At 45.6% G+C, this 69305-nt stretch overlaps 3 protein-coding genes across 3 annotated transcripts; all 3 read left to right on the forward strand.

The window, feature by feature from the left end:
* Positions 1–35198: 35198 nt before the first annotated feature.
* LOC137527262 (olfactory receptor 6B1-like) lies at positions 35199–36173 on the forward strand. Its single transcript, XM_068247768.1, has one exon. It carries the CDS (start codon positions 35199–35201, stop codon positions 36171–36173), a length of 975 nt encoding a protein of 324 aa, XP_068103869.1.
* An 8417-nt stretch (positions 36174–44590) lies between these two features.
* Positions 44591–45490, forward strand: LOC137527263 (olfactory receptor 6B1-like). Its single transcript, XM_068247769.1, has one exon. It carries the CDS (start codon positions 44591–44593, stop codon positions 45488–45490), a length of 900 nt encoding a protein of 299 aa, XP_068103870.1.
* A 14137-nt stretch (positions 45491–59627) lies between these two features.
* On the forward strand, positions 59628–60638 carry LOC137527264 (olfactory receptor 10C1-like). Its single transcript, XM_068247770.1, has one exon. It carries the CDS (start codon positions 59628–59630, stop codon positions 60636–60638), a length of 1011 nt encoding a protein of 336 aa, XP_068103871.1.
* The last annotated feature ends 8667 nt before the right edge of the window (positions 60639–69305 follow it).

Genomic DNA, 69305 nt, shown 5'->3' on the forward strand with positions numbered 1-69305 from the left:
ACCTTAGCAACGGTCACACTAGTCGTGTACTGCGCATCACGTTAATAGCGCAATGCCGGTAGTAAGCATATTATTGCCATGCAATGTCTGTGCACCCCAATATTAATGCGCTTGCCCCTTGTTTTTATTTATTTAACGAGGACTAAAGCTGGCCATACACTTATAGATTGCCACCCGATGAGACAAAATGATTGATTCCTGTCTGGAGGAAATCAATTCAGGAAGGAATCGATTCATACCACACACTGCACATGCTGAACATTCATTTTCAATAGATCCTAGCAGGAAAAATGTATTGAATTGTAGTGTTGCACTGTTCAAAGCAGTGCAATGCTATGGGCCGTCAATCTACCACCACTCCTTCACCTCCCCCAATCCACCTAGTTCTTCCAATCTACCGAAAGTCGATCGTATATATATTGGTGAAATTGATTCCCTACAGAATGGTCAAATCTGAAGGGAATCAAACAGGAAAATCGATAAGTGTATGGGCACCTTAAAGAGACACTGAAGGGAAAAAAAATGATGATATTATGATTTGTATGTGTAGCACAGCTAAGAAATAAAACATTAAGATCAGATACATCAGTGTAATTGTTTCCAGTACAGGAAGAGTTGAGAAACTCCAGTTGTTATCTTTATGCAAACAAGCCATTAAGCTCTCCAACTAAGTTAGTCCTGGAGAGGGCTGTTATCTGACTTTTATTATCTCAACTGTTCCTGGACTGTTTTCTTTTCCTCTGCCAGAGGAGAGGTCATTAGTTCACAGACTGCTCTGAAAGACTCATTATGGATGCTGAGTGTTGTGTAATCTGCACATATTATAGAATGATGCAATGTTAGAAAAAACACTATATACCTGAAAATAAAAGTATGAGAATATTTTCTTTGCTGCTAATCTTCGAGTAATTATTCATAGTACACAACCAATTCACTATATCATATTTTTTTTTCGCTTCAGTGTCTCTTTAAAGCGTATTGTCACCATAAAAATCAAATTTCAACAGCAACTGGTCCGAGTGTATTAAGTGATAAAGATGCTAATCCTGCATTCAAAGCTTTTTCTGCTCTTATGGTTTGGAGTTATCACATACTATAGGAGCACTGGCCCTAGTGCCAAACAGTGCCAAAAAGTTGAATGCTGGGAGTTCTTTTGAATGCTGGGAGTTCTTTTTATCTATAATATATTCCTCCTCTTCCATTTATTTCCCTGCCCAGCTGATCACTTGTGTTTACAAGCAAGGCTGAGGTGACTCAGTGATTGGATGTGTAAATAAAAAAAAGACTCTGGGAAGAGGGCAGCTAATGAATACACAATGAGCAAGAGAAGGGGGGGAGGGGAAACAAGAGTCAGGGAGGATATGATGTCAGCATTAGCTTGGCAAGATGGCCACTGCCTAGAGTAGGATTTTCTGCTTTTCCTTTATAAAATTCACAGGAATCATTACGTGGATAGCACAATACATCTGTTATGTAAGTAGAAGTAGTATTTATCTATTTATATATGTGTTTTTTATTTCTAGGTTAGCATGGGTGTTGCGTGTTCTTTAACCTCTTGACGCCAAGCTAACGCAGATTGGCGTAAACTGGTCGTCTGCGGGTTTCCATGGGGCCTTTCCATGTCCGTTCACGGAGGGTGTCTCCGTGAACAGCCGGAGAGCCGCCGATAGCGGCTCGCCGGCAAAATGTAAACACGCGGGGAAGACATCCCCGCTGTTTACATCATACGGCGCTGCTGCGCAGCAGCGCCATAAGGCAAATCGGCGATCCCCGGCCTCTGATTGGCCGGGGATCACCGGCCTATGATAGGCTGAAGCCTATCCTTCAATGCGCAGGACGGATATCCGTCCTGCGCAGCTCACAGGGGGAGGGGGAGGGAGGGAGAGGGACAGAGCGCAGAGAACGCTGCGGAGGGGGGCTTTGAAGAGCCCCCGCAAAGCGCAGCAAGCCGGCGGCGATCAGACCCCCCCAGCAGGACATCCCCCTAGTGGGGAAAAAAGGGGATAAGTCTGATCGCCCTGGCTGTATCCTGATCTGTGCTGCGGGCTGGAGAGCCCACGCAGCACAGATCAGCCATAAATCCCCTGGTCGTCAAGTGGTTAAGTCAAAATGCAGAAGTGCATGTGAAAAATTAAGTACAGCACTTCTTAGGAACCAAGAAGCAAGAAGGTAAGTAGCCAGGTGCTGCTAATCAAATGCACTTAATTAGTTAATCATCAGCAAGAGTGACCACTTTTATAAACGCATATGTTTTTGCAGTTTGCTGGTCAGGAACGTTGAGGTGCGTGTGGACACGACGCCGAGGAGGAAAGAAATCAGCAATGATCTCAGGATCATCAATCTAGGAAGGGTTATGAGGCCATTTCCAAAGCATTTGAAGTCCATCATTCCACAGCGAGAAACATTATTCACGTGTTAAAACCATTCAGGCCGGTTTCAGACTGCATAGCACTAGCAGCGTTCCGATTATCACATTGCCCCGCAATACGAGGTAATCTCCCTTCTGGCTGCAAGACAAGCAGTAAGTGAGGATCTCTAGCACGCACTTCCTGTGGTTGAAATTTTAATTGCGTGAAAGTGTATTAAAAAAAAATGCTTCCGCGTATGTGCGGCGCAACACAAACCCTGAAAAATGTAAAAATGCTGCGTAGCCATAGGATTACATGACTTCTGGTCGCCGCACATGTTGCCCAACAACGTACTGTTGCCCGTGCCTAAAATTCATGACTTCCGGTGCATCGCACCACACTAGGGGCCTGATTCACAAAGCGGTGCTAACAGTTAGCACCCTGGTGAAAAGCCCTTTGTCACGTCTAAACTCAGTTTAGGCATGATAAGTTTAGCTGTGATAAGTTTAGGTGTGATAAGTTTAGGCGTGATAAGTTTAGGCGTGATAAGTTTAGGCGTGATAAGTTTAGGCACCAACTGTGTTAGCACCGCAGTGCACCGTTGATCAAAAGTTTTGCGCTAGCAAAGTCTGGTGCACTTCGCATAGAGTTTAATGGCGCTGCTATGTGTGCGGGACTTTGCACGCTATCTACACTTATCTAAACTTAGCATGCCTAAACTTATCACACCTAAAATTATCACACCTAAACTTATCACGCCTAAACTGGCTTTTCACCAGCGTGGTGCAATGGTTATCACGCCTAAAGTCTCTAACTGGGTTAGCACCGCTTTGTGAATCGAGCCCTAGGTATGAAATGCCCCATACACTAACATTGGTGTAGCGTTAGCCTGCGGATTAAAACAGGGTAACACACTGCGCCAGTGTGAAAGGGGCCTCAAGACAGTCACTCTTCCCAGGACTGGATGTCCCAGGAAATTCACCCTAAGGTCCTACTGTGCTCAAAGAAATGTAACTGAAGCAATCATGAAAATAAGTGTGGGCCAGATTTCCTGCATAACTATGTAAGACAGAGACCATTAAAGTCAGATGCCTAACGCTAGTACCTGGGTACTGGGGGCTATGGGGGCCTGCTCCTCCTTCCTTCACATTCTCAGAGTAAGCACAGGCACCAGAGATGTTTAAAAATATTAACCTGCTCCCATTGTGTCGAGTCTCTGTAATAGATTGCGGAGAAGCCGCTCCGCGGACTGGCAGCGAGGCGGCTGATTCCGCGTCCAGCTCGGCGGTTTGCACGCAGCAGCGTGCGTCTGATGTGGCTGGGTCTGTTAGTGCACACAGATTGAGGAATACACGCGCGCGCGCTGAGAGGCAGAACCTTTATGACAAACGAGGAGGGATCAGCTGACCAGGTTGGTCAGCTGATCTCAGAGCAAGTGGCTATTGGTTAATCGGTGATGGGTGGCGCCGGGGAGCGCCGCTCTATATATAGTTACTGCTGGTCAGTCTCAAGTTGTCTGCCGTTGCGAACACTTACGTGAAAGCACTCAGACCATAGTCAGATCCCACAGTGTGTTAGAACCAGGAGGACCTGGGACGTCACACTGAGCCAGATTACTTCTGTATTACTATTGTGTTATACTTCAGACTAGTTCCAGGGTGTTGAGACCACGGACCTCACACCCAAGACTAGGGATACTGTGTTTTCATTGTGTTATACTTCAGACTAGTTCCAGGGTGTTGAGACCACGGACCTCACACCCAAGACTAGGGATACTGTGTTATCATTGTGTTATACTTCAGACTAGTTCCAGGGTGTTGAGACCACAGACCTCACACTCAAGACTAGGGATACTGTGTTACCATCGTATTATACTTCAGACTACTTCAAGGGTGTTGAGAACACGGACCTCACACCCAAGACTAGGCATTGTTTGATATCTGTTATGACCTATTGCATTCCTGACTATCCCTCTGCTTTCTGATTCGGTACCTACGCATATCTGATTACCTGTTGCCAACCCTGCCTGCCCCTGGTTACCAAATCAGCCTTCTATCTCTGTACCTTATCTGCCCATGTGTTGCCGACCTGGTCTGCCCGACCTTGAGAGCTATCCCTCTCCATTGAGAGATTAGTCTCCAGACCTACTTGTGACGCCCACCTTCTAGGTGTCACTCAGCCACAGGGCCTTCCTGCTATTCAGCCTGGGGCTCCACCCCTTTGGATGTCTCAGGCTGCTGAAAGGTCTTTGCACTTCCCAGAGGGAGGTATTTCCTATACTGCCAAGGACCACCTGCTCCTCGGGTGGTCCCACTCAAAGTCATTACTGTTGCACCAAACACTCTCACTTTTTAGGTGTCCAGAGGTTAGTTATACTTATATTATTGGTGATTCTGCAGATCATCAATAATCAGGTATATATCTGTATTCTTGGTGATACTGCAGATCACCAATAATCAGATTCTCTCTGTGTGCTGACACCGATCGTTACAGAACGGCAGACCAAAACCAAATGGACGCACTTAACAGCCGTCTTGATGCACTCACCACCTCGGTGGAGAATTACATCCGAGTGCTGGACAGTCATCAGACCCAGATCAACGCTTTGGGTCTGCACAAGTCTTTCAGACGGCTGTGAACACAGTGCAATCTCCTCCAGGTACAGACTTACGTATGCCTGTGCCCGAAAGGTTTTCTGGTCACAGATTTGACTTTCAGAATTTTAGAAATCGAGTGTTGTCATACTTTGAGTTGAGGCCTAATTCGTCAGGGACCGTGGCACAGAGAATTACGTTTATTAAGACTCTGTTGTCAGGGGATTCCCAGACCTGGGCATATAGTCTCCAGACAGGGCATGAGGCCCTAACCTCAGTTGAGGAATTTTTTAAAGCAATGGCTATAATTTACGATGATACGGACATTGCTTCTACCGCTGAGCGGAAGCTCAAGACTTTGCGGCAAGGCAAGGATCCGGTTGAAATTTACGCAGCTGAATTCAGGAAATGGGCAGTATCAGATAGATGGGGGTCATTTGCACTTCTGGACTGTTTTTTGTCAGGGTTGTCAGACGCGGTCTCTGATCTAATGTTGAGACATTCTGAGCCGAAGACTATTGATGAGGCCATTTCATTAGCAGTCAGGGTTGATCGTCGCCTACACTACCAGAAACAGACTCGGAGTAGGAACAATGTGAGATATGTTTCCTACGCCTCTCCTCCACCCGCTTCACCTCCGCCGGAGCCAATGCAGATTGGTCAGTCAAAATTGTCCCGGGTGGAGCAGAATCGCAGAAAAACAGAACAGCTCTGTTTATACTGTGCAGAGGAGGGTCACATAGTGCAGAATTGTCCCAAGAAGTCGGGAAACGCTGCCGCCTAGGTGTAGTCGGAGGTAATACCCTAGGCACGCAGTCTTTACCTCTAAACGATAAACGTTTGCTCCTCCCTTGTTCTATATCATGGGAGGATCAAACAGTTGCTACTGAGGTCTTCCTAGACTCTGGCTCAGCAGCCAACTTTATGGATTGCGAATTTGCGAAGAAATTGGGGATTCCTATTTTCCCTTTGAATCAACAGATTCTGGTCACTGCAGTGGACGACTCTCCTCTGCAGAGTAAATACCCTCTGTCTCAGGCGCCGGAGTTAGGGGTCACGGTGGGGGTGTTACATAGAGAGAGTCTACAATTTCTGGTTTTGCAGATGACAACTTCCACGATCATTCTTGGCATGCCATGGTTACAACTTCACTCCCCTCAGATCAATTGGGCTTCAGGTCAGCTAACGAGCTGGTCTACCCATTGCCATCATCATTGTTTAGCGAAGGTAACCTTGGGTAACACCAAGATTCAGGTGGAAGGTTTGCCAAGCCAGTATTCAGAATTTGCTGACGTGTTTTGGCCCAAATCAGCGGATAAACTTCCTCCCCACCGTCCCTTTGATTGTCCCATCGATCTCAGGTCTGGTTGTATGCCCCCTAGAGGTCATCTCTATAATTTGTCTGGGCCAGAGAATTTGGCTATGCAAGAATACATCTGAGAAAATTTGGCTAAAGGTTTTATTCGTCCCTCTCGGTCACCAGCAGGGGCAGGATTCTTTTTCGTGAAAAAGAAGGATGGAGGCCTCCGTCCCTGCATTGATTATCGGGGCTTTAATAAGATTACAGTAAAAAGTCGTTATCCTTTGCCTTTAATTGACGATTTGTTTACCCAGGTCACTAATGCAAACATTTTCTCAAAGCTGGATTTGAGGGGTGCATACAACCTTGTGCTTATCAGGGACGCTGATGAATGGAAGACGGCCTTTAAAGAGAATCTGTATTGTTAAAATTGCACAAAAGTAAACATACCAGTGTGTTAGGGGACATCTCCTATTACCCTCTGTCACAATTTCGCCGCTCCTCGCCGCATTAAAAGTGGTTAAAAACAGTTTTTAAAAGTTTGTTTATAAACAAACAAAATGGCCACCTAAACAGGAAGTAGGTTGATGTACAGTATGTCCACACATAGAAAATACAACCATACACAAGCAGGCTGTATACACCCTTCCTTTTGAATCTCAAGAGATCATTTGTGTGTTTCTTTCTCCCTGCAGTTCTCATGCACTGAAGTTTCAGGCTGCTCTTTTTTCTCCTGCAAACAGCTTTGCCCTTGTCTGTAATTCTTCAGTATGTGAAAGCCCAGCCAGCTCAGAGGACGATTTATCCAGCTTGTAAAAGATAAGAGAGAAGAGAGAAGCTGCTCTAATCTAAATAATACACAGGGAGTGTCCAGAGAGGGGCCTGAAAGGGGGAGTTCATAGCAGAACCACAACACTGAAGAACTTGGCAGCCTTCCAGACACAGGCTGACAAGTCTGACAAGGGAAAGATACATTGATTTATTACAGAGACTGTGATAACAGAAAGTGCTGCAGTAAGCCAGAACACATTAGAATAGCTTTTGGAACTTGTAGGATGATAAAAAACAGGATGCAATTTTTGTTACGGAGTCTCTTTAACACACCCGACGGGCATTACGAGTACCTGGTAATGACCTTCGGGTTGTGTAACGCCCCGGCCGTCTTCCAGGAGCTGGTTAACGAGGTAGGGGTGGGGGCTGTATTGTCTCAGCGTTCTGGTTTGCAGGGAAAACTCCACCCATGTGCCTATTTTTCCCGTAGATTTTCACCCACAGAGAAAAACTACGATATCGGCATCAAGTTGGCCTTTGAGGAATGGCGACATTGGCTAGAGGGGGCAGAGCACACCATTACAGTTTACACAAACCACAAAAATGTAGAGTACATTGAGGGCGCTAACAGACTTAGCCCCCGACAGGCCCGGGGGTCGTTGTTCTTTTCGAGATTCAGATTTGTAATTACGTATACCCCTGGTAGTAAGAACATCAAGGCCGATGCCTTATCCAGGTGTTTTGAGCACGAGACAGCACAGCCCTCAGCCCCTGAGACCATTCTACCTCAGAAGGTGGTCTTGGCAGCCACTGAGACCTGGAAAGATTGGACTGTCACCCTGAGCCCATTCCAACAGGATGTTCCAGAGGGGAGGCCTGAGGGGGTTCTGTTTGTGCCATTGCCTTTTCGCCTACAACTGTTGCAGCTGTTTCATTCCCACAGGAATGCTGGGCATCCTGGGGCCACCAGAACTCAGGACCTGCTTGGTAGATGGGCTTGGTGGCCGTCATTGGCAACAGACTGTAAGGAGTTTGTGAGAGAGTGTGCAGTGTGTGCTAGGAGCAAACCCTCCTGTCAGGCACCTGTTGGAACATTGCAGCCGTTACCAGTTCCGAGTGAACCTTGGACCCATTTGTCCATGGATTTTGTGGGTGAACTTCCCAGGTCTGAGGGCATGACGGTCATTTATGTGGTAGTTGATCGATTCAGTAAGATGGCTCATTTTGTCCCCCTGTAAGGACTCCCCTCGGCCCAGGAATTGGCTGATCTCTTCATCCAGCACATTTTCCGGCTGCTTGGCATTCCGGAAAATGTAGTGTCAGATCGGGGAGTCCAATTCGTATCTAAGTTTTGGAGGGCATTCAGCCATCAGTTAGACATGGATCTTTCCTTTTCATCAGGCTACCACCCACAGATCACTGGCCAGACCGAAAGAGTCAACCAGTCCCTGGAACAGTTTCTGAGATGTTATGTTGCAGATGCACAAACTGACTGGGTAAAGTTTTTGCCGTTTGCACACAACAATCTGAAAAGTCCATTTGCAAAGCAGCCGTTACTCCACAGGGAAGCGCAACGCTGTGACTGTGCCCAAACAGTCCCTTTTACAATGGAGGTAACTAAGTGTAGTGCTTTGAAGGCCTCTTTTACACAAGCAGCTGAAAGCAGTGAATTCACCGCCTGACAGCTGCTTTCATCTATTGGCCATTAGCACTCTGCATGGGCTGTGGACAGGTGTTCCCCCCAGCCATAAAGTTGCATCTTTGGCTGCAGGTAACATGGTAAATTTTCAGTGAAATTAGGAATGGTTTACGATTCAGCGGAAATTTCGATTTCCAGTTTTCTTTTTTTTTTCTGATTTTCCAATTTCCAATTTTCGAGGACTATTTAATTAGTAATTTTTTTGCAGCAGAGAATGCAAAAAATGAAAAAAAAATTGGACAAATAGAAACCAGAGAAATAGAAATCGAAAAAACAGAAATTAAGCCTTGTGATTGGTTTAAAATTAAAATTTGGCACAAAAAATCTGCCTTCTCCGATTGGCCCAATGCTTCGGAGTTCTGTAATTGGGCTAAAATTACAGCGCATCGGTAAATCGGATTTTTATGGAATTCCAGTTTCTGTTTTCCGAATTCCGATCGGAAACGCTGATTTCCAATCAGAAATGCGTAGATTTCAATTCCACGGAATCCGAATTAGCAATTCTATTCGGAAGTATGATGCAAAATCATAGGATTAACCACCCTGGCGTTCTGATAAGATTGCCAGGGAGGCTGCAGGAGGGTTTTTTTTAAATTAAAAAAAAACTATTTCATGCAGCCAACTGAAAGTTGGCTGCATGAAAGCCCACTAGAGGGCGCTCCGGAGGCGTTCTTCCGATCGCCTCCGGCGCCCAGAATAAACAAGGAAGGCCGCAATGAGCGGCCTTCCTTGTTTTGCTTACACCGTCGCCATAGCGACGAGCGGAGTGACGTCATGGACGTCAGCCGACGTCCTGACGTCAGCCGCCTCCGATCCAGCCCTTAGCGCTGGCCGGAACTATTTGTTCCGGCTGCGCAGGGCTCAGGCGGCTGGGGGGACCCTCTTTCGCCGCTGCTCGCGGCGGATCGCCGCAGAGCGGCGGCGATCGGGCAGCACACGCGGCTGGCAAAGTGCCGGCTGCGTGTGCTGCTCTTTATTTGGTGCAAATCGGCCCAGCAGGGCCTGAGCGGCAGCCTCCGGCGGTGATGGACGAGCTGAGCTCGTCCATACCGCCAGGATGGTTAAATTTCAAACTATTGCAAAATGAATTTCACATGTTATTGTTGTAAGTATGATCTGTAATTTCACAACGACATTAAATTTCACAGCAATATCCCTAGCAGGAATTCCTGCTAGGGCATCCTGCTAGGGCTTATTCTCAGGGGATGTCTTACTTTAGGGGAAACACGGTATATAGTGCCAAAATATTACGCACCACTGTACAATGCATATGATTGCACACAGCTGACCTGCATCAGCTCTTCCTGACAAAGAATGCAATGGGAGGGTGGGGGTGCTGTCTGTTATCTGCTTTATTCTAACTGCTATCAGCCTTCTGTATCTCTGACACAGCTGATTTATTACTGGGCTCACACACTGTGTTGCTGACTTTTCACATATAACTAATTAAACAGGCTCTAAATATTGTGAAGCTGGCAGCAATAGAACCTGTTTATTTAGTTAGTTTGTAGCTGTGAGAAGCCTGCAACAACACAGTGTGTGATCCGAGGAATAAATCAGCTGTGTCAGAGACACAGATAGCTGATAGCAGTTAGAAGAGAGCGGCCAACACCTCATCCATCCCCCATCGCATCCCCATCACATCCCCTTTCAGGAACAGCTGATGTAATGACACAGATCAGCTGTGTACAAGAGCAGAATTGGTGATAGGAACTATTTTTTAAAAACAGGGTCTATGGAAAAAAAATATGATGTCCCTATTAAACAACTGATGCTGGGGATATTGGATCAGCATGAATTTCGCCATAGTGCCCCTTTAAGTTAGTTTGGGAAAACGTAGTACTTTTTGCTGTCTCAGGGCTGAAATTGTATTTCAGTAATAAGGAGTAAAAGTGCATACACTCAAAAAGATTGCCATCATAATTTGGGTGTAGGTGATAGCTGCTAATAGAATATCGGTAAAATTACCGATATTCTACAATTGGGCAATGGGTAATACAATAGTAGAATATTCATAATTTTTACAGATTTTTTACTATCGCTAAACTATTCTCACTTGAACCCTCCCTCTTTTGATGCCTGACCCTAACCCTAACTGAGAACCCTCCCTCTATGGATGCCTGCCTAACCCTAATCTTAACTGACCCTGCCCCCGTCGCAAAATCTGCCAATACCCACGCTGCATTCACACTTAAAAATACCCTCTGCCAATATCTGCCCGGCCCATTCCAAAATATACTAGTCTCCGGTGAGACCAGAATGACCCACTGGGTCCCTCTATAGTCATAATTAACATTGCGGTCTATGAGGCACCATTTTACCACAGCGCTGTCAGCTCGCAAATTACATGCTTTGGTAATAACATCCCTGTGAGAAAATTCAAGTTATGTGAATCAGGGCCTAATTTGCTTCTCATCGCAGTCCCTTTTATACATAGCTCTTTAAATCTCAAAGTTTTAACAGTGATCAGCTAGATATACACTGCTCAAAAAAATGAAGGGAGCACTAAAAAGGTGTTAACACCAACAAGTGGTTCAGGTAGTGCAGCTCATCCAGGATGGCACATCAATGCGAGCTGTGGCAAGAAGGTTGTCTATGTCTGTCAGCGTAATGTCCAGGGCATGGAGGTGCTACCAGGAGACAGGCCAGTAGATCAGGAGACATGAAGGAGACCATAGGAGGGAAACAACCCGGCAACCAGGGAGTAGTGTTGGGCGAACATCTAGATGTTCGGGTTCGGGCCGAACAGGCCGAACATGGCCGCGATGTTCGGGTGTTCGACCCGAACTCCGAACATAATGGAAGTCAATGGGGACCCGAACTTTTGTGGTTTGTAAAGCCTCCTTACATGCTACATACCCCAAATTTACAGGGTATGTGCACCTTGGGAGTGGGTACAAGAGGAAAAAAAAATTTAGCAAAAAGAGCTTATAGTTTTTGAGAAAATCGATTTTAAAGTTTCAAAGGGAAAACTGTCTTTTAAATGCGGGAAATGTCTGTTTTCTTTGCACAGGTAACATGCTTTTTGTCGGCATGCAGTCATAAATGTAATACATATAAGAGGTTCCAGGAAAAGGGACCGGTAATGCTAACCCAGCAGCAGCACACGTGATGGAACAGGAGGAGGGTGGCGCAGGAGGAGAAGGCCACGCTTTGAGACACAACAACCCAGGTGTAACGAAAAATCTGCAACGCCGGATGGATTGCGGAAATATGGTCGCATCCAGTCCGGCAAGCGGACCTTCCAACGCGGGATGCGGAAATTCGTCCGCATCCGCTGCGCACACCCGTCCGAGCACTCTGCTCCAAACTCACCAACATGCTGTTCACCAGGGTTCTGCCATCTTGCCTCTAGGGGGTGCGGCCGCACACCAGACACGCCTTTATACTCTTAGAAAGCGTGTCAGCTGACCTGGAGGTCAGCTGACATTTTAGCCTGCTCTGATTGGTTGCTGCCTGGGGTGGAGACTTCTCTCCCAGGCAGTATATAAGGAAGTGCTTTTCAGTCACACTTTGTCTGTGTTTGCGATACCCTGTGTCAGCACTCAGACCTTAGACTAGATCCCAGGTGTTGAAACCAAGGACTTCACACCTAGACTAGGAGATTATTATTATTGTTATTGATTCTCTGTGTATGATTCTGTGCCTGTCTTGACTTCTCTTCTGCTTCCTGATTCTGTACTCTGCCAGCCCGTACCGTTAACGACTATTGGCTTGGTTCCTGACTATTCTCTCGTCTCACGTCTCTGTACTGTTGCCGCCTGTACTGTTGCCGAACCTCTTTCTGTCTGACCTTGCTCCCTTCAGTGGAACGTCTCCTACTGTTGGGTTATTATCTGAGGCTTGCCTCCCTGAGACGCCGGCCCTAGCAGACCGTTACTGCCAGAGGCCGAGATTCCTCCACTGCCACTTTGGGGGATCTCACACACGGGGTTCCCATTCAGAGGTAACCACACCTCTGAGGAATTGCCGTGTGGTGGATATTTCCACAACTTTCTGAATATTTACTGCTTTGTATATTTTCATGTTGTTCGTGTGTCCACTGCTTTACATCTACCCGCATTATTAGCAATTCCGCAGATTGCTATATAATCGGGTCTATCCTTGTATTATTGGCGATACTGCGGATCCCCAATAATCAAGGTTCGGGGTGTGACACTGGTCTGAGTAGATCATTTCAGGCACTTACCGTGTTAGTGAGCCTTCCGCTGATTTACCATCAGGAAGATACTTACTATTTCACTCTAACATATCTGCATTAGTGGTGATTCTGTATATCACCACTTAATCAGATATTTGTGCCTCTTGCTGACACCAATCGTTACAGAAACACAGACCATAAAGAAGTAAGATGGAGGGGGTGATAAACCAGCTTCAGACTGTAAGGGCAGAGTTAGAACAGCTGAAGATTACTGTAACTGCACAGCAGGCTCAGATCACTCAGTTAAATGAGACTGTCCAAAGGTTGCAATCACCACTTAACGTTCTACCTCCCCCGGCTCTTAGCGAGCCTAAAATGAACATTCCTGAGAAATTTTCAGGCACAAGGTCAGATTTCCAGAATTTCCGTCACAGAGTGCTGTCTTACTTTGAGATGAAACCTGTGTCCTCGGGAACCGAGGCTCAGAAGGTCACTCTTATCAAGACTCTATTGCATGCAGATTCCCAGACGTGGGCTTATGGCTTACCTGATGAGCATCCTGCTCTGTCTTCTGTCCAGGAGTTTTTTTAAGGCCATGGCGGTCATCTACGATGATCCAGCTAGTGCCGCCACGGCCGAACGTAAGCTCAAAAACCTTAGACAAGGACGCAGTACTGCTGAGGAGTATGCGTCAGAGTTTAGGAAGTGGGCTGTGTCCTCTAGATGGGAGCGATATGCACTCTTGGATAGATACCTAGATGGGTTGTCAGAAGCAGTAACTGACGTGATGGTTAGTCATCCGGAACCCAAAGATCTAGATGAGGCTATTACGCTGTCTATTAAAATAGATAGGCGTCTGAGGTACAACAAGAAGGGCAGGTACCCCATGTACTCTAGGACTTCTGGGGCCAGTAGCTCGGCAGCAGTTGAGACTGAGGAGCCGATGCAGTTAGGCCACGGGCGCCTCACGGAGGCGGAAAGGTCAAGAAGACGCAGAGAGGGTCTTTGCATGTACTGCGGGGAAAAGGGCCACATTGCACAAAACTGTGGTAGGAAGTCGGGAAACTCCTCGGCTTAGGTGTGGTAGGGGGTACCACCCTAAGCGGAATTGTTTTACCTCCAAAACAAGAAAAAATTTTATTGCCCTGTTCCCTAAATTGGGAAGGGAAGAACTTTCCTACCACAGCATTTGTAGATTCCGGGTCAACAGCTAACTTTTTAGATTTAAGCTTTGCTTTAAGTTTAAATATCCCTGTACTTCCGGTAGGAAGACATTTATATGTTACAGCGATTGATGACACTCCTTTGCAAGGAAAGTCCCCACTGTGTCAGACACCTCCCCTCTCGCTGCAAGTGGGAGCTCTGCACAGGGAGGTCATACAGTTTTTCGTTTTAAAGATGTCTACCTCTACGGTGATACTAGGGTTGCCCTGGTTACGATTACATTCTCCTCAGTTTGATTGGGGGAATGGGCAGTTGACTACTTGGTCGCCTTATTGTACACAACATTGTTTACAGAATGTAGTTTTGTGTTCTACTAAGATTCAAGTGGAAGGAGTACCTCCACAATATCAGGAATATGCTGATGTCTTTTGTCCTAGGGCAGCAGATCAATTACCCCCCCATAGACCTTTTGATTGCCCAATAGATTTGAAACCAGGAACCATGCCACCCAGGGGCCACCTATACAACCTCTCGTCCCCGGAAAAATTGGCCATGGACGAGTACATTCAGGAGAATTTGCAGAAGGGTTTCATCCGCCCTTCAAGATCTCCTGCAGGAGCGGGATTCTTTTTCGTTCAGAAAAAAGATGGTGGTTTGCGCCCCTGTATTGACTACAGGGGTCTAAATAAGATCACGATTAAGAATCGGTATCCACTACCGCTAATCGACGATTTATTTACACAGGTTCCCGGGGCTTCTGTTTTCACTAAGTTGGATCTAAGGGGGGCCTACAATTTGATCCGTATCAGGGAGGAAGATGAATGGAAGACGGCATTCAACACTCCCAAGGGGCATTACGAATACTTGGTGATGCCCTTTGGGTTGTGTAACGCTCCTGCAGTTTTTCAGGAGTTCGTCAACGAGATTTTTAGGGAGGTACTGGGTCGCTTTGTAATCGTCTACTTAGATGATATCTTAATATTTTCTAAAAATATCACGGAACACCGCCAACATGTGAAGTATGTGTTACAAAGACTCAGGGAGAATCAATTGTTTGCGAAATTAGAGAAATGTGTTTTTGAGGTAAAGGAGATTGCCTTTCTTGGTTACATTATCTCTACATCAGGGTTGTCCATGGATCCCAAAAAGGTCTCTGCTGTAAGGGATTGGCCACAACCATCTGGGCTTAAAGCACTACAGAGATTCTTGGGATTCGCAAATTATTATAGAAAATTTATCAAGGGGTTCTCTTCGGTGGTGTCTCCGCTTACTAATTTGACAAAAAAAGGGGCTGATGCCACTCATTGGTCAGAAGAAGCAGTTGTGGCATTTTCCTCTCTGAAAGAGGCATTCTGTTCTGCTCCCATATTACGTCATGTAGATGTTGCTTACCCATTTATAGTGGAGGTGGATGCCTCGGAGGTTGGAGTAGGAGCAGTATTGTCTCAACGTTCAGGACTTCAGGGCAAGCTTCATCCCTGTGCTTTTTTTTCCAGAAAATTCTCTCCTGCCCAGAGAAATTATGATGTTGGAAACAGGGAATTATTAGCCATCAAGCTTGCTTTTGAGGAGTGGCGCCACTGGTTAGAGGGGGCGGAGCATGTAATTACTGTGTACACGGATCATAAAAATTTACAGTACATTGAAAAAGCTAAAAGACTCACCCCCAGACAGGCTAGATGGGCTCTCTTTTTCTGCCGTTTTAATTTTATAATTACATTCACACCAGGGAGTAAGAACGTTAAAGCGGACGCCCTTTCTCGTTGTTTTGAACCTGAAACTGCTCCATCTCCTTCCTCAGAAAGTATTCTGTCGAAAGAGATCATCCTGGCAGCCACTGAGATAGTTGAAGACCTTCCTAGCCTCTTAAGTCCTTTTCAATTAGAAGTGCCAGAAGGGAAACCAAGAGGGGTTCTTTATGTCCCTTGTACTTTACGTCCCAAAGTGCTGCAGTTGTTTCATGGACACAAGAATGCTGGACACCCTGGCATTACCCGAACCCAAGAATTGTTGTGTAGATCTGTCTGGTGGCCATCTCTACAACAAGATTGCAAGGAATTTGTTAAGACCTGTACCGTCTGTGCCAGGAGCAAACCCTCCCGACTGGCTCCAGTTGGAACTTTGCAGTCTCTGCCCTCCCCTCAGGAGCCATGGACACATATTTCCATGGACTTCGTGGGAGAACTTCCAGATTCCAATGGAAAGACTGTCATATGGGTGGTCACAGACAGATTCAGTAAGATGGCCCACTTTGTGCCTTTGAGTGGTTTCCCTACTGCTCAAAAATTAGCAGATCTTTTTATTCAAAATATCTTTAAATTACACGGCATTCCAGAGAATGTTGTCTCAGACAGAGGGGTCCAGTTTGTCTCTAGGTTCTGGCGGGCCTTCTGTAGGGGGATGGGTATGTCGTTGTCCTTTTCATCAGGTTACCATCCACAGACCAACGGCCAGACAGAGAGGACCAATCAATCTTTGGAACAGTTCCTGAGATGTTATGTGGCGGACGCCCAACACCAGTGGGCGGAGTTTCTACCATTTGCTGAGTTCGCACATAACAATCTCAGGAATGAGTCCTCTGGTTATGCGCCTTTTCAAATTGTCAATGGGAAATCTCCCAAATTTTCTCCTTTGCCAGTGTCGACCTCTCCATTCCCTGTCCTGGAGGAGTGGCAGGAATCTTTCAAGAGGATTTGGGCTAATGTCGGAGAAAATTTAAAAAAGGCTTTCATCATACAGAAGAGGCAGGCAGATAAGAGACGGTCTGCGGAGTGGGAGTTTAAACCAGGAGACAGAGTTTGGATATCAACTCGTCATATAGCTCTGAGGCAGCCATCCGCGAAACTGGGGCCCAGGTATATTGGACCATATCCAATTTCCGAAAGGGTTAATCGTGTTACTTACAGAGTCAGGTTACCGCAGTCTCTAAAGGTGGGGAAAGCCTTTCATGTGTCACTCCTGAAACCAGCTGTTCAGGTGGATTCCCCCCCTCCTCACCCTGTCATGGTTGATGGTGAGCCTGAATGGGAGGTTGAGGAGATCTTGGACTCCAGACGAGTTCAGGGTTCAGTGCAGTATTTGGTGCATTGGAGAGGGTACGGTCTAGAGGAAAGATCCTGGGTCAAAGCAGGTGATTTACATGCTGATAAACTTAGGAGACGGTTCCATGAGCTCCATCCTGACAGGCCAGGTGGGACGTGTCCGGAGTCCACGCCTAGAGGGAGGGGTACTGTAACGAAAAATCTGCAACGCCGGATGGATTGCGGAAATATGGTCGCATCCAGTCCGGCAAGCGGACCTTCCAACGCGGGATGCGGAAATTCGTCCGCATCCGCTGCGCACACCCGTCCGAGCACTCTGCTCCAAACTCACCAACATGCTGTTCACCAGGGTTCTGCCATCTTGCCTCTAGGGGGTGCGGCCGCACACCAGACACGCCTTTATACTCTTAGAAAGCGTGTCAGCTGACCTGGAGGTCAGCTGACATTTTAGCCTGCTCTGATTGGTTGCTGCCTGGGGTGGAGACTTCTCTCCCAGGCAGTATATAAGGAAGTGCTTTTCAGTCACACTTTGTCTGTGTTTGCGATACCCTGTGTCAGCACTCAGACCTTAGACTAGATCCCAGGTGTTGAAACCAAGGACTTCACACCTAGACTAGGAGATTATTATTATTGTTATTGATTCTCTGTGTATGATTCTGTGCCTGTCTTGACTTCTCTTCTGCTTCCTGATTCTGTACTCTGCCAGCCCGTACCGTTAACGACTATTGGCTTGGTTCCTGACTATTCTCTCGTCTCACGTCTCTGTACTGTTGCCGCCTGTACTGTTGCCGAACCTCTTTCTGTCTGACCTTGCTCCCTTCAGTGGAACGTCTCCTACTGTTGGGTTATTATCTGAGGCTTGCCTCCCTGAGACGCCGGCCCTAGCAGACCGTTACTGCCAGAGGCCGAGATTCCTCCACTGCCACTTTGGGGGATCTCACACACGGGGTTCCCATTCAGAGGTAACCACACCTCTGAGGAATTGCCGTGTGGTGGATATTTCCACAACTTTCTGAATATTTACTGCTTTGTATATTTTCATGTTGTTCGTGTGTCCACTGCTTTACATCTACCCGCATTATTAGCAATTCCGCAGATTGCTATATAATCGGGTCTATCCTTGTATTATTGGCGATACTGCGGATCCCCAATAATCAAGGTTCGGGGTGTGACACTGGTCTGAGTAGATCATTTCAGGCACTTACCGTGTTAGTGAGCCTTCCGCTGATTTACCATCAGGAAGATACTTACTATTTCACTCTAACATATCTGCATTAGTGGTGATTCTGTATATCACCACTTAATCAGATATTTGTGCCTCTTGCTGACACCAATCGTTACACCAGGCCTTGCATGAGGACAAGAAGCGTGCGGATAGCATGCTTTGTACCACCATGCAGTCATAAATGTAATAAAGATAAGTGGTTCAATAAACAGGGACCACGCGGCAACGCTAACCCAGCAGCAGCACACGTGATGGAACAGGAGGAGGCGCAGGAGGAGAAGGCCACGCTTTGTGAGACACAACAACCCAGGCCTTGCATGAGGACAAAAAGCGTGCGGATAGCATGCTTTGTACCGCCATGTAGTCATAAATGTAATAAAGATAAGAGGTTCAATAAACAGGGACCACGCGGCAACGCTAACCCAGCAGCAGCAGCAGCAGCAGCACACGTGATGGAACAGGAGGAGGCGCAGGAGGAGAAGGCCACGCTTTGTGAGACACAACAACCCAGGCCTTGCATGAGGACAAAAAGCGTGCGGATAGCATGCTTTGTACCGCCATGTAGTCATAAATGTAATAAAGATAAGAGGTTCAATAAACAGGGACCACGCGGCAACGGTAACCCAGCAGCAGCAGCAGCAGCAGCAGCACACGTGATGGAACAGGAGGAGGCGCAGGAGGAGAAGGCCACGCTTTGTGAGACACAACAACCCAGGCCTTGCATGAGGACAAAAAGCGTGCGGATAGCATGCTTTGTACCGCCATGTAGTCATAAATGTAATAAAGATAAGAGGTTCCATAAACAGGGACCACGCGGCAACGGTAACCCAGCAGCAGCAGCAGCAGCAGCAGCACACGTGATGGAACAGGAGGAGGCGCAGGAGGAGAAGGCCACGCTTTGTGAGACACAACAACCCAGGCCTTGCATGAGGACAAAAAGCGTGCGGATAGCATGCTTTGTACCGCCATGTAGTCATAAATGTAATAAAGATAAGAGGTTCCATAAACAGGGACCGGCAACGGTAACCCAGCAGCAGCAGCAGCAGCAGCAGCAGCAGCACACGTGATGGAACAGGAGGAGGCGCAGGAGGAGAAGGCCACGCTTTGTGAGACACAACAACCCAGGCCTTGCATGAGGACAAAAAGCGTGCGGATATAGCAGCAATGCTTTTTGCCGCCATGCAGTCATAAATGTAATACAGATGAGAGGTTCAATAAACAGGGACCGGAAACGCTAAACCATCCCAGATGTTCATCGGTCATGTTACTTGGTTGGGGTCCAGGAGTGTTGCGTAGTCGTTTCCAATCCAGGATTGATTCATTTTAATTTGAGTCAGACGGTCTGCATTTTCTGTGGAGAGGCGGATACGCCGATCTGTGATGATGCCTCCGGCAGCACTGAAACAGCGTTCCGACATAACGCTGGCTGCCGGGCAAGCCAGCACCTCTATTGCGTACATTGCCAGTTCGTGCCAGGTGTCTAGCTTCATGCCCGGTTTCAGGTCCAGCGGTGCCAGCCACAAATCCGTCTGTTCCTTTATTCCCCTCCAAATTTCCTCCCCTGTGTGCTGCTTATCCCCAAGGCAGATCAGCTTCAGCAACGCTTGCTGACGCATGCCAACAGCTGTGCTGCACTGCTTCCACGATCCTACTGCTGCTGGTGCTGGGTTAGCATTTCCGGATGAGGTACAGCTTTGAGATGCGTTGGAGGAGAAGGAGTCAGAGAGGTAGGTGCTGCTGTTGTTATCCAGCTGTTTGCGGCGTGGGCAACACCCGCGCCGTAGCAGGTGAGGAATCGCTGCCAGGCTCCACAAGGTTCACCCAGTGCGCGGTAAGGGAGATGTATCGACCCTGGCCGAACGCACTCGTCCAGGTGTCAGTGGTGAGGTGAACCTTGCAGGCAACGGCATTCTTCAAGCTTCGGGTTATTTAGCTGACCACGTGCTCATGCAACTCAGGCACTGCAGAGCGCGCAAAGTGGTAGCGGCTGGGAACAACGTAACGTGGGATGGCCACTGACATCATGCCCTTGAAGCTGTTTGTCTCCACCACTCGATATGGCAGCATTTCGCAGGCCAGAAGCTTGGCTATGCTGGCTGGCTGTTACTGCCACGGCCCGGGGGTCATTTGCTGGCAATTTCCTCTTGTGCTCAAACATCTCAGAGACAGACAACTCAACCGTAGCGCTGCACACCGAAGGGCTGTTGGTTGTTGTGTTTGATGAACACTGGGAGACCTCAAGAGCACTAGTCCGGAAAGTGACAGTGTCAGCATCGTCTGATGTTTGTGAATGTTGTGAACCACGCAATGGCTGGGCTACTGCTGCTGCTGAGGCGGGTCTGGTGGTGAGTCTGGTGAACCCAAGGGAGGCAGTGTTGCTGGTGGTACCCTGTCCTGCCGCGTTTGCCCACAGAGTGGGATGTTTGGATAGAATGTGGCGGCTCATGCTGGTGGTGGAGAGGTTGTTAATACTTTTCCCCCTGCTCAGGCGGGTCTTGCACACCTTGCAAATCGCCATGGTAACATCCTCAGTGCAGTCTTCAAAGAAAGCCCAGACTTTAACTGGCTGAGGACTCGGACCTCGTGCGTGATGTGCTGGTGCTGCTTAACCCACTGCTGGACGCTTGAGAGGTCATCCAAGTAATTATCTGGTCCTGTTCTTTTGGATCTGTGAGGGTTGTTGTCCTGGACAACATGGGCAGTATTGAGTGGGTTTTCTTGGGTGCTCCCCTGTGGCCTGTACGTGAACCGTCAGGGGAAACACCTCTTCCCTTGCCCCTCCCTCTTTCACCGGATTTCTTCCTCATTTCACTTATCCTTAAAGTACACGCTGACTGGCAGCAGTACAGTGGCAGTACAGAAATGCTATACAGTGGTGGGTGAGCGGTGTACCACTATTGTCAGCAGTGACACAGAGCACAATGCTATACAGTGGCGGGTGAGCGGTGTACTACTGTTCCCAGCAGACACAGAGTGGAAGTAAACACAATGCTATATAGTGTGGCTGAGCCGTGTACACAGAGTGGCATTAAACACAATGCTATATAGTCTGCTATATAGTCACCCCGAACAGGGTGATGTTCTGCAGAACCCGAACAGTGGCAAACACTGTTCGCCCAACACTACTGGGAGGGAACGCAGATTTTAGTACCTAAACACACGATACAACATGTTTTCCGGGGTCGGACTCTGAGGCACATACAGATGGTCCCGATCATCATCCTCATCATACAACTCTTCTCCTGAGTCTGACCCACCCACCACCTCTGCCACCCCAACATCCCCAGACACAGACCCCTCATCGTCCTCAACATTAACTTGGGATGCTGGCCTGAGCCAGACCTCCTCCTCCACATCAGGCCCCATCATCTCCTCAATGGCAGCCCTCATTAATCGCTCTGGCGACGGACTGATGGACACAACGTTCTCCTCCGGGGAGGGCTGCTGCTGACCACTGGCTGCTGGGGTGGATGTTATAGCTTGCGTGGGGCGTTGGCTGTTGCTGTTGTTGGGAGTGCTGCTCACAGCGGAGGTCTCTGGGGAACTCATGTTGAGCTCATATAGTGGTTGACGGTGAGTGGAGTATTACTGATCCCAGCAATATACACACTGACTGGCAGAGTACGCAATGCTATATAGTGTGGCTGAGCGGTGTACACAGAGTGGCAGTAAACACAATGCTATATAGTCTGGCTGAGCGAGCGGTGTACTACTGTTCCCAGCAGAATCAGAGTGGCAGTAAACAATGGTATATAGTCTGGCTGAGCGGTGTACACAGAGTGTCAGTAAACAATGGTATATAGTCTGGCTGAGCGAGCGGTGTACTACTGTTCCCAGCAGAATCAGAGTGGCAGTAAACAATGGTATATAGTCTGGCTGAGCGGTGTACACAGAGTGTCAGTAAACAATGGTATATAGTCTGGCTGAGCGGTGTACACACAATGCTATATAGTCTGCTATATAGTGTCAGTAAACAATGGTATATAGTCTGGCTGAGCGAGCGGTGTACTACTGTTCCCAGCAGAATCAGAGTGGCAGTAAACAATGGTATATAGTCTGGCTGAGCGGTGTACACAGAGTGTCAGTAAACAATGGTATATAGTCTGGCTGAGCGAGCGGTGTACTACTGTTCCCAGCAGAATCAGAGTGGCAGTAAACAATGGTATATAGTCTGGCTGAGCGGTGTACACAGAGTGTCAGTAAACAATGGTATATAGTCTGGCTGAGCGAGCGGTGTACTACTGTTCCCAGCAGAATCAGAGTGGCAGTAAACAATGGTATATAGTCTGGCTGAGCGGTGTACACAGAGTGTCAGTAAACAATGGTATATAGTCTGGCTGAGCGGTGTACACACAATGCTATATAGTCTGCTATATAGTGTCAGTAAACAATGGTATATAGTCTGGCTGAGCGAGCGGTGTACTACTGTTCCCAGCAGAATCAGAGTGGCAGTAAACAATGGTATATAGTCTGGCTGAGCGGTGTACACAGAGTTTCAGTAAACAATGGTATATAGTCTGGCTGAGCGGTGTACACAGAGTGTCAGTAAACAATGGTATATAGTCTGGCTGAGCGGTGTACACAGAGTGGCAGTAAACACAATGCTATATAGTCTGGCTGAGCGAGCGGTGTACTACTGTTCCCAGCAGAATCAGAGTGGCAGTAAACAATGGTATATAGTCTGGCTGAGCGGTGTACACAGAGTGTCAGTAAACAATGGTATATAGTCTGGCTGAGCGGTGTACACAGAGTGTCAGTAAACAATGGTATATAGTCTGGCTGAGCGGTGTACACAGAGTGGCAGTAAACACAATGCTATATACTCTGGCTGAGCGAGCGGTGTACTACTGTTCCCAGCAGACACAGAACAGTGAACAGAATGCTATATAGTGTGGCTGAGCGAGCGGTGTACCACTATTCCCAGCAGACACAGAACAGTGAACAGAATGCTATATAGTGTGGCTGAGCGGGCGGTGTACCACTATTCCCAGCAGACACAGAACAGTGAACAGAATGCTATATAGTGTGGATGAGCGAGCGGTGTACCACTATTCCCAGCAGACACAGAACAGTAAACAGAATGCTATATAGTGTGGCTGAGCGAGCGGTGTACCACTATTCCCAGCAGACACAGAACAGTGAACAGAATGCTATATAGTGTGGCTGAGCGAGCGGTGTACCACTATTCCCAGCAGACACAGAACAGTGCACAGAATGCTATATAGTGTGGCTGAGCGAGCGGTGTACCACTATTCCCAGCAGACACAGAACAGTAAACAGAATGCTATATAGTGTGGCTGAGCGAGCGGTGTACCACTATTCCCAGCAGACACAGAACAGTAAACAGAATGCTATATAGTGTGGCTGAGCGAGCGGTGTACCACTATTCCAAGCAGACACAGAACAGTGAACAGAATGCTATATAGTGTGGCTGAGCGAGCGGTGTACCACTATTCCCAGCAGACACAGAGTGGCAGTAAACAGAATGCTATATAGTGTGGCTGAGCGAGGTACACAGAGTGGCAGTAAACAGAATGCTATATAGTGTGGCTGAGCAAGCGGTGTACTACTATTCCCAGCAGACACAGAGTGGCAGTAAACAGAATGCTATATAGTGTGGCTGAGCGAGGTACACAGAGTGGCAGTAAACAGAATGCTATATAGTGTGGCTGAGCAAGCGGTGTACTACTGTTCCCAGCAGTGACACAATGACAGGGGGGACCCTGGCTAGCGTGGCTGGAGCGCGAACTACCCTGCCTGCCTACCCAAAGCTAAACCCACAGACAAATGGCGGAGATATGACGTGGTTCGGGTATTTATTTACCCGAACCACGTGACCGTTCGGCCAATCAGAGCGCGTTCGGGTCCGAACCACGTGACCCGTTCGGCCAATCACAGCGCTAGCCGAACGTTCGGGGAACGTTCGGCCATGCGCTCTTAGTTCGGCCATATGGCCGAACGGTTTGGCCGAGCACCGTCAGGTGTTCGGCCGAACTCGAACATCACCCGAACAGGGTGATGTTCTGCAGAACCCGAACAGTGGCGAACACTGTTCGCCCAACACTACCAGGGAGGAGATCCCTCAGGAAACCCTCCGCCTTCTCATCAGGAGCATGCTCAGGCATTATAGGGAGGTCATACATGCACATGGAGGCCACACACACACTACTGAGTCTCATTTTGACTTGAGTAAGGACTTTGCATCAAAGTTGGATCAGCCTGTAGTGTTTTTTCCCCTTTAATATTGAGTGTGACTCCAAATCCAGACTTGCATGGGTTGATAAGTTTGATTTCCATTGATAATTTTTGTGTGATTTCGTTGTTAGCACATTCAACTATGTAAAGAACGAAGAATTTAATAAGGACATTACATTCATTCAGATCTAGGATGGCTTATTTCTTGTGTTCCCTTTATTTCTTTGAACAATGTATTCCATATGATGATTGTGCCGTGTTTAGTGGCTGAGGGAGGCAGGGACGGAGGGAAGACTCCCTGATCTCTTCTCTTCTGATCTCGGAGGATTGGCCTCCTGGACCACAGAGTGTTTCTGCCACACTATAAAATCTGCAGAACGTGTTCAGCGTAGAAGAGTCAGGTGGGACTTCTGTTCAGAGCTATTGTCTGTGTCACATCCCAGAATACACAGACAGGAGGAATTCTCTGCATTCAAAACTGCTACTAATCATAACAACATAACATTTTATTACATGAGACTAAAATTGTGCATGTTGCAGGTAAAATGATGTCAGGGTGATTGGCCAACAGTTAGCTTGTATGCATCACATTCTTGTTTATACAGCACAGAATGCCGCATACACATTCACATTCACATTCAGTCTGGGAGGAAAAAGTGAAATGAAAAATAACATGTAGTGGGTATCATTTTAACCACTTCCCCTCCCATGGGACAAATAACTACGTGCCTGCAAAATCCCATATCTCCTTGCAGGGACATAGCTACTACCACCCTCCCCGCCGTGAACTCCCGATGGCCCCCCGTGTGCCCCGGCGCTTGTTACTGCCGCCGATAATTAGCCAGGAGATGAATGGGAACACAGTTTCCATTAACTAATCTTTGTCCCCGTATGAATGACCGCAGCCATCTATGAGATGGTGCCATCATTCACAAAAAACGATACTTACATGTCCATGCATTGCTTTCTGTTTGCACGAGGACATCTTGTGGCCAAATAGTAAAATTACATCTACAAACATTTTTATTAGACTAACAGACTTTTTTTCATTTAAAATTAACCCCTTATCTCCCACACTCCCCAATAGTTACCCCAAAAATAAATAAAAATATACAATTAAAAAAAAATACATAAATAGTTAGGGACTGAACTTTTTTAATATGTGTCAAGAGGGTATGTTACTGTTAATTTTTAAATTATGGGCTTGTAATAAGTGATGGCCACAAAACTGAAAAATTCACCTTTATTTCCAAATAAAATATTGGCGCCATACATTGTACTAGGGAAAAATTTTAAACGTTGTAATAACCAGAACAAATGGGCAAATAAAATGTGTGTGTTTTCATTACGGTAGCATGTATTACTTTAAAGCTATGATGGCCAAAAATTTAGAAATAATGAATTTTTTTCATTATTTTACGTATTTTTCCTGTTAAAATGCAGTCAGAATAAAATAAAATTGGCAAAAAGTATCCCCCAAAGAAAGCCTAATTGGTTGCGAAAAAAAACAAGATACCTGGGATGATATGTTCTGGGGGTCTCGCGCCCCCCCCTGCACACGTGGGCAGAGCTACAAACAGCAAATCAGATTTCACCCATTAAAGTCAATGAAAAAAAATGTAAAAGGCTGCCATTCTCACAGTAATCGAGCCAGAGTCCCCACACTTGGCACAGTTGGTTACTTGGTGACCGAGGTTACAAATTCAGGAAAAGTGGGTGGAGCATAAAACAGCCAATCAAATTTCAACGATTCATTTTAAATGGGAAAATGTAAACTGCAGCCATTCTTAGACTGTTAATCGCAGGGTTCTCAAACTTGCCACACTTGGTCACTGGGTGACTGAGATTAAGATTCAAGAAAGTAGGTGGAGCCTACAACAGCCAATCAAAATTCCCCTACTGATTTTCAAGGGAAATATTTAAACTGCTGCTATTCTTACACTTTTAATGGCAGAGGCTTCAAACTTGCTACAGTTGGTTATTGGGTGACTGGGGTTCAAATTCACTAAAGGGGCGGGGCCACAAACAGCCAATCTGATTTCCTTGGTGGATAGATTGCTTCCGTTCACACATTTTTGATGCTAGGAACCTGAAAGCTCACAAACTTGGTCATTGAGTGACTGTGTGTCAAGGTTACAAAAAGTGGGCGTAGCCAAAAACAACTTTTACTGGGAAAATATAAACTGCAGCCATTCTTACACCGTTAATGGCAGGGTTTTCAAATGTTGCACAGTTGGTCACTGGGTGAATGAGATTAAGATTTTGGAAGGTGGGTGGAGCCTACAACAGCCAATAAAAATTCACCTTTTGATTTTCAAAGGGAATATTTAAGCTGCTACCATTCTCTTATACTGTTAATAGCAGATGCCTCAAACCTGGTACAATTGGTCACTGGGTGACTGGGGTTCAAATTCAGAAAGGGGGCGGAGCCAAAAACAGCCAGGTTTGTTTATTTTTCAATGGGAATATTCAAAGTATTGATACCAAGGACCCCAAAGCTGATAAACTTGATAATTGAGTGACTGTATGTCAAGGTTAGAAAAAGTGGGCAGTGCCAATAACTACATTTTTAACATGGCAGGGTTCCCAAACTTTACACAATTGGCCACTGGGTGACTGGGATGAATAATCAGAAATGTGGGTGGAGCCTACAACAGCCAATCAAAATGTACCTATTGATTTTCAAGGGGAATATTCACATTGCTACCATTCTTACACTGTTAATGGCAGAGGCCTCAAACCTAATACAGTCAGTCATTGGGTGACAGGGGTCCAAATTCACTAAAGGGGTGGAGCCACAAACAGCCAATCAGATTTGTTAGATTGATTTCAGCCATTCTGTTATTGGCAGGGTTCTCAAACTGGGTGGGTTGGTGACACAGTTGGTCACTGGATGACTGGGACTAATATTCAGGAAAGTGGGTGGAGCCTACAGCAGCCAATCAAAATTCACCTTTTGATTTTCAAGGGGAATATTTACATTGCTGCCATTCTTACACTCTTAATGGCAGAGGCCTAAAATCTGGTACAGTCAGTCACTGGGAGACTGGGGTTTACATTCTGAAGGTAGCGGGCCAAAAACAGCCAATTAGATTTGTTTAATTTCAATGGCAAAATGCAACTTATTGATGCCAAGGACCCCAAAGCTCATAAAATTGTTCATTGAGTGACTGTATGTCAAGATTACAAATAGTGGGCGGAGCCAAAAACAACTAACTTTTTTCATGGGAAAATGTAAACTGCAGCTTTTCTTGCACTGTTATTGGCAGGGTTCTCAAACTTTGCACAATTGTTCACTGGGTGACTAGGATTAACATTCGGAAAAGTAGGTGGAGCCAACAAGAGCCAATCAAAATTCACCTATTGATTTTCAAGGGAAATATTGAAACTGCAGTAATTCTTACACTGTTAATGGCAGATGACTCAAACCTGCTACAGTCGGTCGTTAACTGTCTGGGGTTCAAATTCAGTAAAGGGGTGGAACCACAAACAGCCAGATTTCTTTGCTGGATAAACTGCTTCCAGTCACACAATTTTGATGCCAGGAGCCCAAAAGCTCACACTTGGTCATTGAGTGACTGTGTGTCAAGGTTACAAAAAGTGGGTGTAATTAAAAACAGATTTTTCTAGGAAATTGTAAACTGCAGCCCTTCTTCACTGTTAATGGCAGGGTTCTCAAACTTTGCACAGCTGGTTACTGTGGTATTAATATTCAGAAAAGTGGGTGGAGCCTAAAAATGCCAATCAAAAATCACAAGTTGCTTTTCAAGGAGAATATTAAAATTGCTGCCATTCTCCCACTGTTAATGGCACAAGCCTCAAACCTGGTACAGTTGGTAATTGGGTCACTGGGGTTCAAATTCAGAAAAGGGGACAGAGCCACAAACAGTGAATCAGATTTGTTTCATTTCATGGGAAAATACAAATTATTGATGCCAAAGACCCGAAAGCTCACAAACTTGGTCATTGGGTGACTGTGTGTCCAGGTTACAAACAGTGGGCGGAGCCAAAAACAAATTTCACTGGGAAATGTAAACTGCAGCCATTCTTACACTGTTTATGGCAGGGTTCCCAAACTTTGCCCAGATTAATATTCAGGGAAGTGGGTGGAGCCTATAATAGCCAATCAAAATTCACCTGTTGATTTTCAAGGGGAATATTTACATTGCTGGCATTTTTACACGGGTAATAGCAGATGCCTCAAACCTGCTACAGTTGGTCATTGGGTGACTGGGGTTCAAATGCTGGAGAGGGGTGAAGCCACAAACAGCCAATCTGATTTGTTTAATTTCTATTGGAATATACAAATTATTGATGCCAAGGACCCCAAAGCTCACAAACTTGGTCATTGAGTGTTTGTGCGTTAGGATTAGAAACTGGGCGAAGCCAACACTAGTCAAATACATTCCCGGGCAATGCCGGGGAATCAGTGGGTGGAGTTAAATACAAATTTCACTGGGAAAATGTAAACTGCAAATGTAAACTGCAACTGCATAAAGGCTTCCTCTGTGGTATCCTCCTATGAACTCCATTCTTGTTTAGTGTTCTGTGTATCATAGATTCTCTAACAGGGATGTTAGCATATGCCAGAGAGTTTTGTACGTCTTTAGCTGACACTCCATGATTCTTCTTCACCTCATCGAGCATTCTGCACTGTGCTCTTGCAGTGAACTTTACAGGACTTCCACTCCTAACGAAAGTAGCAGAAGTGTCAAACTTTCTCTATTTATATACAATTTGCCTTACTGTGGACTGATGAACAGCAAAGCTTTTTGAGAATACTTTTATAACCCTTTCCAGTTTTATGCAAGTCACCAACTCTTAATCAAAGGTCTTCTGAGAGCTCTTCTGTGCAAGGCATCATTCACATCAGGCAATGCTTCTTGGGAAAAGCAAACCCAAAACTGGTAAGGGTTTTTTATAGGGCAGGGTAGCTGTAAACAACACCTCCAATCTCATCTCATTAATTGGACTTCAGCTGGCTAACACCTCACTCCAATTAGCTCTTTGAGATGCCATTAGTCTAGGGTTTCACATATCATTTCCACCTACACTGTGAATGTTTACATGGTGCGTTCAATAAAAACATGGAAACATTTAATTTTTTGTGTGGTATAAGTTTAAGCAGACTGTGATTGAGCATTGTTGTGACTTAGATGAAGATCAGATCATATTTTATTGATAAAGGCCCATATGCAATTAAGTTTTTCTCCACAGTTTTCTCCTTGGAGATAATTTTTCATCTTCTATTTTAACGTAACTTTTCAGCCATTTGCAATTGAAAAATTATCAAAAAGTAGGTGGAAAAGTACTATCAAATTTATTTTAAGTATTTTCTTGCTTGCTGGTGATTTAAAAGCCATTTTATTGACAAGATGTGAAAATATCACCAAAGAGAAAACTCAGGAAAAAAAGTGAATTGCATAGGGGCCAAAGTGTGAAAATATTGCCTAGGAGAAAAAACAGGAGAAAAAGTGAATTGAATAAAGGCCACTGGCCCGTATGCAATTACATTTTTCTCGTTTTCTCGTAGGTGAAATGTTCAAACTTGTCAATAAAATGCCTTTTAAACCACCAACAAGCAAGAAAATACTCAAAATAATTTTAATAGTACTTGTTCACCTACTTTTTGGCATCTTTTCAATTGTCAAGTGCTGAAAAGTAATTCTAAATAGAAGTTGAAAAACTCACTTTTTCTCCTAAATTTTCTTTCAGGAAATAATTTTTTATCTTCTGTTTGAAATAAACTTTTCAGCCCTCTGCAATTTAAAAAGTACCAAAAAGTAGTTGAGAAAGTGCTGTCAAAATTATTATATAATTATTTTAGACACAGAGGCCACATGCAATTACCTTTTTCCCCTAAGTTTTCTCCTAAGTGAGATTATCACAACTTGTCACAAAATGTCTTTTAAGCCACTAACAAGCAAGAAAATACTCAAAATAGATTTGTTAGTACTTTTTCACCAACTTTTGGGTACTTTTTCAATTGTAAAATGCTGAGAATGTAGTTTAAAGGGGCACTATGGCAAAAAATTATGTTTTATAGCCACTGTACTATGCCTAGCTGTTTGTAGAGCATAGTAGCTTACATGTAGTGAGGCACAGGGGCTTTTTTTTAAACACTGACATCACCTTGTATAACTGTTATACATGAATAACTACCTGCAATTAGCTTTACACAAAAAACGATTGGTTATAAAAAAAAAAATTCACCACAAAAAACAAAAAAAAAACAAAAATCACAACTACTGTACAATTAGCAGGACACAGCTACAGCGCTTGTGTCTGCTCTGCAAGCCGCCGCCGCTCTGTCTGCGCACTTCACAGAGCGAAGCCTGGTAGCCATAGAAACGGACAACATTAGGTGTCCGTTTCAATGCCAGCTTCGCTACAGGGGTCCTTGCCGGGCAGCGTCATCAGTAATGATGATGCGTTCCTCCACAGTCCTCCTCACATGCAGTTGTGTCCCACGTAAGAAGGAGGGTGCGTTCCACTCCCCGCACAGCACATCAGCTACTACTCTTTACGGCTCATGGGGGATCAGTATAACTGCACGATCGTGCAGTTGAAATTTAGAACAAACCTTCCAGCGCTGCAGAGAGGGGAAAACTGTAACGTCAGTTACAGCAACAGGGAAAGATGCCTCCCTACAACTACATGGAACAGGCTAAGTGGCGTCGGAAAGGTACTTCTGCCGACGTGACTGCAAATGTATACAAGGTGATGTCGGTGTTTAAAAAAAAGCCCCTGTGCCTCACTACATGTAAGCTACTATGCTCTACTAACAGCTAGGCATAGTACAGTGGCTATAAAACATAATTTTTCGCCATAGTGCCCCTTTAAAGAGAAGATGAAAATTATCTCCTAGGAGAAAACTCAGGTGAAAAAGTGAATTGCATATGGCCCAGTGGCCCATATGCAATTCACTTTTTCACTTGAGTTTTCTCCAAGGAGATAATTTTTCATCTTCTATTTAAAATAACTTTCTAGCACTTTTCACTTGTGAAAAGTACTGAAAAGTAGCTAAATATTACTATCAAGATTATTCTGAGTATTTTCTAGCTTTCTGTTGGCTTGAAAGGCATTTTATTGACACATTAAAAAATATCACTGTAACGATCGGTGTAACACAGAGAGGGTCTGATTACCGGTGAACTGCAGTATCACCGACAATGCAGAATATACCCGATTATTGATGATCTGCAGTATCACCGATAATCAGATATATATTCTAACCTCTGGACACCTGAGCAACGAGTGAGTGTTAATGCAACAGTAATACTTTGAGTTCACACAGAAGTAAGTACCTTCCGTGGCCTAGACTCTCCCGGGGGAGGAGCTAAGCAGAGAGAGGAAGGACAGAGTGTGAGTGACACCAGAGAGAGGGTATCACTAACAAGTCTGGGAACTGCCTCTAACAGTAAGGCCAGTTTTCGAGGTCGGGCAAGCAAGGTCGTTAACACACAGACAGACAAGGTACAGATTCAGAAGACGATAACGTAATCCAATAGACAGGCAGGGTTCGGCAACGGGTATCAGAGGTAGCGAGGTACAGAGTCAGAAGGCAAATACAGAGTTCAGGTACAGGCAGAGTTTGGCAACAGGTTATCAGAAATAGCAAGCTACAGAATCAGAGATCAAAAGGAATAGTCAGGCAGGCAGAAGGTCATAACAAATAATACAGTATAATTTCCTAACTCTAAGGTATGAGATCCTTGGCTGTCAACACCTTTGGAAACTATGCTAGAACACAGATACAGACAGGTCTGAGTGCTACCACTAAGTGATCGCAACGCCAGACAACCAGAGAATGACCAGCACCCAGTATATATACTTCTGTGCTCTCCAGCACCTCCCTTAATTGCTGGACCAATGAAAGATGCTGCAAATGTCAGCTGACCGGCCTGGTCAGCTGACCTTCCTCTGACTGCCATAAAAGCCCTGCCTCTCTGCGCGCGCACGCGTCCTCCTGAACCAGTGTGGACTATTGGTCCCAGCCACACCAGTCATGTGTTGTAATGTAGTAGCCATATGGGATGCGGAATCCGCCACCACGCTGTCCGAGCGTGCGGCGTTTTCTCCGCGCCCCACCTTACTGTGAGAGGCAGGCCTAAGCGTACAAACCGCCGCATCAGACGCGGCGGTTTCTCCGCGTTCCTCAATACCAGACGCGGAAACAGCCGCCCTATCTTGCGTCCATGCGGCGGCTTTTCCGCTTTTCTTCACAATCACCTTGGAGAAAACTCCGGAGAAAAAGTGAATTGCATATGGTCCAGTTGATATTTTCAAAATTGTCAATAAAATTCCCTTTAAGCCTCCAACAATCAAGACAATACTCAAAATAATTTTCATGGCCCGTTTTCACCTACTGTTTGGTACATTTTCAATTAAAAAGTGTTGAAAAGTTATTTTAAGCAGAAGATGAAAAATTCTCAGGAGAAAAAGCATATGGGCCACTGACCTTTATTCATTTCACTTTTATATACATATAGTATAAATACAGTATATATACAGTATAAATACATACAAAGGTCATCTGGAAAGTTACAGCTGTTTTTATTTAATTAATGAACACATTTTATTTATTGATTTTATTTTATTTTAGACACGCATTTTCATTTTCTGTTTAAAATATTTTTTCAGCACTATGACAATCCGCTAGCCAGTCCTCCTCAGTAAGCCAAATAGAACAGTATTGGACCAATATGGTGCTTGCAATATCATGCTGAATGTCCTGCAAAATTGTATTCAGCAGTTAGACCATAATTCTTCTAAATGTATGGCTCCCCACCTTGCAACATCAGAATCCCCTACACTGTTGTGCACAACTTCAGGATGGAATAAAGCTCATTCAATGGTGATGGCCCAAACATCAAATTTTTGGTTTGCAAAATTCGAATGCAAGTTTCAGCAAAAGTTGGCGAACAGGCGAATCTGGTGAACCGCCATAGACTTCAATGGGAAGGCGGATGTTAAAACCTATAGGGACTGTTTCTGGTCACAAAAGTGATGGAAAAGTTGTTTCAAGGGGCCTACACCTGGACCGTAGCATGCTGGAGGGGGATCCATGGCATAAATCCCACCAAAAATTACAGAGTTGATGCAGAGTTGTATTTTAACCACTAAAGGGCAGAAATCACACAGTATAACATAAATCAGCAGTCCTGGGACACCGAGTGGGAATGGTAAATTTCCCACAGGCTCTGACGGTTGTTGCAAGTGTTTGCAACCCATCTTTTTGAGTATATACACTTTCATTCTGAATATATCCATCTATTACAGAAATATTGCACTATTGGGCTCCTGGGCTCTCTCATTTTTCAGAAATTTGGAGGTTACGGGTAACCACCAAGAGTCACAATCCAGTTTGTCTCCATGAGACCAACATGATTGTTTCTTTGTCCAAAAATTTGTTGAGATTGGGTGGGAGGTGGGTATGACCCGCTCGAGCACAAATAGAATGCCAACTGTTTTTGAATCAGACAATAATTTATTCAATAATTAATCGTATATCAAAAAGGTACATTAAAAATGTGTGTCACCCCAACCCCTGTACCCCCACCCCGGGAACACCCCCCGCAGCCCCCAAGCGTCCCACCACAACCCCCTCAAAAAAACCACCTGCCTAACAGCCGGCAAAAAGTGACTAATGCACAAAAAATGTAAGGTACCGGTGAAGCATGTGTTAAAGCTTTACTCAAAGAAAGACTGTTAGCACAATTCCATGGGCAAGAGAGGAGCATAGATAGATCAATAAAGCAAACAGTTCCTTTTAAACAGCCAAGAAGCATAAGCATTGATGATTGTCATCCACACGTTAGCAGTAGCAGCATTAATAGTTAGTAATCCCGCCTTGCAGCAGCCATGTAACATGAACCTTAATAGTCCTCAAATGTAAGTATGGGTCTGTAAAGCAAGCAGTTCCTTTGAACAGTCGTAAAGTATGACCATGGTTAATTGGTGTCCATATAATAGCAGCACCAGCATTAGTAATTAGCAGTTAGCAAATACTCCATGCAGCAGCCATATAGCAAGAGCGTTAGTAGTCATCAGCCCACTGGTAAACAGCATCAGCATGTTATATTGACAATGATTAGGCACATATCTTCCTTAGCCTCATTGCTGGAAGACCCGTGTCCATGACGGACAGCAGACAAAGTCTTAATCATATGGCTGTTAAAGATCTTGCCCTGATAAGCAGGCTTACATGTGCTGTGTCCGGCTTGATGAGTCTGTGTTGGCTGGAGACATGTAGTGAGATGCCGATGGCAGACAGGCACGAACGGTGAGGTCGTGGTGGTTCAGCAGGAGGCCCGGAGAGAGTCACCCAGCGTGGGAGGCAGGGTCGGGACGCAGCACATGCGTCCTCGACCGGTTTCGCCGGACTTCCGGCTTCCTCTGGAGGCAACTGATTGTTTCTTTCTCTGCATTAAGAACTTTTCTCAGCTAAGTCTTTGGAAACAGTATTAAACAATCCAAAAATCCATAGTAAAAAAAAATGTAGACCTATTAGTTACCTATTAGTTATCTATTTTTTTTTCTTCAAATCTAGTCTGTAGTATTATTGTGAGATGTGTCTGAGATAGGAACTTGCTGTTTGCAAGTTTTGCCTTGAGACAAATCTTTGCATACAAAACTGTAAATTCAGTCTGCCAATTGTAGGGGGCTTGTACCTGGTAATACGAGGCATAGAAATGCTGTTATCTCTGTTCTAGGGGCCATGTCAGCAGCTGAACATGGGAACCGGACACCAGCCTCCTCCTTCATCATCATTGGGTTTGAGACAACCCGGGCAATGGAGATCTTTCTGTTTATCCTTTTTCTCTGCATGTATGTAGTAACTATTGCTGCTCATATCATTATCATAGCGCTGATTATTATAGATATGGGTCTTCATAAGCCAATGTATTTGTTGTTGTCCAACTTTTCTGTAGCAGAGATCGGTTACATCACGGCAACTGCCCCTAAGATGATTGATGCCCTCTTAACTAAGAACAAAGAGATCTCGTACTCCGCTTGTATTCTTCAATTTTACTGTTTTTTCGCCTTTGGAGCCACGGAAAATTGTTTCTTGGTTGTCATGGGCTATGACCGCTATGTAGCCATCTGTCGCCCTTTGCACTATCACAGCATAATGGCTAAAAAGAACAGTCTGGGCTTGTCTATAGGTGCATGGGTTGGAGGTATGTTGGCTTCTGCACCTCCTTCTCTTTGGATCTCAACCTTAAACTTCTGCTTTCCCAATCATATTGAACATTTCTTCTGTGATTATGCTCCTCTTATAAAGCTCTCCTGTGAAGATACTTCCAAAGGAGAGTTTGCCTTCACTGCCATGTCCTGGAGTGTTATCCTGGGCTGTTTCTTCCTTACGTTTATGTCATATGCCTTCATAATCTTTCACATTCTCAAAATCCATTCCTTTGAAGGACAGAAGAAGGCCTTCAGCACTTGCGCCTCCCATATAACTGTGGTGTCCATCTTTTATGGGACAATAATCTTCATGTACATTCGACCCACCTCCACTATACGCTTCACACTTGACAGAGTGGTTTCCATCTTCTACAGTATTGTAACTCCACTTATAAACCCCATCATCTACTGTCTGAGGAACAAAGATGTCAAAAACGCTGTAAGCAAAGTCTTGGAGTGCTTACAAAATTGCTGGAACTCAAAGTTTCACGTTTTTCTGGAGTAATGCTTGGGCTGCACGAGAGACATATCTGGCAAAACTTTTGATAATTATAAAGAAGCTTTGTAAAGGAAACTATATTTTAATAAACAAAGTCAATAAACTTATATGATAAATATATCAATTTTTAAAGGGCAACGTTAGAGCCAGCTCTACGTTATTCTTCCCTTTTCTGCTTTCTTTCTCAAGTATTGTCCATAAACATTTAAAAAAAAGTTTTCACCATTGTTTGCTTTGCAAGCAAAGGAGGAGAGATAGAAAAAATTCTTCTCTATATGGAAAAACTGTATTCTTTGGAGAGTCACTAAGGATGAATTTAGCAAGCTCATGCAAGACTTTGCTTTAACTAATTGGTACAGTACGGAACAGCAATCTTTGGGTCCTTTGCAGTATGTCCCAGAGTTCAGTTTTTTGTCTTGTAACCCACCCTGTACAATGCGTGAATATGTCAAAGCAAAAAAAAACAATTTGCAAAGCATGAAAGGTTGTGGGGTATGAGACATGCATTAAAGTAAAATTGAAGAGGGAAAAAAGTCACATACTCACCTATGGAGAGAGAAGGCTTTGGATCCTTTAGAACCTTTCCGGTCCTCTCACAGTGTCATTATTCCAGTGCTCTCTCCTCTGTTGGACGTATTTGACCAACTAGACGAAAATGCCTTTGGGGATCCTTGGAAGTTTTTGGAAGCACACATCTCCAAGTACTTTCAAAGATGGCCAGCTCATGCGCATGTGCAAGCTTCTGTAGCCTTCCCTAGGGCTCCTGGAGGTGGCTAATTCAAACAGGGGACAGCGCTGGAACCAGGACACAGAGAGAGGACCATGAAGGCCCTATAATTCACGATTCACAGCCTTCCCTCTCCATAAGTGAGTTTGTGACTTTTATTATTCATTGCAAATTTGCTTTAAATGCCATTATGAGTTTTACTCAGGCTTGTTATGGGTTGAAATCGCATTCAACGTTTTCAATCACAAAGCAAATAAAATTCTTGGATATATAAAATGGTAAAATAAAAACACGAGGTGCTAGTACACCATTCCCTCTGTATAAATCACTTGTGAGACCACCTCTGGAGTACAGGAAACAGTTTTGGGCACCACACTATAGGAAAACAATTGACACACTAAAACAGGTACAAAGACAGAAACTAAATTAATCAGTAAAGTAGAGGTAGTAGACAATAGTAGTAGTAGTAGACAATCAGTAGACAATCAGGCACTGCAGCGGCTGTTTCGCACTATGGTGCTTCTTCCGAGACTGGACAATGGACCAGTCTCGGAATAAGCAGCATCGTGCGAAATGGCCGTTAGGCTGCCGTTTTTTGAACTGCACCCACCGCCATCTGCCTCAATACCAATGTCGATTTTTGTCACTGTGTGCAACAACTATGTGATTGTGATTCACTTACCAACCACTATATACAGCATGTTGTTTGGAATATACTGCTGAACATCCTAACACGGAATACATTTAACACTGCTGCAGTGCCTGATTGTCTACTATCTCTACTTTATTTATTATCTGCATCCAATCTCTATCATGAGTACGCACTATCCATTCTTGAGGTAACAGTTTGTGACTTGATACACCTCTCTGACAACGACTCATATTCTCCCCTTTTGAACTTGGAGGACTGTAAAGGTAGCCATATACTGGTCGATTTTCCATCAGATTCGACCAACAGATAGATCCCTCTCTGATCGAATCTGATCAGAGAGGGATCGTATGGCTACCTTTACTGCAAACAGATTGTGAACCGATTTCAGCCTGAAACCGATCAAAATCTGTGTTGGTGGTGGTGCTGCCGCCGCTTCCCCCCATCCCGCATACATTACCTGCTCCGCCGGCGTGACTCCCGGGTCTCCGCTCTTCTTCTCCGCTCTGGTCTGGTCTGGTCTCCGGCATGCTTCCCTTTTTCCTGTCTGGGGGAAGTTTAAACAGTAGAGCGCCCTCTACTGTTTAAACTTCCTGCCGGGACAGGAAGAAGGGAAGCATGCCGGAGACCAGACCAGACCAGAGCGGAGAAGAAGAACGGAGACCCGGGACTCGCGCCGGCGGAGCAGGTAATGTATTGCAGCTCTATTGCGTCGGTCGTCGGGCACTCGAACGCCGCTAGCGATGCGCTCTTTAACCACGGGCGATCGACGGTTATTTTCCGGGATCGGACGGAATGGATCAAAATTCGGCGTGTAGCGCAAACGATTGGTCCCAGTGATCGAATCTGGTGTCGAAACGGCGGCAAATCAGGCCAGTGTATGGCCAGCTTAACTCTTGTAGTGCCGGTTGTTTTCACATGTTTCTTTGATTAAATGAATCAGTGGTATGAAAGGTCTCACTTACCAAGAAAGGTTAGATAAATGGATATATTTAGCTGGTAAAAAAGACGACAGAGAGGTGACCTGATTAACATGTATTAACTGAAGCATGGGGATGTGGAGAATGTCTACCAGACTACTACCTTCTTTCTCTACATTTTTTTAAAAGTCCTTTTTGGCTAGTATGGTATTTTGCAGTCTGCCGAGCCCTTTCTGCTGGACCCCAAAGCTCTCTACAGTTGTTGCATGCGGCCTGCAGGCCGTAGCTACAGTGCCATATACAGGGACCAGCAGCAGTAAGAGCCCTTGTGTCTAACTTGATATCCATCCTTAATTAAAAATGTGTTAATCTTTTTTTCACCGGTAGTGAATGATTATTAAAGATATCTTGTGATAAAAAAAATCCTTTTTAAGCCCTTTTTGCTCATTAATTCTTGGTCTACTTGATCAGAAATGTGTCAAAGATGTGTAATTTCTGTGGATATTTTTGGGGTTAAAAGGTGTTCCTTCAATCCTTCTCAGACAATTAAAAGGTACACTGAGCCTTCTATGATGCAGTGCATCTAAACAAGTGTGCCTTTCCCAAGGGTCTGGGGAGGGGCCTTCTGGTGACATCATTATACTCTGTTCAGTTCCACAAGCATGGAAAGGGCGGGGCTGAGACCTGACCTAAGCCACTCAGCAGGCTTGCAAAAGGCATGATGGGTCTTTGAATTTCAAGCTTTGAATTTCAGCTATACAAAACTGCAGTACGTGGGAATTGTTTATAATAAATAATTGTAAATAATGCAGATCGCATCCTGAGTTACAAAAAGCAAAATAATAGTTTGTGTTTTTGAGTTGCACTTTGATTTCTCTTGGAAAGCAGAGGTGGAAACAAGAGCCCCGAAAGCAAGAGGTTCAGCAGCAATGGGAAAGCTATCCTCATTTTTACCCCCGACATTACTATTGTTGAATTAGAGGACACAATTTTCAGAATTTTACTAAATAAGGAGTCATTATAATTCAAAACCAAAACATCTCCAGAGCAGTGAAATACCTGCCTCTAAGGCCCCTGACTGGCTTGTGCTCTGGGACAATCTGGAGCACCCTCCCAGGTGGGTACTGCTGCTCCAAAGAAATAAAATCTCAGTGCTTGCTGATCATCCATCAGAGAACCAAGATTTGCAGGTAGGTGTCAGGTATGGGTGTATATATATGTAAAAGAGTCTTGGTTGGTTATCCATCACAAACAGGGATCAGCTGATGCCGGCTAAATGCGATTTCTGGTTGCTTGAGACTCAATGTTAAGAACACGCTTAGTTAATACAGTACTTTGTAGATGTGGAGAGCAAAGCAACTGGCACTACAGTGCTAGATAAGATACAGAGGCTTCAGGGATGTCAACGATCAGGGTATGTTCTCCACTGCGTGCTCTGCGCTGGTTATCTGAATAAACACATCATTGACACACAACAGAAGATAAATATAACCCGGCACTGCAGTGCATTTCTTCTCCTAAAAAAGCTTTATTGTGACAGACTTCTTTAAAATGTCTCATATAGCATGTTGGAGATATCACCATAATAACATTCTGTACATGGTAACGCATACCTTTAGATGTTCATCGGAGCACGGAGCCTCTGAGGATGCTCGATTGAGCGAAACGGTCATTAGGCGGACTGCTGCTCCCACATTGCCTCTCAGCGATGAACATCTAAGGGTATGTATTACCATGTACAGAATGTTATTATGGTGATATCTCCAACATGCTATATGAGACATTTTAAAGAAGTCTGTCACAATAAATCTTTTTAAGGAGAAGAAATGCATTGCAGTGTCGGGTTATATTTATCTTCTGTTGAGTGCTAATACAGTGCTATACCTCCACTCTATATACAGATCTGTATTAAATGTTAAAATACAGTAAGTGAAAGTATATTAACCACCCTGGCGCTCTGTTAAAATCGCCAGGGTGGCATGCAGATAGTTTTTTTTTCTTTGAATCACTGTAGCTAACTTTCAGTAAGCTACATGATTCACCACTAGAGGGCGCATCTGCCCATCTAGTCCGATCGCCGCCAGCTTTTATAGCAAGCAGAAAATCCTGTTGTAAATGGGATTTTCTGCTTAGCTTCCCTCATCGCCATGGCGATGATCGGGATGACGTCATGGCGTCGGGGGGTGTCCGATCCAGCCCCATAGCGCAGCCTGGCACTGATTGGCCAGCCTGTGCAAGGGGTCTGGGCGGGGGGGCTCCCTTACACCACTGTTAGCGGCGAATCGCCGCGGAGCGGCAGCTATCAGACCCCACACGCAGCTAGCAAAGTGCTATGAAAAAAAAATGATCAAAATCGGCCCACAGGGGCCGGAGATATCCACTGCAGCGGTAATGGACGAGCTGAGCTCGTCATTACCGCTAAAGTGGTTAACCTTGGGGGAGCCATGAAGCCCAGTCTATAAGCACAGCAGAGCCCACAAACAGCCTAAGAAGTTGGCCTTTACCGCTGTGAGAACTGCCGGCGATTTGTGCTGGTTGGTTGAGACTGACGGTTAGTTGAGTTCCAGATAACTAGAACTCTACTGTATACAGTAAACTTTAGATTGCAACAAGTATAGTAACTTGGTTTGGTTTGTATATTCAACCCAAAACACAATTGCTGCGTAATTTTTTGGAGATGTCTTGGCTGAAAACTGTCATGTCCCAGTTGTGCGGTTGGACTTTGGTCACAATGTGAGCTGCACGACCGCTGTCTGGAACCTAGTCCTGATGTTAATTGACAGCCATTTTTTGGGGGGGGGGGATTTTAAGTCCCCACATCATCAATTAGTGTTCCCCTTTAAAAAATAATGATGCTACATGCCTCATTTACCCTAAAAAACGTTTTTTAAAGCAATTTAAAGGCCACTTCCGGTTTTTCTATCCGGATATCCGAATCCGACCGGATACCCCGGATACTAACGTCGGATATCCGATCCGGATCTGGATTGTAAAATTTTGAAATTGAATATCCGACCCGGATTTTGAAAAGGGGTATCCGAGCAGCACTGTTTTTAGAAAACACCTAAGTAATCACTGTTATGTTAGTGCAGTGCAGCGCAGCTTGCTAAAATACATGAAATATATACAGTAGATCCACATCTTAGGGGGAAAACTGATCTGTTTTCCATTTAAATGGATCAGTTTGTTATTAGTGATGAGCACAAATTTCTCATAGACCTAATTTTGCATCGAAATTTGCAATTACAATGCGAAATCGTAATGTAATATTTTGAGACAAAATCATTATTAATTTCATCTGTAATTGTAGTAATTCATAATTTTCGCAGAATAGCAAAGCTCCCATACATGCTATTGCCACTCAAATTCCAAAATTGTTACATGCCAAGGAAAATAGTGGGTACTAGTCAAAAAAATAATTTTTCAAAAAGACCTTGAAGTTTTTGAGTAAATCGATTTAAAAAATGCTAAGAAAAAATGTCATTTTTCTGAATATAAAAAACATTTTTCATCACATTTTTTTAAATGGATTTTCTCAAAAACAACAAGGTCTTTTTGACCTGTACCCGATATTCTTCATAACATGTGTAGCAATTTTGGTGATAATAGCCTGTATGGGGGCTATACTATTCACCGCTAAAGTCGGCACAAAAATACGCTAAAATTACGCGAAATCACGAATGATTGTACGAAATCAATTGAATTTACAAATCATATTTATGCGTAATCGTAATTAGCTGATTACAATCATACCTGTTTGTTACAATGGCATATTTTTTGTCCGGTTCCATTCTATTGCCATTTGATTGGTCCCTGCTGTCGTCCATTCGGGTCCTCCACTGCCACCGTTAGCGTTGCTTGGTCTCCATATGCTATTAAGGCCGGTTTACAGCTCTCAGAGGCCGATCAGAAGCATCAGGCTCCCATTGGTTTGCAAAAGACCAATGGGAATCCTCTCTTAGCACTAGGGAGAATTTTCATTGGTCCACTACTCAGTGAATAAGAATCCTTCCTGGGGAGGGATGATTGGATTGGTCTATTGCAAGCCAATTGAAGCCTGATGCTTCTTCCTGGTCTCGGGTATCAGTATACTGTTATTTCTTCTGTGCAGGATATCAAGTCGATGTGACAGCAGAGGCTGGGAATGCGAATGGATGGCAGCAGGTGAGTATTTTGCGAAATGCAGCCTGGTGAGAATAGACAGCCAACCTTCTAATAGGCTAGCATTGAATCCATCGGCCTCCGCTACGTCCACCCAATCTGGAATTATTATGCAGGACCCAGACTAAGCTCGGTTTGCTTCAATGGACCAAAAGGACTCGATTTCAAGTGGACTGATGTGCAGTGTTGATTGTGAATTTTCGCCAATGTAATTTTCGCATCAAAAATGCTATTTTCGATTTTGAGAACATTTTTTACAAAAATAGCTTGTATTTTATGCAATTTTGCAAAAACACAAAAAAACTGTTATTTTTACAAAATTGTTATTTGTTGTTTTACTGTAAAAAAAAAAAAAAAATTACCGCAAAAAAAAAATCTATATTTTACCATGAAAATTTGCAAAAAGTGTGAAAGATAACAACATTTATTTTCAATGGCATATTCGTTCAAAAATCAAGTTTAACATTATTTTTGTGAAAATGAATGCAAAAAGAATATTGCCATTTTTGCTCATCACTACTGATGAGTGATATAGTGGCTGGATAGTGTAATGGTTAAAGCGGAATGAAACCCAGCATTTCTTCTTTGCTCTAAAAAAATATTTACAGCATATTCTATACTACCACCATTTTTTTTTTCTAGAACAGCATTCAATTAGTTAAACACAGAGCTTGACAGTTCAGTGCAGAGAAATCTGGAAGCTTCCAAAGTGAAGATAATGTTATCTTGTGTTTACTTAATTTTATCAATTGAGGAATGTGCAGAAGCTCCTGGACACAGAGAGACACTGAAAGCATTTCTGCCTTCAATACAACATGAATTAAACCAGTTATGAATAAAATGCAAAGGCAGCTCTCAAAGCAAAAATCTGTACTTTTGGGAACTTGTAATTTCTAAATGAATAATAATACTTATGCACAAATGCAAATATGATAACCGTATGGCATATAAAACATAGGAAAACATGTTTTTATTGAATATTATGTCAAGGTTTTATACCGCTTTAACCTCCCTGGCGTTCTGATAATGCGCAGCCGCACTGCTGCGCATGGTTTTTTACACTTAATTTTTTTTTAATCATGTTGCTAGCCTAGCGCTAGCTACATGATACCCCCCTCCCAGTGGAATCCCACCCACCCTTCAGATCGCCGCCGGCGATGATGGCCTTCAGGAGATCCCGTTCTGAACGGGATCTCCGTCAGGGCTTCCCCCGTCGCCACAGCGACGGCCGGAATGACGTCATCGACGTTGTGACAACATAGGGAGTCCCGATCCACCCCTCAGCGCTGCCTGGCACTGATTGGCCAGGCAGCGCACGGGGTCTATGGGGGGGGGGCGCTCTTAACGCGGTGGATAGTGGCGCATCGGCGGCGAGCGGCGGCGAGCGTCTACAACACGCAGCAAGCAAAGTGCTTGCTGCGTGTTTTAAAAAAAAATTATTAAAATCCGCCCACCAGGGCCCGAGCGGCACCCTCCGGCGTCTCTTTGCGAGCTCAGCTCGTCCAGAATGCTAAGGAGGTTAAGGGCTCTGCCTCTGCCACAGGAGACTAGGGTTCGAATCTCCGCTCTGCCTGTTCAGTAAGCCAGCACCTATTCAGTAGGAGACCTTAGGCAAATCTTTCTCTGACAATAAAGCGTGTCCTAATGGCTGCAGCTCTGGTGCTTTGAGTCCGCCAGGAGAAAAGAACGATTTAAATGTTATTTGTCTTGTCTACTGAGGTGAACGGCTTCTTTTGCTTTGCATATCTTTTTGAATCTGTTCATTTTCGTTCTGCTAAGTGGAACGTTTTTTGTGCTAGTGTGAATGTAACCTTACTGTATGAAACTGTGAAGCACCTATAATATAGGAAGTAGCAGGAATTCTGCACAAAATTAAGTTATTAATAATGTTTCTGGGTTTATAGGGATCATAATAATTATGAGAAAAGCTGATCATTTAAATCAGAGTTTAGCTTCTGTCTTCATCATGGTGGGATTTGAGACCTTGAGGTCCATGGAAGTCTTTCTTTTCTCGCTTTTCTTGGGCATGTACATCCTTACCCTGGGAGCCCATGTTCTCATCATCATGCTTGTGCTAATGGACAGCCACTTGCACAAGCCCATGTATTTCCTTTTGGCCAATTTCTCTTTGGTGGAGGTTCTGTACACCACAGTGACCGTGCCAAACATGCTGGATTGTCTGTTGACCCGGAACAACGAGATTACCTTGGCTACCTGCCTCTCTCAGTTTTACTTTTTCTTTGCCTTTGGAGCAGCTGAGAATTGCTTCTTGGTGGTCATGGGCTACGATAGATATGTTGCCATTTGCCGTCCTCTGCATTACTCCACTTTGATGACCAAAGGAACCATTACGGGGCTGGCATCTGGACCATGGATAGTTGGGTTCATTACAGCTGCTTGTCCTGCCATATGGATCTCCACACTCAGCTTCTGTTTCCCGAATTTAATTGACCACTTTTTCTGTGATTATTCACCCCTCCTGAAGCTATCCTGCCAGGACACCTCCCAAGGAGAGTTTACCTTCTCCGTGATATCCTGGAGTTTGACTCTCGGCTGTTTTATTCTCATCTTAGTCTCCTACTCCTTTATAATTCTATCTGTTCTGAAGATTCCATCTCGTGATGGCCAGAGAAAGGCCTTTAATACCTGTGCTTCCCACCTCTTGGTGGTACTAATCTTCAACGGGACAATTATTTTTATGTATATACGTCCCAACTCTCACGTCAGATTCACACTTGATAAGGTGGTGTCCATCTTCTACTGTGTGGTGACCCCACTGATGAACCCAATGATCTACTGCCTGCGGAACAAAGAGGTCAAACAGGCACTTAAAAGGGTCTTCATGAGGCCTACAAACATAAGATAAAAATTAAAACTGGTTTACTAGTGAAAGTGTAAGGTGTATAAAGTCCATTAGTCCATTAATAAAAGATGTTACAATGGTGTATATATAAATATACTGTACATTTATTTTTTGCCAAACAGATGTTTTAACGTTTCTGCACTTTTATTTAAGTGTGTTTAAAATAACTTAAAAGAGACTATTTGACCCCAATCATTTATACTTACCTGGGACTTCCTCCAGTTCCCTGTAGGCCATTGCCTTCCTCACTAACCTCCTGGGCTGCTCCGTTCTTCCATAGTCAGCTCCTATAGATGCTGACTACTATGCATGCGCTGCCCTGGCTGTGCGTGTCCTTAGCTGCATTCCTATGGCCCGGGAGCATTCTACGTCTCCACAGTTAGTCTTAGCGAGCTACGCTTTCGCAGAACACTCCCGCCCATGGGAAATGGATCACGGGCACGCAAGGCCAGGACCACGGATGTGCTGTGGAGTGCGACTGACATTTTTGTAAAAGCGATGGCAAAAAAAAAATTACCCATCCTTGCTCAATATTAGTAATTAAAGAGAAACTATTAGCCACAATATGTCAGGAAAAAAGAACACATATATACAGTAAGCAGATTATTACTTTCTCTACTTACATAACAGATGTATTGCTCTGTCCACATTTTAATTTCAGTGAATTTTATAAAATGAATAAAGATAATTCTGCTCCTGACAGGGGCCATCTTGGGTCCCACAGGCTGAAGCATCCCCCCTTGGCATCTCTCTCTCCTCCCGGACGCACTATTGCAGAGCACAGTGGGGAGAAATAAAGGCAGCGGGCACAGACTCACCTACTCATGGTTCCAAGCGCCGGAGTTCCCGTCTATACTCTGCACTACTGCTGGTAGTAGTGCAGAGTTTATAGACGGGAACTGCAGCACCTGGAACCATTGGTAGGTGAGTCTGGGTATGCTGCTTTTTTCCTTCCCCACTCTGCAATAGTGCAGGGAGGAGAGGAGATGCAGAGGGGAGATGCGGCTGTGGCGGGAGTGCGGAGAGGTAGCAGGCATGGCACACTACAGGAGGGGGGCCAAGGACAGTGACAGAGGACAACTTCTGGCCCCCCTCCCTGCGCCCTAGCAGGCTGAATTTACATGCCCTGCAACTTATCTTTTGCGGCAGATGTAACAAATAAGAGCCAGGAGACCTGGCAAATTATATTCTATAGAGGATAAAAGTAAGAGTGATTTTTAACTTTTGGATTGCCTGGTTAGCATCCTTATTACTTGTTTACCAGATAAAAATAGAGAATTGATTTTTGAATTTATGCCCGACCGTTACACTTTAAAAAAACAAGTAAAGTGATGAGTAAAAATGGCAATATTCTTTTTTGCATTCATTTTTGCGAAAATAACGTTAAATTCGATTTTCAAGCGAAAATGCCATCAAAAATCACTTTTGTTATCTTATCACATTTTCCGCATTTTGTTTGCAACTTTTGAGATAAATATATCTTTTTGCATTTTTATGGTAAAAAATTGCGCTGCAAAAATATCTGTTTTTCGCGCTTTTCGCCATAAAGATATTGATTATTTTTTTAGATATCAAAAATGCAAGCTATTTTTGCCAAAATTTTCTCAAAATCAAAAATAGCATTTTTGATGAGAACACTGAAGTACACCGAAGAGCACTGAAGTAAAGCCATGGGGCAAAAGTATAACAGTGTCTATGTAATGGGGGACAGTTTTGGTTAATCAACACCCTTTTCAAGCTGCTCTGCATTTCAGCATTTTATCATTTTTACTCTGTATTGACAGTAACTGGGGTGTTTCATACTTGCATTAGGTAGACAACAGAGGATTTTATAACAGTGCTAGTCCCACAAATATAACATATGATTTTATGCATTGAACTGCTGCCACTGTATTGGCTAACAACTGGGGGATAAGATGACCTAGTACCTTCAAAAAAAACCGCAGAAACAGGAGTAGCCCAAATGGTGCAGTACACGATCACATTTTGTAAGGGCCCTTTCACACCAGAGGACTTTTTCGTCGTTTTAACGCCACAGCCGAAGTTGGCGTTTTCCTAGGTAAAATGAAAGTCCATAGACTTTCATTTTACCTTTCACATCTAACTCGGCGTTTTGGAGCGTTGCGTTTCAACGCTCCCAGGAGCTTTTTCAGGGCTGTTTACAGCCGAAGTTGGCTGTTGGCGTTTCAATGATAGTCAATGGAAAACGCCAACTTCAGCGTTTTCAAAGCGTTTTCAAAGCGTTTTACAGCTGACTTGTTCACTTATTTTTATAGAAGAAAAAAAAAAGACGTTTTCATATGAGCTGTAGAACGCTTTCAAAACGCTATGTATTGGCGTTAAGCAAAAGGCTGAGTTTCAGCCTTTTCTACCGCAGCCTCTAGTGTGAAAGAGCCCTGAACGTGGTCTTTAGCCGATGTCCATCAATGCGTCAGGAGATCAGACCACCAAGCATCTTGGAGGAATATAAAAAAATGGGGGGGGGATAAAATGTTCCCCCGATTATCTTGTATATGGCCTCCAACATCAATCCTTTGAGTCGACGTCCTCAATTTGGTAGCAGGAAAAGAGGGCACTTGCTGAGGGTGTACGAAAATGGCGCCGCCATAGACTCTATTGCAATTATCGTTATTATGGCAAAAAAAAAAAAAGCAGAAAAAAGGGCGCCCAATAAATATCGTTAACAACATTAGAAGACTAAAGTTTTTGAAGTATGTTATCGTTTTAGAAGCTTGCAACGTTATATTGTTTGTCATATTATTTTGTTTTGCGTGTACAGATTTTACGTTATCAAATATATTATCATTTTTATGTGTAAAAGGGTGTTTCTGCAGAGGGATGGTTAGGGTTAGGAACCACCTGGGCGACAGTTAGTTTTGGCCAACATGGGGGGGTTAGGGTTGGGCACCACCAGGGGGTTAGGGTTTGGCACCACTGGAGGGGTGGTTAGGGTTAGGCACCACTAGGCGGGTGGTTAGGGTTAGGCGCCACCAGGGGGTAGGGTTTGGCACCACCAGGGGGGTGGTTAGGGTTAGGCACCACCAGGGGGGTGGTTAGGGTTAGGCACCACCAGGGGGGTGGTTAGGGTTAGGCGCCACCAGGGGGTTAGGGTTTGGCACCACTGGAGGGGTGGTTAGGGTTAGGCACCACCAGGGGGGTGGTTAGGGTTAGGCACCACCAGGGGGTTAGGGTTTGGCCCCACTGGAGGAGTGGTTAGGGTTAGGCACCACCAGGGGAGTGGTTAGGTTTAGGCACCACCAGGGGAGGGTTCTGTGTGAGACTAGGGTTGGGTTAAGCTGTATTGTTGAATTACGTAACGATTTTAACGTTAATATCTTTTTATTATTTCCCATCTGTTTTTAAAACTGTATTTATCGTTAACCAAGTTTGACAACAATTGGTTATCAGATTTCGTTATGCACCGGCGCCATTTTGTTATCCAGCTGGGCCCATTTTTCCTGGTGCCCTTTTTTCATGCATGGCTCAATTTTCCCACAAGAGAGCAACCAATCCAAGAAGATCCTGTGATCACCAGAGTAGAGACGGGTGAAAATCTCCCCCTGGCCTTTTGGTTGGTTCTCTTATCAGCAATCTCATTTTGTAAGAGAGACACTCAAAACTCAGCTGCATTATCGCATTGGCACAAGAATTTGGACTGAAGAAGTGGGTTTAGCCCGCAAAACGCGTCAGCATTGTCAAATAATAAAAATGTTATTACATTTAGTTTCATCCTCTTCATTATCTATATTATTGTATTTAACCTAATTTTATATCCTCCATTATACTGTATTTGCTGATTAGGTAGAAAAGTACACAGATAAACAAGTGTGTTCTGAATAAAGAGCTCAGTCAATCTGGGAAATTGTGAATCATTCACTTTATGTGCTTTAATTAAAACATTCCTTGAAGTTAAGCTATCAGTCCTTTGGCTGCGATAACGTGACATTAACATTTTACATATTACAATTTATGCAACAGTGATGTATGTGATGCATGAAGAACTAAAGTATGTTCACAATCAAGAAAAGGGCAACGTTATGCTACGCGACCAAAGTATGCAAACAGCCCTTGGAGGTAATGGGCTGAACTGTCTCCAGCAAACACATTTTCCAATAACGGCCTGAAAGAAAACTGAAAGAGGAACTGCGGTGAGAATGACATAATTAATAAAATTGCTTATTTTTAATAATATTCATTTATAGATTATTTAGTCAGTGTTTGCCCATTGTAAAATCTTTCCTCTCCCTGATTTACATTCTGAAATGAACACTGACTGGTGGTGACATCTTTAGTCCTGCCAGGTGACCTGTATGGAAAGTTTGTTACTGAGAGTTTTAGGCACGGAGGGAGATACTGATTGCTTGGCAGTTGGAAAAAGCCATTTTTTCCCACAATGCAACAAGGCTCACAGACAGGAAGCTCTCAGTACCTTGATCATGACATCACACTGTAGGAGGGGTTTCACCACAATATCAGCCATACAGACCCCCCTGAAGATCTATTCAAGAAAAGTAAAAGATTTCTCAGGGGAAAGGGGGTATCAGCTACTGATTGGGATGAAGTTCAGTCCTGGGTTAAAGAACAAAAAAAGGAGATCTAGAGACCCTGATAGTGTAGTATGTTAGATATTCTAAACAATATTGAAATAATATAATGTTGTACTCACAAAATTGGATTACCGGTAAGATAACCACTGTAATGGCAGGTGGAGAGTTTAGGCCCGACCGCACTCGAGCTAAAAAGTCACTCTCTGTAGACAGGAAAAGGAGATGGGGTATCCCCCTCCACCAAGTGCAGTATAAACAGTATTGCTCAACAGCCTCTGTTATACCGTTTATACTGCACACATTTTTGGTTGAAGTTCCTCTTTAAAGAAAACCCGAGGCAGATTGTTACCTAGGAAGAGGGAAGTCTCTGGTCCCTTGTCATCCTCCAGACCACTGTCACTGCCCAGGACCCTCTTTAAGTTCGCGGCCAAGCTTCTCTACATGCACAAGAGCATGTATGGCTACACTTGTGCAGTAGCATGAATGAGTGTCTCCTGCTTACTGTGCAGGCGTGGCCATACTCATGCAGGCACAGTACGGCTGTGGTCGTACACAGTGGGGGGCATGGCCATACTCACGCAGGCACTGTACGGTTGTGGTCATACACAGTGAGGGGCGTGGCCATACTCATGCAGGCACAGTACGGCTGTGGTCGTACACAGTGGGGGGCATGGCCATACTCATGCAGGCACAGTACGGCTGTGGTCGTACACAGTGGGGGCGTGGCCATACTCACGCAGGCACAGTACGGTTGTGGTCATACACAGTGGGGGGCATGGCCATACTCACGCAGGCACTGTACGGTTGTGGTCATACACAGTGGGGGGCATGGCCATACTCACGCAGGCACTGTACGGTTGTGGTCATACACAGTGAGGGGCGTGGCCATACTCACGCAGGCACTGTACGGTTGTGGTCATACACAGTGGGGGGCATGGCCATACTCATGCAGGCACAGTACGGCTGTGGTCGTACACAGTGGGGGGCATGGCCATACTCACGCAGGCACTGTACGGTTGTGGTCATACACAGTGGGGGGCATGGCCATACTCACGCAGGCACTGTACGGTTGTGGTCATACACAGTGGGGGGCATGGCCATACTCACGCAGGCACTGTACGGTTGTGGTCATACACAGTGAGGGGCGTGGCCATACTCACGCAGGCACAGTACGGTTGTGGTCATACACAGTGGGGGGCATGGCCATACTCACGCAGGCACTGTACGGTTGTGGTCATACACAGTGGGGGGCATGGCCATACTCACGCAGGCACTGTACGGTTGTGGTCATACACAGTGGGGGGCATGGCCATACTCACGCAGGCACTGTACGGTTGTGGTCATACACAGTGAGGGGCGTGGCCATACTCACGCAGGCACAGTACGGCTGTGGTCATACACAGTGGGGGGCATGGCCATACTCACGCAGGCACTGTACGGTTGTGGTCATACACAGTGAGGGGCGTGGCCATACTCACGCAGGCACAGTACGGCTGTGGTCATACACAGTGGGGGGCATGGCCATACTCATGCAGGCACAGTACGGCTGTGGTCATACACAGTGGGGGACATGGCCATACTCACGCAGGCACAGTACGGCTGTGGTCGCACACAGTGGGGGGCATGGCCATACTCATGCAGGCACAGTACGGCTGTAATCGTACACAGTGGGGGGCATGGCCATACTCACGCAGGCACTGTACGGTTGTGGTCATACACACTGGGGGGCATGGCCATACTCACGCAGGCACTGTACGGTTGTGGTCATACACAGTGGGGGGCATGGCCATACTCACGCAGGCACTGTACGGTTGTGGTCATACACAGTGAGGGGCGTGGCCATACTCACGCAGGCACTGTACGGTTGTGGTCATACACAGTGGGGGGCATGGCCATACTCATGCAGGCACAGTACGGCTGTGGTCGTACACAGTGGGGGGCATGGCCATACTCACGCAGGCACTGTACGGTTGTGGTCATACACAGTGGGGGGCATGGCCATACTCACGCAGGCACTGTACGGTTGTGGTCATACACAGTGAGGGGCGTGGCCATACTCACGCAGGCACAGTACGGCTGTGGTCATACACAGTGGGGGGCATGGCCATACTCACGCAGGCACTGTACGGTTGTGGTCATACACAGTGGGGGGCATGGCCATACTCACGCAGGCACTGTACGGTTGTGGTCATACACAGTGAGGGGCGTGGCCATACTCACGCAGGCACAGTACGGCTGTGGTCATACACAGTGGGGGGCATGGCCATACTCACGCAGACACTGTACGGTTGTGGTCATACACAGTGAGGGGCGTGGCCATACTCACGCAGGCACAGTACGGCTGTGGTCATACACAGTGGGGGGCATGGCCATACTCATGCAGGCACAGTACGGCTGTGGTCATACACAGTGGGGGGCATGGCCATACTCACGCAGGCACTGTACGGTTGTGGTCATACACAGTGAGGGGCGTGGCCATACTCACGCAGGCACAGTACGGTTGCAGTCATACACAGTGGGGGGCATGGCCATACTCACGCAGGCACTGTACGGTTGCAGTCATACACAGTGGGGAGCGTGGCCATACTCACGCAGGCACTGTACGGTTGCGGTCTAACACAGTGGGGGGCGTGGCCACGATAACATGTCTGAGAAGCTCTTGTCAGATATGTTACTAGTATTCTAATATCCTAGAAGATTTTTTCTTAAGGATAAAATTGTGGGAGGATTCGGCCAGAAACAGGTTCAGTGTTGCCTAATCCTGGGGGCCAGTTGCAAGTACAGAGAGCTCAGCCATTCCAGCATAGTGAGGATATGCTTGGGTAGCAGTTGGTAGTGAATTAGTCTTTAGACATTAGCCTCTTTGAGTTAGGACCCTCAGCACATCCCTTCATAATCAGCCAAAGACTTTGGACCCGGTTCAATGCCACCAGTCACCAACAGTAATAGCTGGTGACACTGCCGGGCCAGTGTCAAGCCTGGTACACACACTAGGTGAAGCTCATCTGAGGTGGCCAATAATGACCACCTCTGCTGAGAATTTAGCGAGAGTACAGTGACCCACGATGCCCTCTGATGCCTCAGCCAGCGATCAGCCTGGCGGATTGACTCAGGCGAGTGCTGGTCGGAGAGAACTGCTCTCCCCATTCACCCCTCCCACCACGTGACATCACTCGATCGCAGCTCTAACTCTCCCCCCCCCCCCCACACACACATATAGCAACATAACACATCGTTAATCTGCAGTCTAATGGTGGCCATGCATGGTACAATTTTTCATTTCTTTTCGATTAGATAATTTAGTTCAATTGTTCCGTTACATCGAATATAAAGATTTTCCCAGCATGTCCGATCAGATTTTTCTCAAAAAAGCGGGATAATCGTTCAAATTTCTTGATCGAAAAAAAAATATATTTTCAACTTTCATTCGATTCGATCATTTAGATCGAATAAACGGGAAAATTGAATGTTTTTATTGTATCGTGTATGGGCACCATAAGGATGGATCTGTACAGCCTTAGCCCTATAATGTTGCCAAAGGATCCAGTCCCTCATATGTGGCCTCATACGCGCTAATAGCGCAGGATACTATTGCGTGTGGGAACACAAGGAAAGATACAAGTGGCCAGGGGCGCGCAGGTGCAGTTGCCGCGTCGACCGAACTGAAACTAGCTGGCGGCGGGAAAACGGAAGATCGTGAAGAATCGGCGTGGGACAGGAAGGCTGCAAGGGGCTGGCAGTAGCCCCAGGTAACTTTTTTTTTTTTTTTTTTTTAATATTCAGTTCCGCTTTAAAGGGGAACTGAAGAAAGAGGTATATGGAGGCTGTCATGTTTATTTCCTTTTAATCAATACCAGTTGCCTGGCAGCCCTGCTGGTCTATTTCTCTGCAGTAGTATCTGATTAAAACCAGAAACAAGCATGCAGCTAGTCTTGTCAGATCAGACTTATAAGTCTGAACCACTGAAACACCTGATCTGTTGCATGCTTGTTCAGGGGCTATGGCTAATAGTATTAGAGGCAGAGGATCAGCAGGGCTGCCAGGCAACTGGTATTGTCTAAAAGGAAATAAACATGACAGCCTCCATATACCTCTCTCTTCAGTTTCCCTTTAAGCAATACCAGTTGCTTGGCTATCCTGCTGATCCTCTGCCTCTAATACTATTAGCTGTAGACCCTGAACAAGCATGCAGCAGATAAGGTGTTTCTGACATTATTGTCAGATCTGACAAGATTAGCTGCATGCTTGTTTTGAGTGTAATTCAGACACTACTGCAGCCAAATAGATCAACAGGGCTGCCAGGCAACTGGTATTGTTTAAAAGGAAATAAATATTGTTGTCCTTAAAAGCGGACCTGAACTCAGAACTTCCTGTCTGCTCTAAAACATAAGCAACATCATAATATCCTTTAAAGAAAAACATTTCTTAGTTGCAGCTGATCCAAATTCTGCAATAAATCTGCAGTGTGTCTACTTACTGCTTTCATGGAAGCAGGCATATTATTAACATCCTGCGTTTACCAATTAGTTATCTGCCATGGCAGGAGCTGACACAGCTGAAGAGATCAAATTACAACTTGTGATTAGTCACCGATGAGGGGGAGTTAGACAGGCTAAACTCTACATAAACACAGGGTACATTTCTCTGTCTTCCTTCTGTCCTGTGCAAGAGTTCAGGTCCACTTTCAAGTTAAAAATTAAGGCAGATAACCTGGTGATACGACATATTGCTCAATCTCAGAACGGTACTGGCTTTAGATTTATTTTTCTATATCATGTTAAAGGGAACCTTAACTGTGGGGGGGAAAAATTCACTTACCTTGGGCTTTCCCAAGCCTCCTGCAGCCGTCCTGTGCCTGCGCCGGTCCTTCGGTGCCCTCCAGTCTCCCTCCGCGGCTAAGTTTTGTTTTCGGCCGACTGCCAGTCATGCGGACGCGCTTTACGGGCTCTTTACGACGGGGAATGCGGAAGAAGAGGACGCTTTGCGGAGGACGACTGGCAGTCGGCCGAAAACGAAACTTAGCCGCGGAGGGAGACCGGAGGGCACCGAAGGACCGGCGCGGGCACAGGACGGCTGCAGGAGGCTTGGGAAAGCCAAAGGTAAGTGAATTCCCCCCCCCCCCCCCCACAGTTAAAGAGGAACTCCAGTGAAAATAATGTAATAAAAAAAGTGCTTCATTTTTACAATAATTATGTATAAATGATTTAGTCAGTGTTTGCTCATTGTAAAATCTTTCCTCTCCCAGATTCACATTCTGACATGTATTACATGGTGACATTGTTACTGTGGGCAGGTTATGTAGCTGCTCCTAGCTGTTCTGGCTGTTACAGACAGCTGTAAACAGCCATTTCCTGTCTGTAAACATTGTTACATTGTGGCAGTTTGCCCAGAGTACCGCGGTACTCAGAGCTTCTTGTGGGATGGGTTTCAGCACAATATCAGTCATACAGCGCCCCCTGGTGGTCTGTTTGTGAAATGCAATAGATTTGTCATGTAAAAGGGGGTATCAGCTACTGATTGGGATAAAGTTCAATTCTTGGTCTAAGGTTCCCTTTAAGTAAAATAGACTTTTAAAAAAAGAAACTATAGGAAGTGCGTCTGATGTTGAAACTAGGAAAATTACCGTACCATAAATAATTTACTACATTCTACTATACTGTATGTCACTACAGGGCCTCTTTAAATTCCTTTTAACTTCCCCTAGGATTCAGCTTCTGTTTAGTGTAAGCGTTTATTTGCAACTTTGCTGGTTAAAAGAATAGAAGGTTGGGTAATTAAATTCTCTCATAAGTCTCCAGAGCAGAAACCTCCTGATGCCGCTGTGTGTGTGATACAGCATAAAAACTAAAAGCTTCTATTCACCAGGGCTGTGGGCGATCCTGGGGAGCTTGCTGCAGGTTTGTGTAACCACAGCATAAGAAAAAGAAAACCAGTCATTATCAGCAGAGCCAGAGGCTGGAAACAACCTCTGAACATACCGAGATGAAACGCAAATTCTTAGCTGGATGGAAATGAGTTAACGGAACTAAAATGTGAATATTTATAAAGTGTACCGTGACATCTGTGTACAGTGCAGAACATAAGTCTTCTTATCACACGCATTGATTTTAATTTCTACAATGTTCAATAGTTTGGAAAATCAGAGGGCTAAGATATATAAGTCCAAGAAGGAGTCTAGTCTAGTAGATAAATATTTAAAGAGTACCTGAGACGCTGAAAAAAAATACACACCTGGGGCTTCCTTCAGCCCCCTTCAGCCTGATTGGTTCCTCACTGACCTCCTCCACCGCAGGGGTCCTCTGCTAGGTGGCCCAGTGAATACGCCAGCCGGGCCCAGTCAGTGCAGGCTCAGTCCAGCCGTGCACGCTTCCCCGTTGCACTCCCGTGGCTGGAAGCATTCTGCGCCTGCGCAACTGCACCGCGATGAGGATGCCGCATGTGGCCAGGCCATGCACGTGCAGTTCCCCCCATTTGAAGGAATTAGCGGGCCACCTAGCGGAGGGTCCAGGCAGTGTGGGAGAACAGCGAGGGACCGGTCCTACATGGTCACATCTGGGTGGAGCACTATTAGTATGTGCTTCCAAAAAATGATGTAAGTCCTTGTATGAAATTAATCTACAAATCTCATACATGTCATGAAATCTATATTTAAATATTAAAATATAGTAATTGTAAGTGTAATAACATTGGGGGGGGGGAGAGGGGGGCCTGGAAGCCAGTCTTAAAGCAGTGCAGAGCTCACAAACAACCTAAGAAGTTGGCCTTCATCCCTGTGAGTGCTGCCGGGATTTGTGCTGCTTGGTTTAGACTGCTGGTTAGTTGAGTTCTGGATAACCAGGACTCTGGTATCCTGATTTTCTTTTTCATGTTCCCTTTACCAGCACTCAGCTTCCCATGATCTCCTCTTGGCTTTCAAAACTCGCCAGTATTACCAGTAGCTACCTATATGCAGTGGCGTAGCTAAGGAGTTATGGGCCCCAGTACAAGTTTTACATGGGGCCCAGCCACAGTGTCAGAGCAAGAAGGGGATGGGGAACAGTTTGTTAATGATTACTACTCTTTAAAGCATCTATAGAAGTGATTATTACCAGCACAGGACCAATAAAGAGCTAATATTGTGCTTGAGGGAGGGCCCCTCAAGGCCCCTCTGATCCAAGGGCCCCGATGCAGTCGCTACCTCTGCAACCCCTATTGCAACGCCACTGCCTATATGTGATCTGCATCCCATGTTTTAAATTTGTTATCTGCTTTACAGCTTGAACAGCGTTCTCTGTGATCTCTTTTCTCCCTATCTGTCTACATTAGACCTGACTTGCTGATAACAGATCACAGATACGGGATTCGGATCTCAGGTAGGAAATCAATGCCATGGGGTTTGGAAGACTGAGGGAGAGTGAGGGGTGCTGGCAGTAGCCACAGCACTGCTGTCTGCAGTGTGCAGATGTCAGGAAAGAAACATCAGTAATGAATGATAATTACATTATATTACTGGAACATGGAGGGCCCCCTAACAAAACCCTTACCCCCCCCCCCCCCCCCCACACACACACACACATACCACACACACCGCACTATTGCGTACTAGCGCACACCAACTGATTAAGTGTAAATGGGCCCTAAGGAATGTGTATGCGTATACAACCAACCCAACATCCCCTCTTATTGATGTAGCAGAGCAGTGGCAACAGGCCTCATTTACACTTAATCAGTTGCTCTCAGTTATAACTGAAAGGATAACTGATTTTCAAAGTAAGTCCCATGTTTTCCTATGGCACCTTTCACACTTAAAGAGAAACTCCAACCTAGAATTGAACTTTATCCCAATCAGTAGCTGATACCCCCTTTTACATGAGGAATATAATGATTTTCACAAAAAGACCATCAGGGGGCGCTGTATGACTGATTTTGTGCTGAAACCCCTCCCACAAGAAGCTCTGAGTACTGCGATACTCTGGGCAAACTGCCACAATGTAACAATGTTCACAGACAGGAATTAGCTGTTTACAGCTGTCTCTAACAGCCAAAACAGCTAGGAGCAGCTACATAACCTGCCCACAGTAACAATGTCACCATGTAATACATGTCAGAATGTGAATCTGGGAGAGGAAAGATTTTACAATGAGCAAACACTGACTAAATCATTTATACATAATTATGGTAAAAAATGAAGCACTTTTTTTACTACATTATTTTCACTGGAGTTCCTCTTTAAAGAGAAACTCCGACCAAGAATTAAACTTTATCCCAGTCAGTAGCTGACACCCCCTTTTACATGAGAAATCTATTCCTTTTCACAAACAGACCATCAGGGGGCGCTGTATGACTGATATTGTGGTGAAACCCCTCCCACAAGAAACGCTGAGGACCGTGGTACTCCTGGCAGTTTCCTGTCTGTGAACCTCGTTGCCTTGTGGGAAATAGCTGTTTACAGCTGTTTTCAACTGCCAAAACAGCAAGCAGCAGCTACATCACCTGCCAACAGTAAAAATGTCACCATGTAATAAATGTCACAATGTAAATAAGGGATTTAAAAGATTTTACAATGCGTAAACACTGACTAAATAGTTTATACACAATTATTGTAAAAATGAAGCACTTTTTTTATTACATAAATGTGTACCAACTGATTAAATTATAAACTATTACTTTACCTGCTCCCAGCAGAAGGACATTACACTCTATAGTACTGCCATGTGTTGTGCAGTGGCTATCGCTACATGGCATGTGACAGTTATTAGGAGCCACAAGGAGAGGCTGTACAGAGCTCAGCTTTGCTGAAGAAATGAGTGAGGACCTGTACTGCCACTGGAAACAGGTAAAGTATCATGCTCCACTGCTGCTGCTCTGCACACCTCACCACAGGAATGAGCCCCCTTAGCCCCTGCCCCCCCCCCCCCCACCACCAGACACACAATGGCAGGGGGTTGAGGGGCTACTGTTTATGCCTCTGATAAGGCCAGAAATTCCATAAAGGCAAGAGGGGAAATTGCCCCCAGGCCCTCAAGCGCTGCTGGGCCCTCCACCTCCCTCTTAACTGTTATGTGCTACCCAGGGCCCCTGCACAAAAACAGCATTGGTTTCTCTCCTGTCCCGATGGCCGGCACGCTGTTCCATTACTTTGTGCGCCTGGTCTTCTTCCCGCTGCCTGCCATCTGTGACCACCACATGTCATTACGCTTACGCATAACATGAGCTGGTCACAAGAGGCAGACAGCAGGAAGAAAACAGGAGCAGGACAGGAGCAGCGGTACGATACGATGCTTGTATTGTGCATGGACCCCGATGAGCAGATCGAAGTTAATGGAGGAGATCGAGGGAAGGCAGCCAGTTTGAGGGGTCCTGGGAGCTGAGGTTGCTGGGGGAGCTTTGCCCTGGCCTGGGGCCTCATCGGACCTTGAACCTGCACCTGGTCATAGGGCAATTTGAGTGTGATAAAGCATATGTATAATGTGTATCTAACTATTAGATACACATTTTGCGACAAGTATAACATTTAGTTCAGAGAACAGTTTGCTGACCCGATTTGATGAGGAGGAGCTATGATTGAAGCTCTTTTACTGTTCAATGTCTATTTTCCAGATTTTTCAGGGATAATGCCAAAACCTGACCATGGGAACTGTAGTATTGCCTCCACTTTCATCATTGTCGGGTTTGAAACCCTTCGAGAGATCGAGCTGTTCTTGTTCTCCCTCTTCTCCAGCATTTACGTCCTCACTATTGGTGCCCACTGTCTGGTTATTGTCCTTGTGGGTGTGGCCCGCCAACTCCACAAACCCATGTACTTGCTCTTGGCCAACTTCTCCATGCTGGAGATCTTGTACACCACCGTGACTGTTCCAAAAATGCTTGATGCGTTGTTGACCCGACATAAAGAAATTTCTTCCCCATCATGCCTGGCACAGTTTTACTTCCTTTTTGGTTTAGGGGCTTCAGAAAACTGTCTTCTTGCAGTAATGGCTTATGATACCTATGTTGCAATCTGCCAACCATTGCATTATCCAACGTTGATGACCAATAACAACAGTTTGAAGCTGGCACTTGGCGCTTTGGTGGGAGGCTTGTTGGCTGCATTTCCACCTGCTGTTTGGATCGCCACCTTGAGGTTCTGCTTTCCAAATTATATAGACCATTTCTTCTGTGACTATGCCCCTCTTCTGAAACTCTCCTGTGAGGACACATCCGATGGGGAGTTTGTATTTATGGTCATGTCTTGGAGCGTTATCTTAGGTTGCTTTTTCCTGATCATGATATCATACACCTTTATCGTCCTTGCTGTCTTCAAGATCCCATCAACTGATGGACAGAAGAAGGCTTTTAACACCTGTGCTTCACACTTGGCTGTAGTATCCATCTTCTATGGAACTGTCATCTTCATGTACATTCGACCCACTTCCCATATCCGCTTTGCGATGGACAAGGTGATCTCTGTCTTCTACTGTGTAGTCACCCCTCTCATGAACCCCATCATATATTGTCTCCGAAACCAGGAAGTCAAGGCTGCTGTCTTGAAAACTTTGCAGATGTTGAGAAAGAATGAAAATGAGATGGTGTTTAAGAAGCGGATGGTGGAACATATCAATTATTTTGAAAGAAGGAAGGAGTGATTGTAATTCTCTTCATGATAGAAAATGCAAGATTCAAATATTCATTCAGACAAAAAGGACATTTTGGCATCAATTCACAGAGCTTTACTGGAAAGCAGAAGACAGCTGTTTTTACCAAACTTTTAGCGAAATGTCAATTTACTAAGGCTGTTACCACATGGAAAACTAAAATTACCAACAAGTGAAGTAAATTACTGACTTGTGCTGTGAATACCTCAATAAGCGGCAGAATATGCCTAACACGCTAAAACAGCATGAGGAAAATGACCTGACGCAAGTAAATAAGATGACTGTGACTTAATTATACCGTGCGTACTCTACACGCCCTACTGGCAGTGTAGTTTACACTCCTTAGCAACGGATGTTCTTTCCTGCTGCTGGGCGATAGTGACGTATCGCCACCGCGAAACTTCACCAGCGTGGCCGCTGCTACGTTACACATAATGATTCTGCCCCTTAAAGAGAGTTTGAAGCCAGATTAAAAATGGCTTTTCAGCTAATATTCAGCAGGGGCATGTTTGCCCCTGCTAAAACGCCGCTATCCTGCGGCTGAACAAGGGGTCTTTACCCCCAAATCCCCCCTGCAATATCCACGACCAACTTGGTCATGGATTTTGCTGCCCCTGTGCGCTTCCGTGTGAGGCAGAGCTTTGAGCTGCAGCCCTGCCTCACACGCGTCTGTCAGCGGCGGATCTCCTCCTCTTCCCCGCCCCTCTCAGCGAAGGCAGACTGAGAGGGGCGGAAGAAAGGCGGAGATCCGCCGCTGATAGACGCGCGTGAGGCAGGGCTGCAGCTCAAAGCCCGGCCTCACACGGAAGCGCTCCCCGGAGGTAGCAGGGGGGATTTGGGGGGTAAAGACCCCTCGTTATGCAGCGGGATAATGGCGTTTTAGCAGAAGCAAACATGTTCCTGCTGAATATAAGCGAAAAAAACATTTTTAATCTGGCTTCAGACTCTCTTTAATGCCAATTCACAAAGACTAGAGAATGCGGTAAACCAAGTGAGATGTTCGGTATTTGTCTCCAGCTATACGGAGATATCGGCATGATAACAAATGGTCATTTGGTGAGATTATTGAACGGAGGAAACAAAGCATAAAAAAGTTAAAAAAAACTACTTAAACTACTCAGGGAAAAAAAAGGTTAATAATAAAAAAAAATCTCTAATTTCACAAGATTATTATGTAATTAATAATCATAGATAATAAGATTCTAATGGTTTTGAGCTGATAAAAATTAAATGTTAATTTTATGCAGCTTGGGCTTGCACTTTACTTGTCAGTAAAAAAAAAATGCTATCTGTATCAGATCTTTTGGGGGGACACAGCGCTGGGGTTCCATTGCATTTGTAGAGGTGGCCTGAACCTCCGATTTTCAGTTCGCGAACTACCGCGGAAGGTTCGGTTCGCGCGAACTTTCGTGAACCGCAATAGACTTCAATGGGGAGGCGAACTTTGAAAAATAGAAACACTTATGCTGGCCACAAAAGTGATGTAAAAGACGTTTCAAAGGGTCTAACATCTGAGTTTTTGCATGGATGAGTGGGATAGATGCCAAAAGTCCCGGGGAATAATCTGGATTTGACGCAAAGCAGCGTTTTAGGGGGCAGAAATCACATTGAATGCTAAATTGCAGGCCTAAAGTGCTTTAAAACATCTTGCATGTGTATATGTTACGGCCAGAACCCGAAGTTTGGCCACTTCTAGTTCTGGCCAGCCACTTTGGGTTCTGGCCGGCCAATGCGCGAACTGGCCTCTGCGCTGCGGCCTGTGTGAGAAATGGAATAATTCCTGTAACGTTATTGTATCTTCTGGCCGCAGCGCAGCAGGCAAATGCATCACATCTTAGTTAATTTAATGAAATTAAGCCGGCGGCAATGTAACAGATGAAGCCACCTCTCTCTCCTCCCCCGCCTCGCTTTCCTTCTCTTATGGGCAGCCGGGGGGGACACGCGTGTCCCCCAGAGTTGTTCGTCGCGGCAGGAGAGCAGAGCGGGGAGGCTGCAGACATTGCTTCTGCCAGCACCCCCTCTGCAAGAACAATAATGGTGGGGGTGATACAGCACCCTATGGGAAAAGACACAGGAGACAGAAAGCGGGAGCCCAGTAGTGCAATATGTTAAAAACCACAATATAAGTAAGTAAATGAAAGCACTACTCACAAAGGAAGGTTGCTGTGGGCAACCAACCACAGGAAGCAGGTGGAGACAATAAACCAGACTCCACTCGGGGTGGTCCTAGCCAGGACCGGAAGGATGGTCGCTCTCTCTCACTAGAAAAAAGGTTGAAACAACCTCTGTGGGGACCCCACTGGTGGTATGTCACCTCCCCTCGAACAGTGTCTGTTCGGGGGTATACTTAGCACAACGGAGGAAAGAGGCGCCCTAGTATGATAAAAGCATTTAAAAACAGCTTAAAATAGTAAGTATTATGAGGTATCTTACCTCAATGACGAAATCTCTGTAAATTATTACAAAAGATTTTTATCAGCACAGGCAACGCGTTTCGCGGGTCACAGCCCGCTTCATCAGGCCAATGGCAGTGCCAAATAGAAGAAATCCTTTAGCATAGGGAGCCTCTCTATGCAAAAGAGGCTCCCTATGCTAAAGGATTTCTTCTATTTGGCACTGCCATTGGCCTGATGAAGCGGGCTGTGACCCGCGAAACGCGTTGCCTGTGCTGATAAAAATCTTTTGTAATAATTTACAGAGATTTCGTCATTGAGGTAAGATACCTCATAATACTTACTATTTTAAGCTGTTTTTAAACGCTTTAATCACACTAGGGCGCCTCTTTCCTCCGTTGTGATCTGCAAGAACGGCAGGATTCCCTGTCACGACGAACGACTCTGGGGGGACAAGCGTGACCCCCCCCCCCGGCTGGCCATTAGTGAAGGAGAGAGAGGAAGAGGAGAGAGAGGCAGAGAAAAAGCCGGCGGCTCCATCTGTTACCTTGCCGCCGGCTTAATTTCATTATCAAAGATGTGATACATTTGCCCGCTGCACTGCAGAAGGAATTATTCCATTTCTAACATTGGCTGCAGCGCAGCAGCCAGATCACACATTGGCCGGCCAGAACCCGAAGTGGCCGGCGAGAACTAGAAGTGGCCAAACTTCGGGTTCTGGCCGTAACATATACATCAATCAGGGAGTGTAATTAGAGTACTGCTTCACACTGACACACCAAACTTCCTGTGTAACGCACCGCAAACATCTGTTTGCGTAGTGACGGCCGTGCTGGACTGGTGCGCACCATGGCGAGAGTGCAGGCCATGGCGGTTTTCAAGCCCATATTGTCAGGCTAAGGTAGCTGAATGACAGAACAACAGTGACTGAGTGTCCAGCTGATCGAATTTGGTCTGTCCGCAATGAAGCAACGACCTTATTATCTTCTTGTATGTAGGTAGGCATAGGTAGGTGCCCCAGTATAGGTAGGTAGGCATAGGTAGGTGTCCCAGTATAGGTAGATAGGTATAGGTAGGTGCCCCAGTAGTTAGCTAGGCATAGGTAGGAGTCCCATTTTACATAGATAGGCATAGGTAGGAGTCCCAGTATAGGTAGGTAGGCATAAGTAGGTGCCCCAGTAGTTAGCTAGGCATAAGTAGGAGTCCCAGAATAGGTAGGTAGGCATAGGTAGGTGCCCCAGTATAGGTAGATAGGCATAGGTAGGTGCCCCAGTAGTTAGCTAGGCATAGGTAGGAGTCCCAGTATAGGTAGGCAGGCATAGGTAGGAGTCCCAGTATAGGTAGATAGGCATAGGTAGGTGTCCCAGTATAGGTAGATAGGCATAAGTAGGTGCCCCAGTAGTTAGCTAGGCATAGGTAGGTGCCCCAGTATAGGTAGGTAGGCATAGGTAGGTGTCCCAGAATAGGTAGATAGGCATAGGTAGGTGCCCCAGTAGTTAGCTAGGCATAGGTAGGAGTCCCAGTATAGGTAGGTTGGCATAGGTAGGTGTCCCAGAATAGGTAGATAGGCATAGGTAGGTGCCCCTGTAGTTATCTAGGCATAGGTAGGAGTCCCAGTATAGGTAGGTAGGCATAGTTAGGTGTCCCAGTATAGGTAGATAGGCATAGGTAGGTGCCCCAGTAGTTAGCTAGGCATAGGTAGGAGTCCCAGTATAGGTTGGTAGGCGCAGGTAGGTGTCCCAGTATAGGTAGATAGGCATAGGTAGGTGCCCCAGTAGTTAGCTAGGCATAGGTAGGAGTCCCAGTATAGGTAGGTAGGCATAGGTAGGTATCCCAGTATAGGTAGGTAGGTAGGCATAGGTAGGTGTCCCTGTATAGGTAAGCAGGTGCCCCAGTAGTTAGGTAGGCATAGGTAGGTGTCCCAGTATAGGTAGATAGGCATAGGTAGGTGCCCCAGTAGTTAGCTAGGCATAGGTAGGAGACCCAGTATAGGTAGGTAGGCATAGGTAGGTGCCCTAGTATAGGTAGGTAGGCATAGGTAGGTGTCCCAGTATAGGTAGGTAGGCATAGGTAGGAGACCCAGTATAGGTAGGTAGGCATAGGTAGGTGCCCTAGTATAGGTAGGTAGGCATAGGTAGGAGTACCAGTAAAGGTAGGTAGGCATAGGTAGGTGCCCTAATATAGGTAGGTAGGTAGGCATAGGTAAGTTTCCCTGCATAGGTAAGTAGGTGCCCCAGTAGTTGGGTAGGCATAGGTAGGTGTCCCAGTATAGATAGTTAGGTGGGGCCTGGCTGGCACAGTAATAGCAATTACCAAGGTCCAGCTGCAACAGATAGGGCTGTATAATGTCAGTGTCAGTGGGCAACACAAAAACAAACACATCAGGAGAACATTAGCTCTCAAAAGAGCTGTTGAGGGGTGCTATTTTAGCAATAAGAATCAGCCAGGAGCAAGCTAACAAGCCTTCAAGAGCCTAACTAATCTTTCCCTATGAGAGTCTGCCAGCAGCTGTACCTTCATTAATTAATGCAGGCACACGAGTGAGTGCAAAGGCCGTGGCTGCCTGCCCTTTATAAGGGGGAGTGGCTCCAGGAGAGAGTGTAGCCTAATTGGCTACAATGTGCCTGCTGACTGTGATGTAGAGGGTCAAAGTTGACCCTAATGGTGCACTATGAACTACGAACGCAAACCACCGGAAGTTCGCCTGGAACCATTCACCGGCGATCTGTTCGGGCCATCTCTACTCATCATGATATGGCATGCTATTACCGCTGCACACCTGATCGAGCAAATGCTCTTGGCGCCACCCATTTCATCCGATCCCGGTTATATTAATCGAAGCGGATGGTCAATCGGCAGGGCCGGATTTCTGGCAAGGCCACATAGGCCATGGCCTAGGGCACCAGGAATTTAGGGGCGGCTCAGTGAGGGACAGTAAAGCTGTTCCATGCAGCCATCCCTATCTACAAGGACAGCTTTAACCTTTGAACTCTCTGTCCTTTGTACTTGTGTCTTCCCTGCAAGACCTGTAAGCTCTATCCTACAGGTACACTTCAGCCTAACTCACATGGTGGCACAATGGGTTAGCAAACATAACATAAAAGTTCTTAAGGAAAATATAACTTATAACTTATACGCGTATTACTGAAATAGTTATTGTCTGTGACATCCAATGATGTAAGTAGAATTCTCATTGCGGCACACGGAGATAACAACCATACAGACTGTATAATTGGCCTTGGGCGGTAAAAAGTACAAGTCCGGCCCTGTCAATCGGCCGCCAAGTTTCCTGGTGTATGGCCTCCTTTACAGTTAAGGTGCAAAATAAGTAAGTTTTGTTAATCAGCTCCGTTGTTTGGTAGATGAGAAGTAAGGCTCTCTGGTATTCTGCATGAAAACTATCTCTTGTCTTCTGACACTGACCTCTAGAGGTTGAAGGCAGAAGGAAGGAATGTCTACCATGAAGCTATCTGCTCATGGGCCTGTAAGATCAGCATTGCTTGAGACAGCTTAAAGGACTTACGAGGCGAATATTAGAAAAAATGTTAGTTACCTTATTGCAATATCAGACCTCAGGGCAGACGATCAGTGCCTCCCCTGTAGTGATGGGCGAACATCCAGATGTTCGGGTTCGGGGGGGTTCGGCCGAACATGCCCCCGGCCGAACCCCAAACCCAACCCGAACATGTCCCTTTGGGGCCCCTATAGGGTGCCAGCATAAAGGGAGAGCATGCCCCGAGCGGGGGGGGGGGGGGGGGGGGGGGGCGGGTCGGAAATGCCCCCCACCCCTCCCCGCTAAGCTCGCCCTTCTGCTGGACCCTATAAAATTAATTCTAAGTCCCCCGAAGGTACCTTGCAGGCTGGCAGGAGGAGGGCAGGAAGCGGGCAGCCAGAGAGCATAGGCGCTAGTACATTCTGGTACTTCCGCCCTCTCTCTGACGAACTTCCTGTTTACATTTATAAGTCACGTCAAGAGAGAGCAGAAGTACCGCGATGACGCGTACAAGGGTACGCGTCATCTACATGATGACACGTACCCTCGTACACGTCATCGCGGTACTCCTGCTGTCTCATGACGCGACTTACAAAAGTAAACAGGAAGTGCATCAGAGAGAGGGCGTAAGTACCAGATGGTACTAGCGCCTATGCTCTCCGGCTGCCCGCTTCCTGCCCTCCTCCTGCCAGCCTGCAAGGTACCTTTGGGGGACTTAGACTTAATTTTATAGGGTCCAGCAGAAGGGAGAGCTTAGCGGGGAGGGGTGGGGGGCATTTCCGACCCCCCCCCCCCGCGCTCGGGGCATGCTCTCCCTTTATGCTGGGACCCTATAGAGGGCTATGTTCGGCCGGACACGGCTGTGTTCGGCCGAACAAAGAAGGCCTGTTTGGGTTCGGGCAGCATGGCTGAGCACCATCCCGAACACCATGAGGTGTTTGGGGGGTGCCGAACCGAACCCGAACAGGCCAAAATCCGGGCGAACCCGAACAGTGGCCGAACACTGTTCGCCCATCACTACTCCCCTGTCAGTTTCAGGTGCTCTGTTATCTAAATCCAGGATTCATTACAGGCCCCGACCCTCTGCAGGATCGCCTGAACTGATGGGATAAGAATTGCCGCTTTAAACAGCAATGTGTTACACTCGTGGCCGCCACATAGCGGTTCCCTCCCCAGCTGTGAGCCGCTGCTAGGAAGGAGCCGCTGCTATAGTAGGCAGCCCTGCCGGTATCATCCATTCACACGCCGCGGCCTCCCTTCCCCCACCTGCCGAGCAGCCAGCATATCTACTCTACCCCCTTTTTCGGAGGAATTCTGGCATGCTGACATGCAGTCACTGAAGAGCCGCTGGCTCATATTGAGTAGAGAGTCACTGAGGAGCCGCTGGTGAGCCGGCTCACGTATGAACGCATAACAAAGAACCGCTGGTGAATCAGAATTTGTATTCTGTTTCTGATTCACCAGCGGTTCTTTGTTATCCGCCCTCCGCTCGTACGTGAGCCGGCTCACCAGCGGCTCCTCAGTGACTGTTTAAAGCGGCAATTCTTATCTCATCAGTTCAGGCGACCCTGCAGAGGGTCGGGGCCTGTAATGAATCCTGGATTTAGATAACAGAGCACCTGAAACTGACAGGGGAGGCACTGATCGTCTGCCCTGAGGTCTGATATTGCAATAAGGTAACTAACATTTTTTCTAATATTCGCCTCGTAAGTCCTTTAAAGGGAACCTTAAAGGAGAACTGTAGTGAGAGGTATATGGAGGCTGGGGCCCCTTGGCTGTCATGTGGACCAGTTTTTGTGATTTTAAATTTATTTTTTGCAGCTTCTAGGATGCGGTTGACAGGTGAGTGGTTAGGGAGGGGACCGTGTGGGAGATGTGCCTACACGGGGCGTCCCTGTAAACGACGCAATTCACGATTGCGTCCAAACGAAGCCTCCCGCCTGAATGCTAATCTATGTAATTCCTGCTAGGTATGGTACAGCAGGCAAAGGGTGTATGACAGTGCACCTGATTGGCTGACTGGCGTCTGCTGGCCAGATAGAGGCAGGATATTGCTCTGGCTGGAAGTTAGCAATTGTTTTTGTCTCCTCTATTCTTAGCCAGTCATGGAGCTATCAGTCTAATGGTTCCTAATGAATGCAACTTAATTAACGTTCCCTGAGATCCAGGCATACCCCCCCCCCCCCCTTAAATCCTTAGAATGGTGAAGTTTCTTACATTAAACACTAAAGGCCTAAACTCTATCTGTAAGAGATATTTAGCTCTCAAAGATCTGGAACGTTCCAACGCAGACTTTGTATTTCTGCAGGAAACCAGATTCTTATCTGCAAGACCAGGTTACCTAAAAAGTAAAATCTATTGACAAATTACTTCAGAAAATTAAAAAAATTGAGTTGCCCAAATATAATTATGGGTGGAGATCTCAATTTAATACTCTCACCAACAAGAGATGGGAAGTCAGAAATTGTTCCAATCTCATTTCCATCTATAAACACTACTTCTAAATGATTTAGAACGCTGCTGAAACAATTTGGTTATTTGGATGCTTGGAGAGTTCTGCATGCAACGGAATTATATTACACATTCTACTCTCATTCCTTAAAATCGTATTCCAGAATCGATTATTTTTTTTATTTCTCCCTCCTTGTTATCTGCCCTTGCTTCCTCCAAAATAGGGCCAATTTCTTGGTCAGATCATGTCCCACTAGATTTAGATCTCACTTTAGCTCATAATCCTTGTTTGCCCTCTGTGTGGAAATTAAATAACAGTCT

This window comes from Hyperolius riggenbachi, chromosome 8 (assembly GCF_040937935.1).
Source record: "Hyperolius riggenbachi isolate aHypRig1 chromosome 8, aHypRig1.pri, whole genome shotgun sequence".
Taxonomy (NCBI): Eukaryota; Metazoa; Chordata; class Amphibia; order Anura; family Hyperoliidae; genus Hyperolius; species Hyperolius riggenbachi.

Bases quoted from the DNA above. Each gene is read 5' to 3' on its own strand.
- LOC137527264 (XM_068247770.1), top strand. From the start codon at position 59,628: ATGCCAAAACCTGACCATGGGAACTGTAGTATTGCCTCCACTTTCATC.
- LOC137527262 (XM_068247768.1), top strand. From the start codon at position 35,199: ATGTCAGCAGCTGAACATGGGAACCGGACACCAGCCTCCTCCTTCATC.
- LOC137527263 (XM_068247769.1), top strand. From the start codon at position 44,591: ATGGTGGGATTTGAGACCTTGAGGTCCATGGAAGTCTTTCTTTTCTCG.